A 72,089-nucleotide genomic window follows, 5' to 3' on the forward strand; every position below is an offset into this window, starting at 1 on the left:
CAATGGGTCCTGGCCTGCTCCATGCCTTCAGGTGGGTTTCCAAGTGCAGAGGTGGGAAGGACTGATGGGCTCTCATACTATTTGAGATCTCTATTGCCAGAAGTTGACTAATTGTGCTGCAAACACAGTCAACACAAAACAATGGAAGGCCTCTGACTTGAAACAAAGTAACCACATTCCCTCTGATCAACCCTCCCCAGGACTCTGGCCTATCAGCCCTTCCAGCCCAGTGCTCAGGACCTGGAAGGGCACGCCAAGAGGCGGGGCTAGCGGGCCTAGGGGCGGAGCGATCCGGGATGGGCGTGTCCTCGAGGGGGCGGGGACAAGATGGCCACCCCGAGCGCTTGGAGGACCTAAGAGGCGGCGGCCGGGGCCACGCCCCGGGCGGGAGGGCCGCTCTGTGCGCGCCCGCTCTATGATGCTTGCGCGCGTCCCCCGCGCGCCGCGCTGCGGGCGGGGCGGGTCTCCGGGATTCCAAGGGCTCGGTTACGGAAGAAGCGCAGCGCCGGCTGGGGAGGGGGCTGGATGCGCGCGCACCCGGGGGGAGGCCGCTGCTGCCCGGAGCAGGAGGAGGGGGAGAGTGCGGCGGGCGGCAGCGGCGCCGGCGGCGACTCCGCCATAGAGCAGGGGGGCCAGGGCAGCGCGCTCGCCCCGTCCCCGGTGAGCGGCGTGCGCAGGGAAGTCGCTCGGGGCGGCGGCCGTGGCCGGGGGCGGTGGAAGCAGGCGGGCCGGGGCGGCGGCGTCTGTGGCCGTGGCCGGGGCCGGGGCCGTGGCCGGGGACGGGGCCGGGGCCGGGGCCGGGGCCGCGGCCGTCCCCCGAGTGGCGGCGGCGGCCTTGGCGGCGACGGCGGCGGCGGCGGCGGCGGCGGCGGTGGCGGCGGCGGCCCCCGGCGGGAGCCGGTCCCTTTCCCGTCGGGGAGCGCGGGGCCGGGGCCCAGGGGACCCCGGGCCGCGGAGAGCGGGAAGAGGATGGACTGCCCGGCCCTTCCCCCCGGATGGAAGAAGGAGGAAGTGATCCGAAAATCTGGACTCAGCGCCGGCAAGAGCGATGTCTACTACTTCAGGTATCGCCCCAGGTGGGGTGGGGGGGAGGGGGCGTTGGAGGGGGCGGCGGGGTCAGGCCGGGGTCAGGGGTCACGGGCTGGCCTGGGGAGCAGGGGGGGGGGGGCGGTGCGGTGAGCGGCGGGGTCCCGGGCCTGGTGACGCCCCTTGGGTGAGATTTCCCCGGAGGGCGCTGGCAGGCCCGCGGACGTCTGGCTGGAGGGCCCCGCCGGGGTGGGGGCGCAGGCCTGGCCGGGGTCGGGTGCCCGGGAGCGGCGCTTGGCCGGCCCACCGAAGGGTTAAAACAAGGTGTAATTCATCGAAACCATAAAAGCCAGTCATCCTTGGCTGCGGTCCCAGCCCGTCCCCGACCCGTCCCCGACCCGTCGTCCCAGGAGTGTGTAGATCGTGCGCACGTGCGGGAGCCAGCCGTCGACGCGGGCGAAGTTTCCCTTCCGTGGTGGGGGTCCGGGAGACGTTTCCCAGGAGGCAGGCGTCGAGGGTCGGTCTGTCCGTGCCACTCCTCTGTGTGCTGGCGCCGTCCGTCTCTTGGGACGGCGGAAACACCCTAGGAAGTGGTTGGATCACCCCTGGGAAGTGGGGGTGCCGCTGGCATCCGAAGGCTGAATGGCAGAGCTGCAGCTCTGCCACCCCGAACTGGACAAGCCTCCGCAGTGACGAGTTTTCTGGCCTCAAGGGCTCTGAGCAGGCTCCCCTAAATGTTACTCTGCAATCCTGTGGTCAGTCCTGTCCAGTCCCTTCATTTGTATATGTCATGCCCAGGAAATGATCTGTGGACATGAATATTAGAGGAATTGTAAACCAGTTTACTCGGTTTTCCTATTTATAGAAGAGAGTGTAAACATAGTCCCTGGCCTGGAGGGGTTATGGGCAGAACCATGTTTCAGGGCCTCTATTTCGTTAGCCATTGAAGTGTCATGAAGGCTTTCCCGTTCATCCTCCTGCGGAAATACGAACTTATACATGTACACGAGGTTATTTGTGACTTGCAAATACCCGTAAGTGTAAAACATTAAAAAATAAATAAATAAAATGGTCCATACGCAACGATGTCTAAACATATATCCATATAAATTTGGGCATGGCTTTTCCTTTATGTCTCTGGTGCTGAGAATCCAGCCTAAGGCCTTGCACACCTGTGGGTAAGCTATCTACCACTGAACTGTCTTCTCTAGCTCCTGAGCGCAGCCTTCTTCGCCCACTTCCTCCCTTTGTGGGGCTTGAATTCAGAGTCTTGGGCATTGCAGACATCTGAGCTCTTCTGCTCAAGGCTAGGGCTCTACCCCTGGGAGCCACAGCTCCACTTCCGGTTTTCTGGTGGTTAGTTGGAGATAAAAGTCTCACAGACTTTCCATCGTTTCATCTCTCACGAGAGAAAAAAAAAAAAAGAAAAGAAATGAAAATAGTGTTGCATGGGGGAGGGGGAGAAAAAAAGAATGAAGTGTGTTTTATTAAGTGTTTCACTTGACCAAAGACTGCCTTTATTTATTTATTTATTTATTTTGACAGTACTGGGGTTTGAACTCAGGGCCCGAGCACTGTCCTTGGACACTTTTTGCCCAAGGCTAGTGGTCTGCCACTTGAGTCACAGCACCACTTCCGGCTTTTTCTGTGTATATGGTACCAAGGGCTTCGTGCATGCTTGGCCAGCACTCTACCAGTAGGTCACGCTCCCCATGACTGCCCATTTTGAAAGCTCACATAGTAAATGAGAGACTTTCCTTAAAGATATAAAGATGAATGATTGTCTTGCATTGTATTTCCTGGTCATTGAATGTTTGCTTTACTGTTAGGAAATGATTTAATGAATGAAAGTTCCTGTGATTTAAAAAAAAAAAGGATATTTCTTCCAAGTTCATTTGTTTCACAATTGTTCATTTTTGGTATTTCATTTACAACACATTCTATATTTTTAAGTAGGCAATCTCCATAACCTTCTGGGAACTATGTATGTGCTGCTATCTCATACAAAGTTAGATTTGACAAAAAAAAAATTCTTTTGAGGAATGGATCTAATCCCAGTGAACATCTTTTTTTTTTTTTTTTTTTTTTTTTTTTTCTTGTCGATTGTGAGTCTTAAACTCGGAGTCTGGATGTTGCCCCTGAGCTCTTGCTCTTGTTCAGGGCTAGTGCACTACCACTTCCAGCCACAGCTCCACTTCTGGTTTTCAGGTGGTTAATTGGACATAAGGGACTCATGGATTTTCCTATCCTGGCTGGCTTTGAACCTTGATCCTCATATCTCAGCTTCCTGAGTAGCAGCATTGCACGCATTAGCCACCAATACCCAGTGCATTCTCTGTGATGGTTCTCTTGGGGTGGTTTGGTTTGGTTTGGTTTGAGGGTGATATTTTTGTTTGAGCTAGCTTTTGATTGTTTCAAGTCTGTTTTTTTCTTTTCTTCTTGTATCTGAAAAAAAGAAGCTGGAAAAGTCATTTTAAAAAGTGAAGTTTGTCAGGGGCTGGTGGCTCAAACTTATAATCCTAGCTACTCAGGAGGCTGAGATCTGGGGATCACTGTTTGTACCCAGCTAGGGCAGGAAAGTCTGGAGATTTATCTCCAATTAACCAGAAGAAAAGTGAATCAAAGTAAAGGTAGATTGTTAGCCTTGAGCAAAAAAGCTCAGTGATAGTGCCACTGTGTTCTAGCCCCACATCCAACACACACACACACACACACACACACACACACACACACACGAAATTTAATTAGTTTTGGTGGTGTCTGAGGCAGAAGAATGATGCTTGTGAATGAGGCAGACCTGGGCCTGTCACAAAAACAAAACAACAACAGTTAAAAACTCACCTCCCGCAAAACATAACAATGAGACTGAATAATAGTAAATACAGCACTAAAAATACATCAGTTCTAAAGTCTGATCCTAGCTCCTTAAGGGACTGAGGTGGAAAATCACTTTAGTCCTGGGATTTGAGGCCACCCTGGGCCACCTAGAGAAATTCTGTCTGTGGAAAAAAAAAAAAACTTGAACTTTAGGCTACTTCAACAGCAAAGCTCTTGCCTGGCATGCATGTGGCATGGGGTTCATTCCCCAGCACCACAGGAGGAGAAAGATTCCTGTGGTGCTCATTTAGATTTGTGGCCAAATTTCTTTCCTTAAATGTGTTGTAAATTTTTTTTTGTTGTTAAATTTTTGTATGAACTCAATAAATGTATTATTGTAGAAAAATCTGACATGATCAATTTAGAGCAAAATTTCTAACATCGTCTTGCAGAAAATAACAAATCGCTGTATTCATAGTCTTTTTAAACTGAGAATCTTTTTGTGTGTTTCTGGAGCATGATCGTTTGAGCGAAGTGAAAGTACTACCTTGAACAGTTGAGAGCTAGGAGGAACGTTGTCTGCAGCTTACTGACTGTCCATACTTAGTTTTTGTAGTGGATGGGTACTCTGCAGTAGGAATTCCTGTAGCACTGTGACACTTGCAGTAAGTTGTTACTTGACTTGTGACTGTAGCTTGCAGTGAGGAATAGTGGTTGTAAAGGAGGAGAAGTTATTTTCAGCCCACAGTGTCACTGCTTTACATGTTTCCCCTTATACACCTTGCTCTTACAAAAATTGGGTAGAAAGCCTCTGTGCCATGTCTGTTAACAGATGGGTTGAGAGTGAACTCCCCTGTTGATAATGTGAACACCTGCAGCCAGTGGCTCATATAGACTCTAATAACGTTAACCCCTGAATTAGTGTGCCCCTGGGGAGATTAATTTAAACTAACCTGAGCCATTAATGACACGCCTGGCTGACATGTATTAATTGAAAGGAAATTAAAGAGAAAGCCTCAAATTTTGGTAGGATATTTTTTAGGCCTTTTCCAGATGTTGCCAAGTTCTAATAGGAAGATGCGTCTCTGGTTGCCAAACAATATAATTATGCCTTCTGTCAGGATTACTGATAGTGCTGTGGCAGTTCATATTATCATCTGAAGTGTGTTTTTTCAGAAGGGTGTGGTTTGTTAAATTATTGGGTCCATTGGTGTAGTTTCTGAAAAAGTTTGTTGCTATTGTTTGAACCCAGTATTTGAATAGTACTTTTCTACTGTTCTTCTCAGTCCTGTCATTCCCAGTTCTTGGTTTCCTGCGCTTGCTGATTGATGTTTTTGAAATATTTTTCTCCTCTTTGTAGGAGTCTTTAGTAAATCATCTTCTCCTCTTCCTTCTCCTCCTCCTCTTCTTCCTCCCCCTCCTCCTCCTCCTCCACCTCCTCCTCCTCCTTTTCTTCCTCTTCCTCTTCTTTAAATCATTTAAATTTGTAGATTTGGTTCTAACTGAGGTGAAAGACCTGGGGATTATGGCAAACTTACTGCTGCTGCTCTAGAATATTATCTGGTTGAGTACTGAAAATGTAATAGGAAACATTTTTAAAATTTTTAACAAAACTATGATGCATTTGTATAATATTGTTTCTCTGTATAAAGGTATAATGGAACCAGAGAATGAAAATAATTTCATGGAACAAACATATGAAGAGGCACTAAAAAGATTTCTTGATCTTGAAAGAAGAGGACTCAAATATGATTGAGGCTTATAAAATCACCAGTGATATTAATATAAATAGGAAGTTGTTAAGGAAGACAGCAGAGCTCAGAGGCTAAGAGGCGTGGACTTGGTAGAGGCTTAAACAGGTTATTTAAATTCCCTATACTAATTATCTATTAGATGAGTGTGATTATCCCCTGTCTATTACTGTGTGTATTACAAGGGTTCAGTTCCACAGAACTAAAATCAATATGTAGATTTCTTGGAGTTTTAAGCATACTTAAGATCTAAGGGAAAAAAAAAGGATCCAATAGCTAATTCTTGTTTTATGGGTTGATCATATAAACAAGTATATATATATGTATATGTGTGTATTATATATATGTATACATATAATTTGTTACTACGATGCTTTGGAATTTTGAGCCAGTATTTTTGAATTCTGAATAAAGGCTTTTGAATTTTGAATAACTGTTAAATTCCAAACCTTCTTTCTCTACCACTTTGCCTCAAAAGCCCAAACAAAATATCTTTTAGGTAGTATTTGGAGAAAACTGGCCTGAGTCAGGATTATGTGACCATTGTCTCAGCTCTGACATATACAAGTTAAAGTCACTGTCCTGTGTAGTTAAACCTAGAGTCACTGCATTACTCTTGCATTCATTTCTTCTTTTTCTTTGGTGGGTGCTTGGGCTTGAAATGGACCTGGGCACTGTCCTCGAACTTTTTTTGTGCTCAAGGCTAGATTTCTACTATTCGAGCTGCACCTCCACTTCTAGTTTTCGTCTTTTCGTCAGTTAATTGGAAACTAGAGTCTCACCGACTATTTTCTTACCCTGCTGGCTTAGAACCATGCTCTTCAGATTCTAGCTTACTGAGTAGCTAGGATTACAGGTCTGAGGCACTGGTGAGCCACAGCACCACTTCTAGTTTTCTGGTGCTTAATTGGAGATAAGAGTCTCACAGACTTTCCGCCTCACGCTGGCTTTGAACTGTGATCCTCAGATCTCATCCTCCTGAGTAGCTAGCATTATAGGCACAAACCACCAGTGTGCAGCTTATTCTGTCCCAAGGACTTTCCTTCCCTGGTCTGGCTTTGAACTGCGATTCTCAGATCTCAGCCACAAGATTACAGGTATGAGCCTCCAGAGCCTGGCGAAATAAACTGACTCTTACTTCATGAATTTCCTGCTTATTTTGAGATTAAAAACAGCTCTTTTATTGCTTTTAGATATTTCCACTAAAAGATGAAAAGTTGTATAATGAAATTTTATTCAATTTCACTGCAACTTTTGAAAATTAAAACTCCCCCAAGTAAATGGGAAAAAGGCATGAAATAGAATAAAATTAAAAGGATAACTATAGAACTTATGATTTTGCTGTCTTCATTGTCAAGATAATATAAATTCAACCCCATTAGTTTGAAAATTTGATAATATGTAAATTGTGTGTAAATGCAAATAAGAATTAAAATTTCACCTAATATTGAGTACTTTGAATTTATTATACATTTTTTATAAATATGAATCAAGAATGCCACACACATTTTTACAGCATATTTTATTGGCTTTATTTATATAGAGGAGAATTTCACTATTACATTTTCACATGATTATAATATACTCCAAAAAATCTCCCTCCTGTCATTCCCCTTTCTTCCCATTGTTATTCTTTTTAAAAGTTATTTTATTTTTTAATGTATGTGGTAGTGAGAAATTGAACCCGAGTCTTCGTGCATGCTAGGCAAGCACTCTACCTCTAGGCCAAATTCACAGCCCCTTTAACCATTTTGAAGTCTATTTGTTGGTATTCTTTTTCGTGTTCTGTTCTACAATAGAAGAGTCCATAAACTGAACTTTTTTTTTTTGCCAGTCCTGGAGCTTGAGCTCAGGGCCTGCGCACTGTCCATGGGCTTTCTCAAGGCTAGAGCTCTACCACTTGCACCACAGCACCACTTTGGGCATTTTCTATGTATGTTACACCGAGGAATCAAACCTGGATCTTCATGCATGCTTGGCAAGCCCTCTACCACTAGGCCAAACTCCCAGCCCACTCCCTCTCTCTCTTTTTTTTTTTTTTTTTTTTGTCAGTCATGGGTCTTCAACTCAGGGCCTGAGTGTTTGTTCAAGGCTAGCTCTCTATCACTTTGGCCACAGCTTCAAATCCAATTTTCTGGTAGTGAATTGGAGATACGAGTCTGTGGGACTTTCCTGGCCTGGCTGGCTTTGAACTGATACCCTTGGATCTTAATAGCCTCTCAGTAGCTAGGATTACAGGTGTGAGACACCACACTCGGCATCTTAAAATCTTTTTTTTTTTTTTTTAACAAGTATACATATCTTTAAGAAAAGAAAAAAAACTTTTTCCCTGAGGCCTGTAGGAGAAATAGCTATTACTAAGTAACTATTTTCATAAATACTTTAATAATGAGTTGACAGGTCTTTGTTGTTTAGCAGATTCTGAACTTTTCAAGGTAAGGGACTGAGTCAGCTTTATTTTTTGGTGTTGCTGGTAGGGATCACAGCATCCAGCATGTTAGGCAAATGCTAGGTCACATTTCTAGCCCCATTGGATTCTTTGTTGTTGTTGGTTGTGGGGCTTGAACTCAGAGTCAGCTGTCCTCGAGCCTGCTTTTGCTTAAGACTAGCACTCTACCACTTGAGCCACAGTACCACTTCCGGTTTTTGAGTGGTTAATTGGAGATAAGTGTCTCATGGGGACTTTTATACCCAAGCCGGCTTCGAATTGTGATCCTCAACCTCCTGAGTAGTTCAGAATACAGGTTTGAGCCACAGGCACCCAGCAGGAATATTTAATATTACTTTTTTTTTTTGCCAGGAGATTTAGGAAATAGTTGGTGTTCCTTCATTGTTGGAGTTTTCTAGTGCTGTAGCTTACATAATTTTAAAGGTGAAGACTTTATTACTTCCCCTAAATGCTTCCTGATACTGATAAGTGAATGAATGAAGTACCTTGCTTATTGGCCGAGTAGGTGGCCATAGCTATTTGTGACCTTTCTTGTCACAGACAACTTCATTTTATTCCCCTTTATCTTAGTAGCTGGCTTGAAGATACACCGTTTACTTCTTCATAACAATTTATGCATCTTGATGGCCTAGGTTATAAAAAATAACATGAAGATATGTTGTGTTGTATTTGAGGGGTAGTTCCAGGCGGCTGTAGTTTCACAGGCCCACAGCAGGCCTTTTAAAGACTGGGAGTGTGATGGACATGGCTGGTTCAGGCAGTAATAACTACAGGTGAGTTCATAGTGTGACAGAAATGTGAACACCACTAAATTAAATGGACTAGTTTAAGGATTCTGGTATTTCAGTTAGTTTTTACTTATTTGTATATGTTTATTTAAACGGAGTTGTCATTTAACCAAGCAATTTATGAGTACAAATGCATTTGAGTAGTGACTTTTAGATAGATCTCTCAGATGGGAATCAGGTTTAAGAATTACTTTACATAGTTTAATCAGGAGGAAAGGAGGCAAAGTTCAGGTGATCCGTGATCTTTTTTTTATGACCTGGAAAAACACACGAGGTCTTTCCTCGGTGTTTAAACAGTGGGTAGGAGAGTAAAGGTGTGGTCACAAATTCATTCAGGAGTGGCCTGCTGGGGCAGTTGATTGGGGATTTTTTTTGTGTGGTTGAAAATGAAACAGGTATTTCATTGCTGGTGTTAAAAGTCATCACTTCAGTCAGAGAAAACTGAAAATGACTACTATTCCTCAATCTAATAGGGTTAAAAAACACCCCCCCCAATTAATTTCCCTAAGTTATTAGAGTAAAAGCTTAATCACTGTTTAAATCCTGACAGGAGGATTTATAGCAGCCATTGCAGTAGGAGCTTCGTGTTTTAGGGGAGGACGGAGCTTACATCCTCAGCTCTCTACTTCTGGAGTTAGTTTGCCACTGTGTGGATGATAGGGATGTCTTCTAGATGCCCCTCCTTCTTAGGTCTTGTGCTTCCATAGTTTACCTCGTCTCCTGAAGAGCAAGCAGCTCACTGTGTTTTGTTTTGGTTCTGGAACTCAGTGCTTCCACATGCTAGGCAAGCACTGCAGTTGCGTTTGCCCTGGCTCCAAGGGTCTCTGATCTCAAAATCACCTGGACGGCAAGATTGACTTTTCCTTCATCCAGATGCTTAAGTTATAGTATAGTAAAGACAATGGCTTGTCCCGCTGCTTTTGAAGACAGCACTATGTATAAGAAGTATCTGTCAGATGCTTCATCTCATTTCAGCTTTATGGCAGGAGCTGGAGACTCAAAATGAATTAGAGCTTCCTTCTGGATGTACTAATCATTACAATTTACAATTTAACATCTGTCTTTTCCCCTAAATCTCAATGTAGTTTATTGGTGGGATATCTAAGGTGTCATTTTCTTGTCTCTCTCTCTCTCTTTCTCTCTCTCTCTCTGGTGGTCACAGAGCTTGAACTCAGGGCTGGGTGCTGTCCCCAAAGCTTTTTTTGCTCAAGGCCAGTGCTCTACTATCTTTAGACACAACTCTACTTCTGGGTTTCTAGTGGTCAATTGGAGATGGACTTTCCTTTCTGGCTGGCTTTGAACTGCGATCCTCAGATCTCAGCCTCCTGAGGAGCTAGGATTACTGGCAGGGACCACTGGTGCCCAGCTAGCATTTTCTTTTCTTTTTAAAAAACAGACTGCATAATAGCAGCAGGTTATTCTGGTTGTCCTGATAAAGCAGGATATTGCCTGTGTTTGTTCTTCCATCTGGAAACACATCTGAAAGAATCAAAGGTGAATGGATGTACTTGGTTTGGAAACTGTTTTGTCAGCATTGAGGAGTTGGGTACTTGATGTATGGCTGTGGGGTGAGGTGAGCTGGCTTGGAGTTTACATATTTGAGGGGCTATGATGCCAGTAACAAATATGGGGGGAGAACAAATGGTCAGGTAGGGGTGGATGGATGTGATGGAAAGTGAGGATTCAGGTTGTAGATAGCTCATATCATCTGTAATCCTGGCTCTCCAGAGGGAGACAGGGAAGATCATAGTTCTAAGCCAGCTTACACAAAAAAGTAAGACCTCATTTTATCCATTAAGTTGGGGGCTCCCACTTACATTGGAGGCAAAAGTAGTAGCCAGAGGTCTAGACAGGTTTGTCTTAGGTAAAACAATGCAAATGACTTTTGTAAAAAGTTAGAGGCTTTGTTCAAGTGGTAGAGCACCTGCCCAGCATATGCATGGCTTTGAGTTTAAACCTGAATGTAGTAAACAAAACACAAAAATCCCCAAACACCTGAAAAACTTACTACTGAGTGTATTTGTAAATCTATGTTAGAATGGGTGTTGAGGTTTGCTGAGTATAATTGCTCTGGTTGCTATTTGAGTTCTTTTTCAAGAATACTTGCATCATGTGATTTGAAAAGAAATTGTTGATAAAGGTCTTCAGTTGACTTAAAGCTTGTGATGATACCTGCCTATATTTGTTTTAACTTGACACAGAGTTGTTTTGTTGTTTCTGGGGAACATTTTATTGTTTGTTTCCCAGCAGTTTTCTTTGCCTTTGAGTTAACGCTCCTTTGTGATCAGCTGGTGTAAGGTTACATTTCAAATGACATACTGGATTTTTAGAAAGGTTTTCTGAAATTCTCAGAATTTACTTCCAATGACAGCACATTTGGCTCAAAATTTGTTAGATAAGACTTTGGGGACATTCTTCCTATGAAAAACTTAGTTTAATGCCTCGCAGGAAAACTATTTAGGAAAGAGTAATTTTTAATCTTCAGTATCATAGTGCTTTTATAATTTTCCAACATTGTAGTATTTTTACAATAAGTAAATAATTCTTTTTTAAATTGTTATGATAAAGGTGATATAAAAAGAATTCCATTTGCACAAGTCAGGTAAAGACATTTCTTTCTGGACAGTGTCATCCTTTCCACACTTTCTTCCAATTTTCCTACCCAGAAGTTTTATAGTTCAGTTTCAACACAGTGTCCTGTAAGTACTGTTGCTCTGTTTGCTCATCTTTTGTGAAAGGAATTGTTCTTTTTTTTTTTTTTTTGCCAGTCCTGGGCTTGAGCTCAGGGCCTGAGCACTGTCCTTGGACTTTCTCAAGGCTAGAGCTCTACCACTTGAGCCTCAGCACCACTTCCGGCTTTTTTCTATGTATGTGGTACCGAGGAATCGAACCCGGTCTTCGTGCATGCTAGGCAAGCACTTTAACCACTAGGCTAAACTCCCGGCCTGGAATTGTTCTTGATAGGTAAATTATTCTCTTAAGATAGCAGTTGGTCATCTAAGAATTGTAAAAGTAGGTTCAAGGATATTTGCCTTGGTGTTTTCATTTTAATCATTATGGAAGGAAGCGTTAAAATGTTGTTTGATTATTTTTCCATTATCGGTGTTCTGAGTTGGACTCTGTGTATGTGTGTTTTTAAAAGAATTATTGACTTTCTGTTGGAACTTCATGTATATAATATAGAAGAAGCAGCCAGCATTTTCAAAAGTGAATTTGTAAAGACAGTTTGTAAGAGAGAAGACATGAAACAGTTATCATGCAGTGCTCTGCTGTCATTTGCTGAGTAAATGATAAGTAGGGTAATCTGAGAAACATCTGTTCAGTGCAATTTGAAGCATTTCTACTTAGGTTTTTGGGTACAGTGTTGTGTTTTTGACAGGGCCAGCTTGGGCTGTGATCCTCCTGTTTGTATTTCTTTGTAGTTGGAATGCCAAGTGCATGCCACCATTGGTTGAGATAGAGTCTTAACTTTTTGTGTAAGCTGGCCTCCATCTTCAATCTCTGCATTCTGGAATAGCTAGGATTACAAGCATGAACTCCCACATAAAGCAAATTTAGAATGAACCTGTAGGGGCTGAGAATGTGCTTTAGTGGTAGAGTGCTTGCCTAGCATGCAGGAAGCCCTGGGATTGATTCCTTAGAACAACAAAAACAGAAAGGGCCAGAAATGGCGCTGTGGCTTAAGTGGTAGAGTGCTACCCTTGAGCAAAAGAAGTTCAGGATACTGCTCAGACCCTGAGCTCAAGCCCCAGGAGTGGCAACAGCAACAACAACAACAAATGAACTTGTACAATTGTAATGTGACAATTGAAGGGGACAGAGAAAGACACACATGAGGAAAAAATTTATGTAGGACCTAGAATGTTTATTACTGTCTTTCTTTTAGTCCTAGTGGAAAGAAGTTCAGAAGCAAACCTCAGTTGGCAAGGTACCTGGGAAATACTGTTGACCTCAGCAGTTTTGACTTCAGAACTGGAAAGATGATGCCTAGCAAACTACAGAAGAACAAACAAAGACTGCGGAATGATTCTCTCAATCAAAATAAGGTTGGTTAATTTACATATATGCCATTCCAAATGTCTTCTCCGAAAAGTATCCTACGCTCTAATTACACTATTGACATTTTGGCTATCTGAATTATCTTTTGCTTACTATCAAGCTTTTTGATTTACGAAGATGATATATTTTCTGTTATTTGGAAGTATACACACACGGAAAAGGCCTAAATAAATTCGGCATAGTAGAATATGACATTTCAGTATACATTTCTCCCTTGGCCAACATGCATCACACTTTCTGATCTATTAGAATGATTTCCCAAATTTTCTTTGTTGTTATTACTTGTCCAGGTTTCCTTTTTCTCCTTAAAGTAGTTTCTACTCCTTTAAAAGGAAAAAAAAATTAATGTGGTGTGTATTACCATTACAGGTGATAATTAGTTTAGAATTTTTCAGGTTCAGAATTGGAGAGAGGACAGTTGTTTTTTAGTTTTGCTAGTGTTGACAGTGTTGAATCTCAGGCACAATATTCATTTTAATACCTTTATTAGAGATTTTCCCATTAGCTCTTAGTTTTCCTGAGCAGCTTGGCTGATAGTTTATTGTACAGGTCTTCAACCTTGTCACATTTAAACTCTAATACTGATTGAATTGTAATAAAGCACCCATTATTGTTTTATGGTAAACTTCTTTTCTTCCAAGGCAGCCAAGCATGTATCACCACAGGTGACTCATTGACTTGTACATCTTTGTGAGGTTGTCAAGCAGATGGTTTCCCTCAGTATTGAGCCAGAAACGGAGCTTGAAGTCCTCATTGCTGAGGCACATGCCCAAGTCAACTATTTTATTAATTTGATTATCAGTTAATTTTCTATTCCTATAGCTTTTAGAGATCTTTGTATATGTCTTTTTGACACTGTCTCACACAAGAAGTATGAAAATAATAGGAAATGGGATTGGGCTGATCAGTCCTTTTGAGTCCATTTTGGGACCCCAGAGGCTGTGTATAGGACCCCAGGTCTTCGGACCAGGTAGGCATGGTTTGGTGAATTGATTGCTACCTACTGGCTCATGTGGTCCTAGGCAACTTTCTTTGCCTCTGCGGCTTTTAGTCTCAGGCTTTTCATTTGTAAAATTAATATGTTAAAACATTTCTCTTAGCATTATTACTTTTACATACTGGAATTTACATAACAAGATAAATATATATGGCAGAGTATTGAACTACATTGAATTCCTTTTCTTTTCCTATTTTCCCTTCCCTGAGCTATCATCTGCCTTAGCACTATGTTACCTTGGTTAGCTTGGTGTCCAGTATAGTCCAGTATAGGAGTTTTCTTTGTTTTTTACTTTGCCCGAAAGGTAAGGTATGTATAAGTATTCAGAATTTGTTTTACTGGTTTGTTTCAGAGCAGTTCATAAAAATTGGTGTAGAGGTTAGACTGCATTGTTTGCTTATGTCATATAATATCTGTCACTGGTTGCCATAGGAACATTGGCAGGTAATTTGCTTGGAGAAGCAGAATGGAAAGGGAAGTCTAAATTGCCTTTACATTGCTTAACTTTGGAGTTAATTTGGGCTAATAGTTGTGAAAGTATTTAGAAAAAAATAGGAGATAATAATGGGAGAAAAAGGAGCTCAAATTGGCAAAAATAGGACTATGTGAAAGGATAGGTAATTTCCTCTATAAGCTGTGATTTCAGTTTAAAGAAACCTTTTTTGGGGGGTAGTTATTATGTTCTTAAGTGTGATAATACATGCCTATAATCCAGGTACTAGGGAGGCAGAAGTAGGAGGAATGAAATCTGAGGCAAAGTTACCATGAAACACTGTCTGAAAAGCAAAGTAGAAGTAAAAAGACTGAGACCATGGCTCAAGTGGAGCTTCCCTGGCAAGCACCAGGCCCTCAGTTCTAACTCAGTATGACCAAAGAAAAAAAAGAAATAACCAAATATACGTATGTAGTTTAAAAACAGAAAGCCAACATTTGTATCTCTTAAGATTTATATCTATATAGCTACATTTTCTTTTTAAAACTAAGTACAGCTGAGCATTTATGGAAAGATTCCTTATACTCACGAAATGAGGAGAATTCAAATTACCTTGTTGTTACCAGAAATCAAAGTTTAGTTTCATGTAGTGCAATTTGAAGATTTACTTCCTAACAGTTCTGGTTCACCATTACAGATCCGCACCTAATTCATCTCTAGTTTGTGTGCACCTTTCTGCTGTAGCCTCACTGGACTACTCATCCTGCATCATGGCATGTGCTTTCAAGATTGTGCTTGCTTATGTGCTGTTTCCTCTGCTTGGAATGCGCTTCCCCTTCCCCTCCATCTGGCGATCTACTCATCCAAGGCCCAGCTCCACTGTCTCCATTTCTGGGACGCCTATCCTGCATTCTCCAGGCATCAGCAGTCCTTCCATAATCCTCCCTGTTGCTTTGCCATTGTGTCTGTGACTGTCTGCTTCAGCTAGACTGGGAGCTCCGTGAGGGCAGGGACCCTGTCTTTTTTTGTCTGTGGGCTACAGTTTTGTATCTGTGCTCCCAAACCAAGTTCACGGTAGGTACTTTAACAAATCTTGCTGGATGTTTAACTAGCTATCCACCCCTTCTAGAGTTTTATAGTGGTGATAAATGTTTATTGAATAAATGAATATACCGTAAAGTATTTTGAAATGCCTTTTTATTTTCTGACATTCTTGGTGAAGACTTGGGGACCTAGTCTGATTTTCATATCTGACTGTATTTCAGAGAGTACACAGAGTGTAGACCTTTGTGTTTTTTAAGTATTAGCTCACTTGTAAGATGTTGGTGACTCATGCCTAGAAGACTGAGGTCTGAGAATCAGTGTTAGAACTGTCAACACAGGCAAGAAAATTTCACTGCACTGATATCTGCAGTTAACCAGTGAAAAAAGTCAAGCAAAACTAATCAACTTGAGCTGTGGCTCAAGTGAAAGAGTGCTGGCCTTGAGCAGAAGAAGCTCAGGGACAATGCCCATGTCCTGAGTTCAATCCTTAGACTGATAGGAGAGAGAGCAGGAGAGGGAAAGGGAAGAGAGAGAGACCAAGAGAGCACAAGAAGAGAGAGAATAAAATAATGTTTGATACAGGCTAAATTATAATTTTTATACAATTTTTATTGACTAATTGGGTGCTATCTTAATGTAACTTCTATACCAAAGGTAAGTTTTTGGTAATAAATATTTCAGTTATGTTTTGGGAGATAGCTTTGGAGTTCTTTGAAAAAAATATTTTAAAATTATATTAGGTTGACAGTAGGGTGAAGAGGGTTTGCCTTTTGATTAATATACACTTTTTTTTTTTTTTTTTTTTTTTTGGCAGTCATGGGCTTGAGCTCAGGGCCTGAGCATTGTCCTTGGACTTTCTCAAGGTTAGAACTCGACCACTTGAGCCTCAGAACCATTTCTTTTTTTTTTTTTGCCAGTCCTGGGCTTGAGCTCAGGGCCTGAGCACTGTCCTTGGACTTTCTCAAGGCTAGAGCTCTACCACTTGAGCCTCAGCACCACTTCCGGCTTTTTTTTTTTTCTTCTATGTATGTGGTACCAAGGAATTGAACCCGGGTCTTCATGCATGCTAGGCAAGCACTTTAACTACTAGGCCAAACTCCTGGCCCCCTCAGAACCATTTCTGTTTTTTTTTCTATGTATGTGGTACCGAGGAATCGAACCCGGGTCTTCGTGCATGCTAGGCAAGCACTCTATCACTAGGCCAAACTCCCGGCCCCTAATATACACTTTTTGACTAATATATTTATTAGTACTTATTTCTACTTGTCTCAAACTCAGTCTTTCTCTTACCCTAAAAATCAGTTTCATCCTTGAGTATACTTCTTTATTGATTTCCTTGTTGCTGCCATAATTATTCCCCACTAACCATACAGCTTTCTGAAAGACAAAGCAGGGCTGAAAACACACAATTGAATGAAGATTTTACATTAGGATAATGGAAAAAAAACCACAGAAAGATTTGTAAGCCATCACTCAAAATTGAACTTGAAGTCAGCAGTGTTCTCGAAGTTACTCCAGGAATATGTTGTAGGACCGCACATCTTCTGATTCCAGCGATGATGCTGTTCTCTGAGCCCCAGACACATGTGGCTGTTAAATGCTTGATATGGCTAGTATGACTGGACACTTAAATAGCCTCTTATGCCTAGAGGCTCCATTTTTGACAAAACAGTTCAAATAATGAGAGCTAAATTTTAGACATTTACATAGGCTTCAACTTTTCAAAGAAGAGGTTTTCAAAGTTCTAGAAAAATGACTCAACATTTCAAGGAGAAAAGAGACCAGAGAACAAACGAGATGATGGTTTCTAAACAAATTTAATTGGAAACTGTAATTACAATACAGTGATTCTGAAACAACATATATCTTGCTTCTGGTACTTTTTTTTTTTGCTAGTCCTGGGTCTGGGAGCTGTCCGTGACTGAGCTTCTTTTGCTCAAAGCTAGCATTCAATTCCTTAAGCTAAGGTACCAAGCTTTTTCTGTGACTAATTGGAAATAAGAGTCTCTCAAGGCTGAGAGTTTGGCCTAGTGGTAGAGTGCTTGCCTAACATGCACAAAGGTTCGTTTCCTTGGTACTACATACATAGAAAAAAGCCGAGAGTGGTGCCGAGGCTCAAGTGGTAGAGCTCTAGCCTTGAGAAAGTCCACGGACAGTGCTCAGGCCCTGAGCTAGAGCCCAGGACTGGCAAGAAAAAAAAAAAAAAGAGTCTTTAAGACTTTCCTCCCTGAGCTTCCTTCAGACTGTGATCCTCAGATCTAAACCTCCTGAGTAGCAAGGATTATAGGTGTGAGCCACTGGCGCCTGGCTAGCTTTTCTTTTTTACTATAATTTTTTAATGCTTCATATGGAAAAATTAAAGTGAATTGTTTGTGCTTTTAGCTCTTAATATTAAAATTATATAAATTAAACTCATAAAGCTAATAAAATTTCCTAACACTCATATGACCTGTAATATATTTTTTCAATTGTTTATAATAAATACAATATAGAATATTTTTTTCAAATTTGACTTGACAGTTCTAATATCACAGAATGACATAGTTCTATGATCACATCTGTGCATATTTGATATATTTGGAAATAAAGAGCATCATATTTTTTTTGAATGGGATCTGCTATCAAGTCCAACAGTATTTCTCATAAATTATTCTGGGTTAAGATAGTGTATTTTTGTGCTTATAAACACAGACTTAGATTCTGTATAACTGTATCTTAGAAGACGCCTGGTTTAATTATCCTCACAAAATGTTTAAGTGATCAAGAGGGAGCTGGACTAGGATGTACAAGGTGGTGATCTCCACTGCAAATGAAAGCACACTGTCACAGCCTTGAGAATGACAGAACTTTAGGCAAGGGAATGTCTTCAAGGGACAGTCTCATTGCAGTAAGGCCAGCAATTGGAGGTAATATTTAAAGAAAACACTGAGGTTGTAGGAATGTCTGCTGAGCAGTTACGAAAGCATATATGATAAGATTGTAGGACTTTTAAACTTTATTACTATAATGGCTCCTAGCTAGAATTTGAAAAATATGGAAATGATTAGTGTGCATCATATTTAGTAAATGTGCTTTAGGAGACTTTTATGATATGTGCTTATGTATATTAAACACATAAAACTTTTAGATGAAGTAAAAATATTTAGGGGTGGATGAACAATATTACAGATGATATGTGATCTAAAGATGAGGCCATTTGGTTGATCCGAGTGGACAGGAATGGAAGGTAGAAGGTGCAATGGGGTTAGTTTTGGTAGAATTTTGGCTAGAATTGTGTGCATACATTTTTCTTACAGCAGCTAGGACCTATGTGATCCCCACAACTAGTGACTTTATTCTTGGCCTTTATTTTCAGACTCCTTCTACATGATGATCTAAAACAGGATTGCTCATTATAGTGTAGGCCTCTTTAGTGCTTCTCTAACCTCCAGAGGAGAATAGTTGAATATTTGGGTAAAGTTTGATTCTCTTAAGATTTATTAGTATCCAAGATTATTAGGTCTTTTTTTTCCCTAAGGTAAGTTTATTATTACTTACCAAGTACCCTTTCGGTACAATTTATCTAACAACTTACCTGCTGATATCCTGTTATTTGACCGTATACTTTGTACTATGCTTTGAGGTGTTAATCTCCATACTCACCTCCTTTGCCAAGAACCAGTGTGCTAGGATTTAGGTTATTTTCTTTTCCTCACCGTACAAGATAAAGCTACTGTGTTATTTAAAGTGAGATGATGTAAAATTTCTGATTCATAATCGAATACTTGAACACTTTGAACACTTCTGGATATTAGCTCTTTTCATTTTGGGGTGTTGGTTCTGAGGCATAAACTTAAGAGACTTGGCATTAATCCTTGATTGTGTGTGCTAACACTACCATTCAAGCCTTCATTCACCACTGCTTTGCTTCCACCTTTTTTTTTGGAGGTTTATTAGAAGTAAGAGTCTCATGGACTTTGTTGCCCAGATGGCTTAGAACCTCAGTCCTTAGATCTCAGTCTCCTGAGTAGCTAGATTTAAGGTGGGAGCCACTAGTTCCCAGCCTAACTCTTTAAGAGCAGTGTAGTATTACATCTGGCCAGTGTTCAGTTTCTTTGGATGTTAGTCTTATTTGCGGTGATTTGTTAGGTTTTTCCATTCATGATACAACAGTATACGGTTTATGACTTTTCTAAAATGATTTGTAGTTTGGATTATTTTCCTGCTGGATGTTCATGTAGGGCTGCGATTCAGAGGAAGATAAATATAACTCCGTTCTTGGCTTAAAAATTTCAACATGGATCATATGGGTTACATTTAATTATAACATGTTCCAGTTACTTAACACCTATAAGTTTAAGGTGACAAATATAGAGCCTGCATAACATAGGAGCTAACATATCATAGCATTTTTTAAAAGATATATAATTCCAGAAGTTGTAAAGCATATTCTGTGTGCTTAGGCATGATATTTTAAGTTTTTTGTCCTGGTCGTAAACTCAGGACCTGTTTGCTGTCTCTGAGCTTTTTTTTTTTTGGTTAAAGACTAGGCTTCTACCACTTAATCCAAAGCAGAACTCTTATTGTCAGGTTGGCTGGTGGTTGAGAATAATTTCTTTTGTATGATATTAGGTTCGTCATAATATTGGGGCTTTGTATGTGTCTACTGATAGAATCTTTTGAGAGAGCATTGACTTAGATGTCATATAGCAGTAAAGGTGGGTTATATTACTTGCTTATATTATGGCTTTGATGAGATTTAGTTTGAATCTCAGGTTTTGAGGTCTTTCTTTTACAAAATTTTGTAAGTCCTGAGAAATTTTCCTAATTTTGTAGGTTCTAGGTCTGTGAGAGGATTAAGTCCTTTTTTTTTTTTAATGTCTTTTTTTTTTTTTTTTTGGTTAGGTCCTGGGGCTTAACTCTGGGCCTTGGCACTGTCCCTGAGCTCTTCAGCTCAAAGCTAGTACTCTACCACTTGAGCCACAGAGCCATTTCTGGTTTTCTGGTGGGATAAGAGTTTCATGGACTTTTGTGCCCGGCTGGCTTTGTTTTGTGATCTTTAGATGTCAGCCTTGTGAGTAGCTAGGATTACAGATTGAGCCACCAATGCCTGGCTTCAGAAAAGCTTTCATGTGACTATTTGAAACATGATTAAGAAGAGGCATTTTTACAATTTAGGGGTAAAAGTCTAGTGTTTTGTGTGAGTGTGCTGTGAGAATGTGACATAGAGATTTCCAGCAAAAAGGTGATTTGAAATATTGAGAAATGATTGAGAAAATGAACACATCTTAATAATAGTTCTTTTCACAAAGTTTAGAAAAGTATTTTTTCCTGGTTTTCCATATGATAGTATAACATGACTGAAAGGAGTTTAGAGATTTGAGTGACTTAAAATGTCTTTTTCATGGGGCCAGGAGTGTGACCTAGTGGTAGAGTGCTCACCTAGCATGCACAAAGTCCTTAGTACCACATACACAGAAAAAGCTGGAAGTGGTGTTGTGGCTCAAGTGGTAGAGCTCCATTTTTGAGAAAGCCCAAGGACAATACTCAGGCCCTGAGTTCAGCCCTAGAACTGCCCCCTCCCCCCCCCAAAAAAGTTTTTCTGCTCATTTGTGTAAAAAAGGTTTTTCAGTGTTACATCTATAAAAAATGAATGCTAAGAAGGTAATTTGTGCTAAACTCTTGAAGTCTGGGGTCAGGTAGCTCCTTGCAGGCTTAAGATCATCCATACCACATAGGAAAAGAAAAATAACACAACTACGGAAGAGTTTTACCATGTGTAAGTCCAGATTCTTTTAGAGTTAAAGTAAGAAAAACTATTTGTCAGTATTTAAGATACTTCTGGTAAGTACATTCTCTGTAAATTCCTATAATGAAATAGATGGTCCTGATGTCAGCTTTAAAATGCGGATGTATTTTCAAAATTCTCTTCCAAGGTAGGAATACAAAAGATTCTTGACAAGCACTTGTCTGTAATACATGCTTTCATGTACCTGTCAGCCATTCTGTAACCAAGTTGGGCGAAGCTAGTAAGCATGCCCCAAAGTTCAGTCCTCAGCACCACTGGCCCTGAGTAGTTCTTACATTCTGAGCTTTTATAGAAGGTTAAGGAAGAATGAAGCATTTCAAATGTGCTATTTGTTATGCCATTGGCTTTTTACATTTTCTAGTAGACTTAATATTGGGACAATTGTTTCTTCATTTAATTGATGTGCATCCTTTTTTCTGACCATGATACTTATATAATATTAATTAATTTTTTTTTTGGTAATAGTCCTGGGGCTTGTAACTTGGGGGCCTGGATGCTGCCCCTTCTTGTTTTCTTTCTTTCCCTCCCTCCGTCCCTCCCTCCGTCCCTCCCTCCATCCCTCCCTCCGTCCCTTCCTCCGTCCCTTCCTTCCTCCCTCCCTCCCTAGCCACTGCTTCACTCCCCCCCACCTTTTTTTGTTGCTGTTTTTGGAAGTTTATTAGAGATAAGAGTTTCAAGGACTTCCTTGCCCGGGCTGGCTTCAAACTGCAGTCTTCAGATCTTAGCCTCCTGGGTAACTAGGATTATATAGGAGTGAGCCATTGGGTACTGAGCTTAAATTTAACTTTTAGTGCATATTTTCCTTTGTGAGTATATAAAGATCCACTGTACATATTTATTGAAAAGAAACACATTTAAAAATAGTTTTTTTAAAAAAATTCCTCTTAGCAAATGATAGATTATATACTCAAACATTTCAACACTTTGGGACAGGTATACATATTAACCTAAAATTCATTTAAGTTTTGATTAGAGGGCAGCCCTTTTAGTGGATTTGACAAACTTTTGAAAATTATTTCTCATGTTGCAATGTATTTGCCACTTGAATTCTGTATGTAAAAACTTAGGTTTTATTCTTTTAATATATAGACTTGGAAGAATCTGTCCCATATGTGAATATGGGAACACCTATAATCCTGTCCCATACAAGAGTGCTTGCTTTTAAATTCTGAAGTTTATGGCAGATTGGTAGTTTGGAAAAACTCAGGCAGGGGCCAGGCCTGCATTAACAGTGATTCATTGGCAGTCTTCAGTGGAGAGTAGTAATGCAATTTATTGGTTTTGTAACAGCTACTGGGAAAACCTGGTAGTCTAACTTTTAGATTATTCAGCTTTACATGATACAGTTTTGGTATATAAAATTAGTGAAAAGAACAAAATTGAGTTGTTTAGTTCATCTCCAGTTGACGAGAGAAAAGATAGTAAATCCCTGAATGGGACTGGCGACTGGAACAGCACACTCTTGATTGCCATTTCTAGGCCACTGAGGAACAAACTGTCTCATAGACCATGGAAGCAATGGAAGTTACTGTATATTTTGGATATTTTAGCCATCATCTCCGTGTTTGTTCTTTACTGCACCTAAATCATGTCTCTCTCTCTCTCTCTCTCTCTCTCTCTCTCTCTCTCTCTCATATATATATATATATATATATATATATATATATATATATATGTATGTATGTATGTATGTATCCTCTGGGCCTAGGTGCTATCTCTTTGCTCTCCAGCTCAAGGCTAGCTCTCCACCATTTTGTCTCACTGTGCCTCTTCCAGTTTTCTGGTGGTTACTTGGGGGTAAGATTCTTGAAGACTTTTGTGCCTGGGCTAGCTTTGAACCATGATCCTCAAATTTCAGCCTCCTGAGTGAGTAGCTAGGATTACAGGCATGAACTACCAGCACCTGGCCCAAATCATGTTTTAATGCAAGGCATTGACACAAGTCATTCCACACTTTCTTCCAAACAGTCCCTCAGTCTGGTTGTTCTTTGTAACACCGGTAAGTGAATGGCTGATGATGTTTGACCAGGCAAACAGCTATGTGTACTTGTGTGTCAGTAAGTGCTTCAATGCCAGTGAAACATATTCTTCCTCATTACCAAACAAGAAGGTTAATAAACCAAGCCAGGTATTGCTTAGAGATGCATAATCACATGATCAGACTTAGTGCCAGAAACAGTTTTCCATAGGCATTTATGTGTTAAGCCTCTACAGGCTTAAGTATTGATAACTTCTAGCCTCAGAATGCTAAGCGTCATAAATCAGACATTTCCAAACCTTTGCATCACAAAATTAGCAGGGGAGATTTAAAAAGTGCTTGGAGCTTATATTTTAGAGGTGAAATCCTTAGGTAGTTATTTTGCAGCCAGTTAAATCTCTGTATGAGTTGTTTTTTGTGAAGCCAGTGGGACAATTACTGAAATCAGTTGAGATGACTTTCAGAAGCACATTGGGGAAGGTGAAGATAATGGAAAGATACAAATGCCTCCCAAGGAGGGTGGTGGTAGGAAGAAAGAAGGGTGAGGATACCGGTAATAGTGGATCCAAATAATATTGTCATAACTTTCAGAATACTAACATTCTTTAGGCAGTGACCACAAACTGCCAGTTGGTCCTAGATAGGTAATGCAAATGTCAGTTATGAGGAATTTTGCAAAGAGACATGGACACCTCTAGTGGTCACCCATGACTAATCACTCATGGCCATTTGTTATACAAGTCCAGTCCATTTTATCCCATTCTTCTAGATTGTACCTTCTTGTTTTATCATATTTTTCTAAATTAAGTTTCGTTTGCCAGAATTAGTAATTTCATTTTTACATGAAAATGTTAGTTTATGGGGTTTTATGCAAGCCTACTATCCTAATTCCTAAAAGTCCTTAGTACTTTGTTAATCAAATCCATTATGAATTTTATAGAGAATTTGCTTACTTCGTCGTGCTTGTTGTCAGACAACTTTTTGTATTTATGCCTCGTATCATGAAGTGTCTAAAATGTACAGTGTATGTGTGTGTCTCCGTTGTGGGATTTGAACTGAGTACTGGGTGCTGTCCCTGAGCTCTCTTACTTAAGGCTAGTGCTTTACTATTTTGAGCCCCAGTGTTACTTCGGTTTTCTGATGGCTAATTGGAGATAAGAATCTACTGACTTTTCTGCCCAGGCTGGCTTTGAACCACGATCCTCAGCCTCAGTCTCCTGAGGAGCTAGGTGTGAGCCACTGGTGTCTGCCTAAAATGTACATGTAGAGTATTTGAAGAGTGAGACAGAATGAGAATTTGGGAGTAATATGGTTCAAAAGAATACATTTTAAAATAGAATAGGAATTCATCTGATTATGTTTACATGCAATATTTATTAATAAAACCACTTATATTCACAGGGTAAACCAGACTTGAATACAACATTGCCAATTAGACAAACAGCATCAATATTCAAACAACCTGTAACCAAAGTCACAAACCATCCTAGTAATAAAGTGAAATCAGACCCACAACGAATGAATGAACAGCCACGTCAGGTAAGGATCTAATTTATCCTTCAGTTTTATTTTCTGAAAATTCTAGTATTTTTAACAGATATATTCAAATCATTATTAATCAAAATGGAATACTTTTGAAAAAGTGTTTTATGTGCTGGGATATTATATGAATGTATGAGTATAAAATTTAGGTGAAATGTGTTGATAAATTTACAAAGAAAGATGATCTAATACTATGGACTATGATTATGCTTTTTGTATGGTATTATATATAAGATGATTCTCTTAGTTTTTTAAAGGCTATCTTGTTTAAGGATGATATTTCAATTTGAAGCAAGTGGTTTGTGTTGCTTAGTTTAAAAATATTTTCTGTTATTTGGAAACAACTTTTCTTTCCTTTTTCTTTTTGGTTCTGACTTCTTACTTCACGAAATGTGTCCCTCCCCTTTTGTAAGATATTTTAGATAAACTTTGTCAATATGGTTTCCTGCCCTGTGAGTTCCATTTTTTGTTTTTTCCTCCTTTACTGTTTCAAGCTATATTCCATCAGACTCTTTTCTTAGAAAATGGGCTATCAGAAAGCCTGCCTTGCTGTTAAATAATGCCATAGAGACAGGAGGGGGAGACTTGATTAGAGGTTATAACCTTCACAAAATGTTGCCTGTTGACTCTGGAAATGTGATGAGAAGTTGAGGTAGCTCATGAAGCTTGAATAACAGGGTGAGTGAATGAAGGGAGAAATGTCTGTGTATTTTTTCTTCTCCTTTCTCTGCCTTCTCTTACCTAGGGATTAGAAACACTACATAATGTGCAACAGTCATCTTTTGCTCATATATTCTCTTTTTAGGCATCTCATTGCCCCTTTTCATTTGAATTTTGATTTTCACTAGTCCTTCCTTCTCTAGATTTCCTAAGGAATTGGGCTGAAACTTTCAGACAGTTGCTCTAGAAGAAAGTACATAAAGAAATGCAGTTCCCACATCCTCTGTAGTGTTTTTTCCTCTTCAGGTGAGCCAGGAAAACAGAAGATATTGGGAGCCACATTGGATCAGCATCTTGCTATAGATGTCTCAAGATGTGAAGTTGTAAACTTGCCTTACTGTTGGTCCCCAAGAGATTCAACAGGGGCCATGTAAGTGTATCACATCCACTATAAAGATGCATACTTGCATGTGCCTTTAGGCTCTTGTCAACACTTAGGTTTTGTTTGGGCCATACAGCTTTCAGCATGATGTTTTTTACCTTCTATTTTAGTATTCTACCCAAAATTATCACCAAATTGCTGGTCATTTTAGCCTATTCATTTCAATAAGGGAGGAAATCCATCATCTTGACCTATACTGTCCTTGATAAAACCATATGCCGGTTGTATTCTTTCTCATTTACCTTCTAAAATCTTGAATATCTTGTCCTTAGGTTTTTTGGTGATTGAAAAATTGTTTCTTCATCAAGTTTTTTAATTACTAGAAATTTGGAGAGAGGTACTTGAATAAAATAGTTTTCTTTAGAAATCCCCAAAGTAAAGGTAGAATATAATCTTTAGTAAAACTGTTCTACATTGGAAATTTGAGTTGTCTTCTGAGAACTTGGTAATATTTAATAGATTTTAGCCTCCTCTTTACTAAGTCATCCTCAATGTATTCTCTAAACCTACAGATTTGCTTAAAGAACAGTCAATTATAAATACTTGTCATTTTAGCATTATTTATAAGTAGAAAAACACTGTTTTTATGTAACTAAATTCAACCATAGATTTTTTTTTCAATATATCATTACTAGAAGTATAAGTAACTGTAGAGATATTGGCAACCTAGAATTTTAAGGCTGAGATAACCAGATTGGCTCTTCTTTATTCTTCGGTATATTGAATAATTTTAAAGTTTTTTTTTAAATACCGTTGGTGAAATTATTCGAAAGTTAAAATTAAATGTCACAAAAGAATTTTTGACAGTTTAACCTTTTTTAAAAAAATTATTTAAGCTTGCATAGATAGGAAGAGTCCAAGTTATTTTTCATTTACTTTTCTAAAAGCTCGGGCCATTTTGTACTTTATCCTTAAATAACCTGATTTTCTAGATGCTCTTAAGTATGCTAAGGCATTAATTTTCTTTCCCCCTTCATTTTCTTCAGCATAAGGACTGAGGCAGAAGATGCTTAACCATATTATTGAGTAGATTGTTGGAAACCCATTACTTTAGATTATTAAAATTAGATTGACAGTTTAAATTGGTGAGTGTTCCCATTGGCAGTTATTTTTTCATGCATGAAAATTTCTCTTTCTGAGTTTCCTGTAACTAGCATTTTTCAAAACCTGATACAGACCAGCTAATTGTATTATAATTCTTTTAAAAATTTTGAGTTTGAGCTCCATATTAGGATTAATTTCCTTAACTTAAAAAATTCAGATTTCACCTTTGAATAGACTGGAAGTAATTTAGATAACAAGAAATTTTTAAAAATTACTAATTCTGTGCCTAGCTTATCATATGCCCAAGTCATTTAATTACAATCAAGTATAAATTCTGTAAAATTGATAGGTTATACATTTTTGATGTTTTGCTCCAGAAATATGCCTTAACTTAAAAACTGCATATTAGTATATGTAAAACTAATTGTGTTAAGTAGACTTGAGTAGAGAATTTAGTAGTGATTTAATGTTGTAAAGTAGAAAATGGATTTGTGAAGCCTGGTTTTGAGAGGGTAAGTAGTCACCGTATTTATGTGTAACATTCGCAGTGTCTTGGTAGTGCCTTCTTATTACCTTGAAATGAAACCTGGAGTGAGGGAGCTCCAGCTATCAGACTGTTACTTCAAATAGTAAGGTTATTGAAATGTCCTTTTTCAGCAGCATACATGAAATACATCCCAAGAATCTTTACAGTCTTAATTGAATTGTGATTTGTTGCTAAGAGCGTCTTTCCTACATTATGTCTTTCTTTCAGTCTTTCTTTTAATATATGGAAAACTCACCATTGTGGTACTTACATTCATTCTTTGGTATTGTCATCTTTGATTTTTTTCCCTTTTGTCTTCCACAAAGAAATTTCATCTTCATGATATTCTTTGTTTTAACTATTAAATTACAGGGTAATTATTAAATTATTAAATTAAAGCTTTTTAAAAGTTCACTTTATTTTATTTTATTTTTTTATTAAGTATTTGTACAAAAGGGTTTTAGTTTCCTAAGTCAAGTTATGAGAACAATACTTCTTGGTCAGTGTCACCCCTTCCATCATTCTCCCCACTTTTCTACCTCCTGTCCCTACCTTTGAGTAATGTAGTTCATTTTGTTGACATGATGTTCATTTACTGAATTTGCTACCCTTACTCCTTCCATTCACATGCCCATCCCTTTGCCCTTCCCCCTTAGATGTATTTCCACTTCTGATATCCATTTTGATAAACAGTACATTAGTTGTCAGAGAAGTTTATTCCTTTGGATTCTTCCCCTAAGTATACCATCCTTTAGTCAGTTTGTTTATGTGTATATACATAGAGCCTAGTATATATTATCATGTATATTTACATTTTAGACCTATATTTTAATGTGGTTAGTGGTCTGTGAATATTGCTTACATTTCTTACAAGATATAAAATAGTCACTTTATTTTGTACGATAATGGGAGCAGTGTTTTTTTCCATAAAGAAGGCAAATGCTATCATTTAAAAAACTTATAAAGATTAGCAGATATAGAAACCTTGATGCACATGGACCATTCTCAGCTTCCTACTTCCCATACACTTTGTTTCTAACCAGCTTGTCCCCTCCATCTTGGCTTGTTCTTTGTTTTGCTTTATTGAAAGCCAGTGAAGAATGCATTTATACCTTCCATTTATTAACATAAATTTTTCTTTTGGTTTTGTTTGCTAATCTTCCTTCTAAAAGATAAGAAAATTTCCACTACTCCCTCCTAGAAATCAGCCTTTTCTTTGAGAATAAATGTTTTATAATATATTAGAAGACATTTTCCAGATGAAAAATAAATTTTATAATGAAATAATATGTTAAAGATGTATGAAGTCTGTAATGTATTTCACTATTTAGTTCTTGTAAACCCCTCCCAGTACTGTTCATTTTGTCATTCTAGCAACATTTACTTCTTCCTAATCTCTTGAATTATTTTTGGCATGATCTTACTATTATGTGTTTATGATTGAGATACATAACTTAACCACCAAATACATGGAGGATATTTTACTCCTCTCTTTCCATAGAAAAATTGGTGTCCTGGCATTCTACTTAAAAGTATTACTTTGGGGTATGTTTGGAAGATGCCTTGTACAAAACACCAAGATGAGTGCTTTGAGTGTGTAAGAGGGTCACTGTTACTTTATTAGGAATTTGGAGGTAAGCTTTAGAGAAGATAAGAGACATTTGCTGGGCTTTGAAGATTGAGTAGGATTAAGAAAGGAAATGGAAGCTAGAGAACACTGCAGTTGAGTCGATTTCATAAAGCCGTTCTTGAGAACAGGCAAAGAAGGAGAACATAAGTTGTTTAGAAATAAAGGTTTTATGGGAAGTAGTGGGAGCTGAAAATTGTTGTCTTTAAAAATTGAATATACACGTTTCAGTCCTTAAATTACTTGAACTGCTTTGCCTTATATACTATGACTAACCCCTGTCTCTGAATCACTATGTGAATGAGCGTGTGTGTGTGTGTGTGTGTGTGTGTGTGAAATAATTGACAAAATTATTTCTGACTCATCAGTTGTGTCTGTGTATTTTGTATTTTTTCTTAAGACTACACTGATACAAACCTTCCTTCTCGGACCAGGAGCATGGCTTAGTGGTAGAGTGCTTGCCTAGCATGTATGAAGCCCTGGGTTCAATTCCTTGGTACCACATACACAGGAAAAGCCAGAAGTGGTGCTATGGCTCAGAAAGCCCAAGGATAGTGCCTAGGACCTGAGTTCAAGCCCCAAGACTGGAAAAAGAAAAAACAAACAGAAATTGAGGGAACAGTTGACACTGTTCAAAAAGAAATGTACTCAACACCCGCTTTATATAACTGTAACTCCTTTGTACATTACCCTCACAATAGAAATTAAAAAACAAAAACAGCCTTCCTTTTCCCCTCTCCACTTCTCCCCTCTCTTCTTTTCCCCTCCACATTCCTTTTTTCCCCTTCCCCTTTTTAGGATTTATAACCTAGTTTTAATTCTGGTGGTTACTTAATGACATGTTTTAAATAATCCATATGTATTTTCATTTTGTGCATTATTGGTATTAAATAGGAAATAATACCTACTATAAAATTTAGGAATTTAATTTACACTATTGAATTTGGTTTCAGAGGCTTTTCTAAAAGGCCTCTCTTCTAATGAGAAACTAATGAAAAGCCTGTCTATTAAAAATGGAAATTTCTTCAGTTGAGTGGCTTTTGAAATAACTGGTTCATTTATTCAACAGCATCTAATGGCAACTACATGACAGGAGTTACATAGACAAAGAAGTTAGACCTGCCCCACATCCTCAAGAAACTTTCAGTGTAATTAGGAAATGAAAACACTGAACAAATTATTCCAAATGTGATGACAAATGACAGGTACATAGGAGAAGGACCATGCTTCAGTCAAGTAGCATATGAAAAAAAATTGTCAGATGGTTGTGTAGGTAGGTTAAAATTTGATATGCCTGTTTATATGTACAGTGCATCTTGTTCAGAGTTACCCTTTCCATTATTCTCACAGCTATTTCCATCTGTTTATTCCCCTATCAGTTACATCAATTTGCCACTTCTTTTTTCACATATATACATTGAGTATTATGACTGTGTTCACTGTTCCTTTTATCATTGACCCAGCTCACCCCCCTTGTACTAGGCCTCCACTCAAAACTTCTTTTAGGTCCCTAGTGTTCATTTTCTTAAACTGTCTTATCCATTGTTCAAAGAATTTACACTATGCTGCTTCACTCTTACATGTACTTTGCTATAGTCAGTTTGATGTCTATATATGTAAATATCCTTGTGGGTATTTTTATCTGAGTTTTGTATTTTAAGCTTAACTTCCACATATGAGAGAGAAAACTCGCTGAATAATTTAAGCATGATGAATGAGAGTCTTATTTTATGACTATAGCTCTCAAGCATTTGACAATCATTATGTGCCAATGTGTGATTTAAGAGGGTATTTATGTCCAGGTGCTGATGTTTTCTGGGGTTCAATTTTTCCTCTGGAGTTTTAGTTTAGAAGTAGTCAAGCTTAATGATAAGCACGTTATCATTATTTGTGGACTTTAACATGTTCTTCTCTGCTGTGTGTTCTATATTATTGTTATACCTGTGCTTGAACACTTCAAGTTACTCTTTTGGGCTGGAACCTTTCTTAGTATTCTGTGATAGACTGACAAATGTGCATCACCCCTGATCCTGTGGCAAATAAGAGAGTTTCTTCCAATATCTTACATAATATGCATTCTAAATTATGAGTTGTAATGCAGAAATTCATATTTTAAATATTGGGAACTCTGCATCTTCCAATGGAAACAATGTTATAATGGTTCTAATGTCTCAGAACAACCTATAAAATATATAATCTGATCCAGTGTCTACATTATTAAAATAATTACTGTTTATAGCCATGTTTCTATCAAGAATTTCAATGGTAAGATGCCTTTCTCTAGTTCTGCTTTATTTTACTTACCAGTACCTAGGTCTCCTCCTATTGCTTAGTTGTCTGGCAGGAGCAAAAGATACACCAAGGTCAGGCTACTTATGTGAGTTGCACAAAGGCCATAGAGGAGGAGCTGGATTAGTGGTTCTCTTTATGATTGAGAAAGCAGCTGGTAGTACAGTAGTGTTATGGGTCTCCTGGTATTTGGGTCCCTGTTGGGGGCTGAGTAACCACCATGTCTAATAGCTTTCTGCTGAGACGTGTAGTAGGGGTAAACACGTGAGCCTCTTTGTCCTGCCTACCTGTTGTGCTGATAGGCTGCGGCACTGAATATAAGGAGGAGGGATTTGGGGAAGAGAGAGAGAGAGATTTTCCTGCCTTGGTGAAGCTGTGTGGCGTCTCTGTTCGTGCTCTGGGAAGGAAGGCTGAGTGTGGGAGGTCAGTGGGCCCTTTCCTCTTGGTCGGGGTGTGTTTTTCCCCATCCTTCCTACTAGTCGAGAGGGACCGGGGACGAAGGACCCTGACAGGTCTCCACAAATTTAAATATCTTACCTTCTTCCCCTCACTCCCCCCTCAACTTTTGTTTCTTTCTCCCTCCTACCCCCCCAAGACCCAAAGTAGTTTAACAGTGACCAGAGACAACTTTTCGTTGTTATAACTGGGATTATGCTGTTGACATCTAATGAATATAGATCAAGGAAGCTGCTAAATATTTACCACAAGTGAATACTGTCAAACTTGAGAAACACTGCTTTAAAATACTGGTACTGCTTAGGGTTCCCCCCGCCCCTTCTTGAGTCATACCATAAAAACATCTTTGTTTCCCATTTCTCTATTTTCTATTTACGAAGTAAACTCAAAGCACTTTTGAGGTTTTTCTAAAGTCTCTACTGTCATCACAATATAGGAATGGGTAGGCTAAAAATAGGAGGAAAATTATACTTTGGGGAAATCTTAATTAAAAGCTGTCTGTGTTATCCATTGGAGTATAGAAATAGACCAAAATTTTGATCTTGTCTTGGCTTCTCTCCATTTTTCTCCATAATGCTTTGCCTACCCCTAGGCTTTCCTAGTTCTTTATCCATCCTGCAGCCATCCTTTCTATCCTTTCCAGTGAGAAGCTTCAAGGAGAAAAACTGGGCTATTTTAATAAGGAGTTAGAGCAGGGCTCCTCTGTACTACACAGATTCAGTCAGAACTGTGTTCTGTTGTCTTCTTCCTTTTGAGAAATTGACAGGACGCGATTGCATTACAGCATTTCCCACAGTGCTCTGCGCCCTGTGGAGCCTCTTTTTTCTCTCCCCTTCTCTCCTCTCCACCATTGCCTTCTACCGTCACTATTACTTTGATGAGCATACAGTCTGGGCAGTTGGCACACAAGAGAGCCTGATGCTTGGAAGCGTTTACCACTGGAAGAAAAGAGCTTGTGCCTGGTTTGTTGCTCTGCTCTTGACCTTTCAAATTCTTTTTTTTTCATATTTTATTGTAATGAATAGAAGGGTTACATTATATTCGCCAGCTAGAAGGTGCATTACTACACAAACATTGATACCCTTTCCCATGTTTTTGACCTTTCAGATTCTTAATACTTTTTCAATGAGGGAACTCACTTTTTAACTGGCTTTGGAAATTAGAAAATTAAGTGCTGTTAGCCACAGGTGAAAATACAAAAGTAAACTGATAATTGTTAACTAGTCTTGAACATAGGTTGGTTGCTCTGATTCTTTTATATGTGTATGTGTGACAGGAAGAGTGAGAGAGAGTGAGAGAGAAACGAGAACGCAACAGGGACTTGAACTTGGTGTTTGACACTGTTAAGGTCATTGGCTCATTAGCAGGCACTTGTCCAACTGAGCCAGGCCTCTTAACTCCAGTAGATCTGATTCTAATGTCCAGTTCCTGCTACACTATAGCTCAAAAGCTAGACATTTCTGTTTTGGACTTGACTGTTAAGTTGAGGTCAGGAATAAACATAGTCAGTCTTTTTGTGTAACATGGATTTTAAAACATGTAGATGCATCCATGCTTTTCAAATTGAATACATTGGTACATGAAAATTATGTTGGAATATTTGTCATAGGTACTTTTCAATATCAACATGAAGAGTAGCTATTATTGCTGGGCATGGTGGCTCATGGCTGTGATCCTAGCTACTCAGGAGGGCTGAGATCTGAAAGCCAGCCCGGCACTAAAGTCCATGAGACTTACCTCCAGTTAACCACTAGAAAACAGGAAGTGACAGGGTGGCTCCAGGGGTAGGGAGGTAGCTTTGAGCTGAAGAGCTCAGGGACAGCGCCCAAAGCCCAGAGTTCAAGACTCACTACTGACCAAAAAAAAAAAAACAACTCAATAGCTATTAGTATAATTAATCTACAACAGTATTAGGGGAGGGGAGAGTGCTGTCCTTGAGCTTTTTTCACTCAAGACTAGCATTCTGCCATTTTGAACTGCAGAGCCACTTTTATTTTTATGGTGGTTATGGAGATTAGAATCTCAGGGCCCTTTCTGCCTGGGCTGGCTTTGAACTGCAATTCTTAGATCTTAGCCTTCTTAGGATTACAGGTGTGAGCCACCAGCACCTAGCCCATTGAGACTCTTAACCTATAACAGTATTCTTACAGAACAGAAATCAAAAGCCTTCAATTACATAGATTTACAACACTCTCCTTTATGAAGTGCTCATATTGTGAGTATAACTTTCTAAGAAGTGTTCTCAGTTGAAAAAATCTTGAATTTCTGTACACTGAAATAAAAATGTGATGTTTTATGTGGTTGAAATTGATTTCTGAAGACTAAAAAGTCATGTGAACTACCAAATCACGGATTTATATGCCAGTTTTAGCTAAATACATTACAATCTGAGGCTTCTTAATCCCACATAAAAGAACAGACCTCAGACACAGGTTGACTTTGGAAGTATTTATTACCTAATGACAAAGCAAGGATTTTTAATGTAGGTTACAAAAGGGACCCTCATCTTTAAATAGAGAATATTTGATAACTTCTTTTTAACATTTGTTGATCCATTAACAACCTTTCATGTTATGAGTGGAAAATCTGAAGCCTCTACTGTATGATCTGACACAAAGATAAACACGTACTTTTTTCCTTTAAGATAGACTGTTCTGACACCTTGATCTTGATTTTTTTTTTTTTTTGCCAGTCCTGGAGACTGAACTCAGTGCCTAAGCACTGTCCTTGGGCTTTCCTCAAGGTTAGTGCTCTACCACTTGAGCCACAGCACCAGTTCTGGCTTTTATGTGGTACTGAAGAATTGAACCCTGGTCTTCGTGCATGCTAGGCAAACACTCTACCACTAGGCCAAACTCCCGGCCCACCTTGATCTGTTTTTAATTCTAGTGGCACTACTAACTAGTTGGGTAACCTCTAAGAAATTATTTGTAAACGAATGATAATTTCCAAAATAGTATATGAAAGAGTAATTGACTTCTTACACAGTAGCACTTAGCTAATGGACTTGTGGAAACAGCTTGATAGCCAAGAAGAATCAAGCTGCTTGTCTGCTCTGTGTCCTTCTGTTCCCTTGAGAGGGTGTAGCTTTGCCTAGTCTGCTGGATAAACTAAACTTTATTATTTTTTTTATGGCATTCTTGTGGCTTAAACTCCAGCTATGTGTTATCACTGAGCTTTTGTGCTCAAGGTTAGTGCCCTATCACTTGGGCTCCAGCTCCACTGTCTTTTTGGTGGTTAACTGGAGACAAGAGTCCCAAGGACTTTCCTGTGTGGGCTGGCTTTCGATCATAATCCTCAGAGCTCAGCCTCCTGTGTAGGATTACAGATGTCAGCTACTGGTACCCAGCCTAGCTAGACTGGAAGTAATAGTGAAGATTAGTATCATCCTACAGCTTTCTAAAACCAACATGCTAGAATAATTTCTATTTCTTCTGGTATAATTAGAATTGAAACTCAGTAATTACAGTATAGTTCCTCTATGTACACACTACCATTCTCTCACCCCAGACTAAACCAGTTTTTCTCAATCCAAGATAATTTGTTCCTGTATCAGAATCACCTAAAGTGTTTGTAGATAGATAGAATAATTAAAGTAAACCTGTAGGACAGATGTATAGGACCTGTAGGACAGAATTTCTGAGGGTGAACAAAATATTTAAAGCAAATTGTCTTGGTTGTTGTTCAGTATAAAATTACTTAGAAACACTGACTTTTACTTAGGCTGTTTCCTTGACTAGAGACACCTTTTTCTCTCCCCTATGCCTATAAAATATTTTTTACACATTTTTCTAGAGCTACTTCTTTCTAAAAGCTTTCCTAGATTCTTCTGAATAACAAAAACTTTATGTCCTCACTACTGCTGTTACAGCCCCCCTTACAGAGTTTTGCTTATTTTCTACCATGTAAAGGTCCTGAAGATTGGCAGGGGATGCCAATTAATGTCAGTTACTCTCACCTGCTGCATTGCTAGCACATTTCACATTTATGTTTTGCCAAGATTTGGATGCTGAAGTAAGCTATCCTGACTTCCCAGAGAATACAAATTTGTTTGTATACATATTAATAAGCTCAGGGTGGTAGCGGGTCATAATAATAAGCCTGATCAAACTTGATCTATTTGTAGAGTATGTGTTTGTGAGGATGTTTTGTTTTTGCGATCCTTATTTTTTTTCCTCTCATCTTCTTCTTGTATATTATTCATGAAAGTTGACAAATCTTCCAAAGAACAAGTTCAATTCTTAGCAACTGAAATATGAAAATGCACCAGTTGTGTTCTGAGGTGGTTTTACTTTGAGTAAATGGATTTGCTGGCTCATTTCACTGAAGCAGCAACTTTTGTGATATATCATCCGGGAGGCTAAGACACTGGCAAGGGGGCTTCCACCAGGAGAAACATTAGTGACTAGCTTTACTGATTACTAAGAAGCGTTCTCCAGAAATGCATTGGCCCCATCAATGTGTTAGACATTTTTTGTGGAGTTAGATGACTTTTATTCCTATCCTATGTTGATCTCTCTTAACAGTATAGGCTGTTGCCTAGACCAATAGCAATAGAAGGTGATGTACATGCGAGAACTACTAGTTTTCTAATACTGGATTAGAGAGGACTGTAATAACCAAGAGTGGGAGCACATGTTTTTGGATTTTATGCAGTTGGTAAATCACTATTCCTTCTGTGTAATATATACATTGAACTAATGACAAAATTTAAGTTGAGAAACATCCTTTGATTAGGCAGGTGAAATCCAGCTTCCGGGTTAGATTGAGAACGGATGACAACAGTAGCGTTTTAGAGTGTGCTGGAGGAGAGTAGGCACCTGTGATGAGGAGGAATGACCTCCATGTTGGGATGGAGAGGTGCTCTCTGGGACATTGTCTTTGACCTTAGGATGGTTAGGGGGAGGGTTTTTTTTTTTTTTAAACTTGGGTGGAGGGAAATACTTCCCCTGCTGTGCTCTTCCTAAAGCCTTGTGGGCTGTGAAGTGGCTGAAGGTAATGGAAAAGATAAAAAGAAAGGTCATGGAATTTGAGGAGAGGAGCTTTTTTTTTTCTTCTTGGTCAGGTAATATTTTGAAAATTGTATAAAAATGGTGACAGTGTACTAAAGTAGAGTAGGCCTGGAGGAAGGGAGATAGTGTATATTTGAACCACTCTATAGGGAATGAGCTGTACCTTGTCTCATTGTCTCCTCTGTATTAAATATGGGATTATTAAAAACTGGAAGCTGAGTGCAGTGGCTCACACTTGTAATCCTAGCCACGCAGGAGGCTGAAATCTGAGGATCACGGTCAGCCAGGGCACTAGAGTCCCTGAGACACTTACCTCCAATTAACCACTAGAGAACCGGACGTGGTGCTGTGGCCTAATGTGTAGGGCAGTAGCCTTGAGCTAGAGCTTAGGGACAGCACTCAGGCCCAGAGTTCACGCCCCATGACTGACAAAAAAACCAAAACAACAACAAAAACCAAACAAAAAACCCCAAACTGTAGACTATAGCCCTAAATCCCAAAGAAGTACGTCGCTCTGACCCTCTCCACCCAATCTCCAACAACTGTTTGTAAAGCCTTGTCTTTTCAAGATCAACTAACACAGTGTTGAAAAGACTAGCTGCCCTTTGTACATTTAAAATACATTTTCAATGCAGAAAGCCCCATTCCAACAGCTTGAAAGCAATAGAATGGAGAAGAGACTCAGAAGATGGATATGGAGCAAAAATGAATTAGTGACATAGAGAGATGTAAACCAGGAAGTGGCCTTGACTTAGTGTTTTCTTTTCTCATCCTACCCTTCTTCCCTCTCTAACTTTTTCCCATTTCCCTTTACTTCCCTGGGAATAGACAGACAGGAACACACACACACACACCACACACACACACCACACACATCTATTTTCTTGGCATAAGCATTCCATATTTTCTGCTGCTGAACTTGCAAATGATGCTTTTAATATCAAAAGAACTTGAGCAGATCTGCCTATGCTTATCTGACTTAGCTGTAGTTGAGTTCTGTCAGATGACAGTGTTACTGAGACTGGATGAAATCTGTAGCTATTTTACTCATGTTTCAATCTTAAGATTCACTTTGCCAAAATGTCCTTTTTGTATTACCTTCTTGTTGACAAACATAAAAGAAATGAAAATGACAGGATTAGGCTGGCAGTATGCATGGCTTAAGTAGTAGAGTGCCTGCCTAGCAGGCATGAGTCCCTAGTTTAATTTCCAGAATGACCCCCTTCCAAAGGATAGGATCAAGAATTTTCTTTTAACATCTGAAATTAGAATTTTTAGATATATAGCAATTATGTGTGTGCATAATTCACATGACTATAGTTTTTAGTAGTGTTGATTTATTTTCAAAAATTATATTGTAAGTCACCTTTCAACATTGTCGGGGAACTGATTCTAGGACCCCCTGCTGATACTAAAATCCACAGATGCCCCATCTGTCTTATACCTAGGTGTTTTGTAATACTTTACCCAATGTAAATGTTGTATGAGTAGTTGTCACACTGAATTGTATATGGGGTAATGACATGGATAAACATTTGTAGGTGTTCAGTAGACACAATTCTGAATATTTTTGGACTATAGTTGGTTGAAATATATGCCGAACCCAATTCAACTCCTGATAGTCATGGAGATTATTGCTCTCCTGTCTTCTCACTGGTGATATAATTTGTAGGGAGAAAAACGGAGATATAACTATAACCATACACCAGAATTATTTAGAGGAGAGAAACCTTTTTGTTGCTGGTTACTCCTGATGGTAACATTGAGGTTTTTATTCTGCTATTTTGTAATAAATGCTACCATATCTTTAAACTTGTGTAGATGCTGTTATTCCTAAGAATGACCAAAGTTTGCTAGAAGTAAAAATAATAAACCTTATGCCTATATGACAGGTGCTATGTTTCTTTAATTCTTAGTCATCTTTTAAAAAATTTTTTTTCATATATTTTTTGTAATTAATAGAAGGGTTACACTATTATATTCATCAGATAGAAGGTACATTCCTTCACAAATATTGATACCCTTTCTCATGTCCTTTTTCCCATTTCCCTCCCCCCGCCCCCCTCACAACTTAATTCCTAGTCATCTTATATGAAAGCGATTGCTTTCACGCTGTAGAACATGTCCAAAGTCTTCTGAAGTGTTTATAGAGCATGTCTAAAGCCATACATCTTGTGGCCTCGAGGCTAGGACTTCATCATGGATTTGTGTGTCTTTTACATCCTTAGGCTGAGTGTAGTTGCTCCTGTTTTCAGTTTTTAAGACAGTGGTTTTTCAGTATTACATATCTTTAATCCATAATTTAGGATACTGGCAAGAGAGTCCTCTAGAATCGTTCTTCCACTCCCCTTTGACTTCAGTAAATATGAGGGAGACTCGAAATAGGTCTTGAGAATGAAAACAAGCTTTATCTTATTGGCTATTACATCCATAGGCTATGCATAGCCCATAGTAGAACTCAGTAAATACATGCTGAATGAATGGTGTAGTTTTTAATTAGACTAAACTATAACAAGGACAAAGATGTGCTCACACTTTTCCAAATGATGGCCTAGGCCACTGAGCAATTAAGATGTGACCTAACCCCTTTGTAAAAGGGAGAAAGGCTCTTGTAAATATAATAGCCAGTGTAAAAGCCAAGATCATTATAAACTATTTTAGAAGGCTTCTATTTAATAAAAACATTTGGTCTCTTTTTTCCCTGTAAAGTGTGCTGAAGAGGTAGATGGTATTGCCTTAGAAGCATCATCTATGTAGGATAGCTCTTTCCCTCATGATATTGAATACAGAGATTGATATTTGTCTTAATTCTTTCTTTTTTCCTGATAAAGTTAACATTATATTTCATGCCAAGTGAGCATTAAAATAATTCAAATTATATTCTTTGGAAGATACCTTATAAAAACTGACTATGGTAAATAGCATAAACAGTCAGTAATATTATACAAATGAATAGATTTCATAAAATAACAGAACATATTTTGAATAATGTCACCTGAAAGAGTTTATGCCGGGTGCTAGTGGCTCACGTCTGGATCGTGGCTTGAAGCCAGCCTGGGCAGGAAAGTGAGTAAAACTCCAATAAACAATCAAAGAAGCCAAAAGTTGGAGCTGCGCCTCAAATGGTAGAGCATTAGCTTTGTGCAAAAGAAGCTCAGGGATAATACCCATATCTTGGTTTAACCTCGAAGACTAGCGTGCACATGTGTATATGTGCGCCCACGCCCCCCCCCCACATACACATTATGGTGTGTTGAAATAGCTCATGGCTTGAGCATCATTTAGCCTGTTGTAGGGAAAAGTTGAGAACATTACAGGAAAGTATCAGAATGGTTTTAATTTCATTATTCAACAGCATCGATGCGCTACTTTCTTGTGTCAAGAATGTATCTATTAACAGTGATATTTTGCCTTACAGCTTTTCTGGGAGAAGAGGCTACAAGGACTTAGTGCATCAGATGTAACAGAACAAATTATAAAAACCATGGAACTACCTAAAGGTCTTCAAGGTATTATCTAAGTTTAGTTAAGCACATATTCATTAAGTACCTACTGTGTGCCAAGCTAGATTCTGTGGATTCAGAATTGACTTACAGCCATGTTCTTGCTGTTTGGTGCACCTATTATAGTGAACCAGGGAAAATGAACATGAAAATCCTATATTTTGTAGGGTTATTTCCATCAACATATTACTGCAGATTTTTTATTTTTTTAATATTTTATATATATATATTTTTTTTTTTTTTTGCTAGTCCTGGGATTAGCTCAGGGCCTGAGCACTGTCCTTGGGCTTTCTCAAGGTTAGAGCTCTACCACTTGAGGCTCAGTACCACTTCTGGCTTTTTTTTCTATGTATGTGGTACCAAGGAACCAAACCTGGGTCTTCGTGCATGCTAGGCAAGCCCTCTACCACTAGGCCAAACTCCCGGCCCTGCTGCATATTTTTTTAATGATCAAAAGCTTTGGCTCATGGTTAGGTTCATCATCTACTTGTGCTGCCTGGGCACTAGATGCAGATGGAGTTGCTCAAGCTTCTTGATTATATAGCCTCCTGCCCCAACATTTATTCTTTCCTTCATCCTCTTTCCAAAAGAATAGCTAACAGCTTTCTTTCTGTTGTTCTTGCTATAAGCTGCTGCTGTATATAGCAGAGGGAACTTGCACTTTGGTCCCTAACAATAGCTAATCACACAGTAACTCCAAGTTCTAGGGAAGCACATTGCTTATCTGTTACTACAACTTTGCCTTCTAAATCTTGATGTGTCCTACCTGAATCAAAGCTCTTAATAATTTACAGATGAGCGATTGTCTCCTTGCTTCATGTTCTTGACTGTGATTGCTATAGCTAAGTTTAGAACTTTAAAAGAGGTTCATTTAAATTTTGCCACAATGCCAGTCTTCTACAAGTAGTCAAGATGTGCCAGTATTCACTCTATAAACCCGGAAAAGACCGATGAAGCTGCAGTAGTATGCTTGTACTAGCTTTTTCTTTCAAGTCCTGAAACAAAGAGAATAACCATTGACACATTGTTGGAAATTAATGTCCAAAATGTCCAAGAGGAAACGATTCCAGGATTTGTTACTTGAGATATTTAATATAATATAGCACCTTTATAGACTCCGATTATTTAAATAGTTCTATTTGAGGAAATGTGGCTTACTTTTCCAATGTTTAGTCACTTTGGAAAATGTATTTTAAAGTTTAAAACACTTAATTCTTTTGTTATCGCTATTTTAATATTATTTCTTTGTTGGTGTGTATACTACTCATTAAGTGGATATGTATTATTCTTTGTTTTGGTTATGTTGATTTTATACACAATTGTTGGTTGTATCATGTGGGGGTTGCTTCTTTCTTGTTGCAGGAGTTGGTCCAGGTAGTAATGATGAGACCCTTTTATCTGCTGTTGCTAGTGCTTTGCACACAAGCTCTGCACCAATCACGGGACAAGTCTCCCCAGCTGTGGAAAAGAACCCCGCTGTCTGGCTAAACACATCTCAGCCTCTCTGCAAAGCTTTCATTGTCACAGATGAAGACATTAGGTAAGTTACTTCACCTTGACTTGGGAAACTTTGGTATTGCTTGTGGGTGAATATTCTGTTGTGCATGATACACAGTTCCACAAGTTGAATATCCTTGCTTTGAAAACGCTACAAAATAGTGACTAAGTGAAAAATTTAGTATTTATAGCACTTTGGTTCATGTATTAAATTATTTAACAATGGTGTATTAAATTATCTCCAGTCTATGATGTACATGACACAAGTGAATTTTGTACTTGGGCTTAGTTCTCATTTCTGTGATACTTTATAGTGCATATACAAATCCTCCAAAATTCAAACTAGTTGCACATGATGATAGACTTTTGTAACACACATATGCTCAAAAAAGGTGGATAGTGCTGCATATCAGAGGAATCATTACAAGAGTGTCAACTCCAGGTACTCATCATTTGCAGCGTTTTTTCTAATTTGACCTTCTGAATTTCCACCCTAATGAGCCTCATCCACTCATCAGGCCTTTATGTTCTTTTTGTTTTTGCTTTTGTTATTCTTGAGATGGAACTCAAATCTCCCATGTGTACGGCAAGCACTATAATGCTGATGTATATCTTCAGCCCCTTCTTCCTATCTTTTATAATTGCTTCATGTATATTGATTTGTCTACAAATCCTAACTCTCTTTAAAGGAGGTGGTCACCATAACCATACAGCTTTAAGCTTAGTTGTATTTTCCGAGGTCACTTCAGTTCTCCTGATTATGTTTACCTCTCTGAAGCTCAATTTAGAGATCCATCTCTCTTTCACTTTGTTCTAAGGGAAAAGTATAAGATAGTTACAGAGTCAAACTTGGTAGGTGCACCCAAGTGTGCGAAACTGCTCATAAGCAATGCTCCTCTCCTCTCCTTTTATTTTCCATGTGGGGAGTCTGTGCAGCACGTGGGTTTCTAGTGATGGGCACACCAGAGCCAGTTACTGCCCCTCTCTGAGGTCATTTCCTGGGCCACCCACGCCTCCTTAGGACCATGCCAGGTTCCCAGGCTCTGAAGTCACATCCACGGGCATGGTCTCACCCTCTCCCCACCTGGCCACACCTTCTCCCTGCCCCTTCCTCACTTAAACCCCAGCTGGCCAGATATCCCCTTTTCCATTTTGGAACAAACATTTAAGACAATTCTTACTTTCTAAATCCTTTTGTATCTAAAGGAAACCATATTTATTTCCTCAACTCCCTTTCCCAAGGCTTTCTTTACTAATTTTTCTCTTCCTTTACATTTTCTTATTGCCTTACTGATTTTTTAAATTACATTTTGAATTAACTCTTAGAAAACTTTTGAACTCAAATGACAGTAATAATCCTTGCAAAAAATTTGTCTCATTTGGTTTTAAAATATGAGGAAACAAAAATGGTGTGCCTAACCACACATACACACCCATCTATGCACAAATACACAATTATAACAAGATGAGAATGAAGTAAAAAAGAGCAAAGCTGTAAAACAGAGTCAGGGGTAAGAAAGGATATAAGCAGCATGTATTAACATCTTTTAATTTATTCTGATGCTGGACCACAATTTAGGTTTTCAGCAGCAAATAAATAGTAAAAGGAAAACATCTGATTCAGATTGGTAGAATTTTGAAAGTAGGAGAAGTAAAATTATTCTTGATAGTAAGATCACAAGGAAATTCTCGTTAGGATTTATGAACTTCAGTAATGGAGTACTATTCTAGTAAAAACCAGTAGATGGCACTTTGGGATCATAATTAAAAAATAAAATTTGTATTCTACTCTAAACCTATACATGGTTGGTATAAAATGTTTCTAAGTGCGCAAATCTATCTAGTTTTATAATTAGAAAGCTTCTCTGGGGTTTTCAAGTAGTTCCTTTTGCAAAGCCATAAATGAGTTCAAAGTTGTATTCATATGCTTTGATTTTATGGGGTGTGTGATCTTCAGTTCTGAAAAAGAATAATAAAATGTCAAGAAGTAAAAGCAGGAAATCAACTTTTTTCTTTTTGATTATTCTTATTTTATTTTATTTTTTTTGCCAGTCCTGGGCTTGGGCTCAGGGCCTGAGTGCTGTCCTTGGACTTTCTCAAGGCTTAGCACTCAACCACTTGAGCCTCAGCACCACTTCCAGCTTTTTTCAATGTATGTGGTACCGAGGAATCGAAACCGGGTCTTTGTGCATGCTAGGCAAGCACTCTACCACTAGGCCAAACTCCCGGCCCCTGATTATTATTTTTGAGGAAGGAAATTACATGGGAATCATGTGAGTCAGCAGGGACTCCACAGGTGGTTATTGGGTGATATCTTAGGCATGCTAAGATCTTTTGATAATGTAGGGAATTATCAAAGCCAGATCTAGACTGTTTTCCTGTTTTGGTAAAGGTCCCTAACAAATTACTCATTGAATTTAATCATTTTAGCAGAAATTATTAGGCAAGCATTCCTTGTTGAATTAATGTGGGTTCCAAAGAAGTGATGGTAGATGAAATTATTATGCTCTCTCTCATTATGTAGCCAATATGTTAATTATAGTAAACCTCCAAACAACGATACCATTTTGCACAGGGGCCATGCTATATTTCTGTGTTGCATTTTGTCATGTATACCACCAGAATGAACACTCAACTGAAGAGTGCATATACTTTCGGCAAAGTTAATATTTTCATTCATGGGTATATTTGTTTTCTAATAGTTTGTTACAAATTCACACAAGTTTTAAAGCCCGAAGACCCATCTATGAGCTTGCAATCCAGGTTTTCTGCTCATTGCTCATAGCATTGAAATAGAAGCTGGAGACTGTGTTGCCTTCAGGAGCTTGAGATTCTCTTTCAAGCCCATGTGGTTGTTTCTTCTTCAAGCTCATGTAGTTGTTCATGTGGTTGTTTGGCTATAAACTCTGTCCTTTCATTGACTATGGGAAAAGGGCTGCTTTTGTCTCTAAAGGCAACCTATATTCATTGTCCTTTGGCCCATTAAGAGCTCTTCATTTTTACTAGAGAAAATTCATTGTACAAGGGGGTATTTTTCATTTTGATTTTTCATACATATGATGTACTTTGGTCTAATTCACCCTTTCTGATATTATTTCTTAATCCCTTTCTGTTCACCTTTACAAAAACGTTTTAATTGGCTTCATTATGCTATCAGATCCACTATATTGAGCTTTCCTTTTAGTTAGCTCAAGATCTTTAGATTAATAACCTAATCATGGAGTGATAGCCCCTAACATCCACCTAATCATGGAGTGATAGCCCCTAACATCCACCAATTTCATTCACCCTTAAGAGTAAAATTCTATAAGGAGTGTATATGAGGTGTATATGTGTGTTTGGAGTGGGGGTGGGGTTCTTGGATAAATATCTTAGAGTTCTAACTACTACAGTGGGCAACACTTTAATTTTAATATCCATAAAAGTGAGAAAAAGTGCTGAAAAATTAGTAATTATGTTCAAGAAATAATTAAAATTAATTTTAATTAAAACTAATAATGCTCACAAAAATTCAATAGTGGGTTTAAGATACAGTGCCATTTGGACCGGGAGTTTGGCCCAGGGGTAGTGTGCTCTCCTAGCATGCATGAAGACCCAAGTTCGATTCCTTGGTACCACATATATAGAAAAAGCCAGAAGTGGTGCTGTGGCTCAAGTGGCAAAGCTCTAGCCTTGAGAACGCCCAAGGACAATGCTCAGGCCCTGAATTCAAGCACCAGGACTGGCATGGGGGAAAAAAAAGGAAAGTAAAAAAAGATACCATGCCATTTGCTCCATTTCTTCCACTTTCTCCGTCTTTCCTGTGGGGATTACTCCTGGCTGCTGACAATTCTCTTGTTTTCTGAGACTGGGGGCATAAACTTTGGATTTCTGGGCAGAAGGAAGACTGTATAAAAACAAGAAAATGTGTTCCTTTTGACCCTACTCCATTACATAACGGTCTGTTGAGTTTGTTTTAATGTACCAGAAGCTATAGAGCTTGGATTGACTCAGTAAATATTCCCTGTCCCTCAGCTTCCTGGCTTTGTTTTTAAAATTCGTTTAAGATATATAACAACTACTAGCTGTCCAGTTTGAAGATCCTTCAGGGACTGACTATGGGGGTGTGGGGGTGGAGGGTGTGATTGATTCTTCCAATCATGGTTCTGCTGCTTTCTGTTGTCCCAGGCTTGGGCTGGGCTGGAGTCTGACTTCCTCAGTTACTGGTAGAAAACTTCACCTTGTTTCCGCCCCCAGTCTACACTTTCCCTCTGTCTCTTTGTCACTGTGCTTTCACCATTCTCATCCTAGTCATCTTTCTTCTCTCCAGGGAGTGCCTGACCTGTTCTCTATTTGAAGCTGGCCTTCCCACCTCTACCTTTGCATCGCTCCATTTCTTTATTTTTTTGGGGGGTGGGTATTGGGCTTTGAACTCAGGGGCCAACACTTGCTAAGTAAATGTTCTTCCACTTGAGTCACTTACTCTTTTTTGTTATTGTTGGTCATGTGACTTGAACTTTGCTCAAGGCTAAAGCTGTACTTCTGATTTTTTCTGGTGGCTAATTGGAAGTAAGAGTCTCATGGACTTTTCTGCCTAGGCTAGCTTTGAACTGCAGTCCTCAGATCTCAGCCTCCTGAGTAGTTAGGATTATGAGTGTAAGCCGCCAGTGCCTGGCTCACTTTTTAGATTTTGGAGACAGGGTCTCACACTTTTGTGACAGCCTTAGACTGTGATCCTGGCTTCGAGTCTCCCGAGTAGCCAGGATGACAGATATGAGCCACCACATGTCACTGCTTTTCCTACTTGTGTTTCTTTAGTTGGTTGTGGGTGTAAATTTTCTCTTGCCTTTCCCGGGATCTAGTCTCAATTTTTTTTCTTTGCTTTTAGAAGATGAAGTACACACTGGTAGCTCCTCCTCCTGGGTTTTATTTTCTGTCTAATGATTCAGAGCCTTTATTAGTACTTTCACAACTTCCAGCTCCCCTGGTATTCACCAAGATTTGACCAGGTGTCTTGAACTACTTAGCTCATCTCAGTTGAAATGGCGCTTTTTTATGTTCAGTTCACAAGCTCGTGGCTCTTCTGGGCTGACCTGTTGTCTGCAGGCATGGGAGCTCAGGAATGCTGTCTCCTAACAAAGCCATGAGAGCCAGGCCACATCCCAGTCCACTCTACCTCTGCTTCCTGTCTTTCTCGGTGGTTTTCCCTCATTTTCCATATTACCTTCCACTTGTGTTCCTGTTTTCAAGTTATTTCTACTCATCCTTGATAGCATTAAAGGCAAGTCTTCACATGCTTGGAGCTTTTCAAGTTCAGGAAAGTTACTGAAAAAGGGTTACTGCTTGTCTTTGCGAGTCAAGGGATAATTGTCTGTGAACACCCTTCTATTTTTGTTATATTTTTAGGAGAAAATCTGTTTTAAGGATTTTTTTTTAAATAAATGAGGGTGAACTTAGGTGCTTGAGGCATGACTTACATTGTAGAGCACATGCCTAGCAAGCACAAGGCCTGAGTTCACATGCAAGTATGGAAAAAGAAAAATAAAGACAAAGGGAAACCCTACTCTAAGACGTAGCAGTTTATTATTTTCATAACTTGTCAGATTGTCAAGGTCTTTTTCTTCTGCTTTTGGAAAGGAAACAGGAAGAGCGAGTCCAGCAAGTCCGCAAGAAATTGGAAGAGGCGCTGATGGCAGACATCCTGTCAAGGGCTGCTGACTCAGAAGAGATGGAGATTGGAATGGACAGTGGAGATGAAGCCTAAGGTGTGACCAGGTAAATTAGCATCTGTCACAGAGGCAGGCGGCGCTGCCGTTGTTTATTTTCTTGTTGTTTTCCCTTTGCAGCCTTCCTTAGCAAAGAATGAAAAGCTGGACCTCTGTGTAGTTACACATGTGCTATGTTTCCCACTTGACTTATGAACCATATAAGTTATTCTATCCATTTGTCCTCGTTCTGTGAGGCCGTTTGAGCCCTGAGGGAGCATGTGGCAGGCGTGAGTGTGAAGCAGGAGGAGAGTGGACCCAGGCAGGCCAGAGGGGAGTTGCAGGAGAGGCCATGGCTGCCAGCTGCATCCTACCAACCTTTACAATTAGGCTCTCAATAGAGGCAAAATCCCTCCCTTATTTTAAGTTCTTTGTACCATAGACTTGATATAAAACAACAACAACAAAAAACCCAGGAAGGACATTGACACGTACAATACATAATTTTCCCTGACACTACAACACTGCTGAGGTACAAGGACAAGTTTTGTTGTTCTGTGACTTGATTTCTCTAGATGGTTACACCAGGTTTCCACAGCATCAGTGTGGCATTTTGTTTCTCAACTTCAATCCTGCATCTTGTCAGGCTTTAGTTCCCTTTGAAGCCACAACTGAGGAGACAAGGGGTAGCAGCTCACATGATGTGAAAGTTCAACAAAGCCCTCCCAGGAGGTGACAGTCACCGTGGGCCGACGCAGGTGTGGAAATGAGCCAGGGGTTGCGTGTTCAGGTAAAACATGGTCTCCTTAGAAGGCATAGCCAGGAGAAACTTGGTTTACTTCAGAACCAAGAAAAAGTGAGTGTGGCAGGTTACTGTGTGTATGAGGCAGGGCGGGGCCTGTGTGGGTGGGCTGCACATTTAATCTGTGGAGCCTGAGGCCATGACGAAGGAAATGCGGACAGGCCAGTGCTGTGGTTAGACTTGCTTATGTATTTACAATCCTCTCTGTAGGCAAGGTGCCAGGGGCTTGTGCCTGTAATCCTCGCCGCTCAGGAGGCTAGCTACTGTACTGTGATGGTTCACAACCAGCCTGGCCATAAAAGTCTTCTAGATTGTATTTTCAAACTAATCAGCTAGGAGCAGGACCAGAAGCATGGCTCAAGAAGTATCAGAGCAACCAAGCAAGCAAGCTGAAGGGCCCAAGTACCACCCTAAAAACAAAAAACAAAAACTTGCCAGCTACTGTAGAAAAATGCATCAGAATAGAGAAAGCTGTGAATCAGGGAGACAGTCGGGGTGTGGATGTGTTCAGTGGCATTGTTCATGAGGCTGGTGTTAGTGGGTAGCGCAATGAAGAGGCACAGGTTGCCTGGAGGGAATGCCAGGATCATGAGTTTAACTGTTGATAGCACCTTTATTGATGTATTGTTAAGTAGAAATTTTCTCCAAATATGTTTGGTTATCTTACTTTTTGGTGTGTTTTTGAAATATTTATCTAAACCAACAAAGGGTGATATGATTTCTTTGAAAATTAAATGTGGATTAAGGGTACCAAAATACTTGAAGAGTGAAGGAAAATGTTGAGCCCCTTTTGAAGTATGAGTTTATTGAAATTTTACAAAGTGTTATAACAATGCTTAATCCCATAGTTCTAAGGGAAATGGGGCTTCTAATTTTTCATATGTTGCCCAGCTCTTGCCTAAGAAGTCCTGCAATTACTTTACATTCTTTTGTTTTTTTCTTACAGGTTGCTTTTGACTGACTTTCCCCAAGAGAAAATTCCTAGAAATTGAATAAAAAGTTTCCACTGCGTTTGCCTGTAAGAAAAAAAAAATGTACCCGAGCACATAGAGCTTTTTAATAGCACTAACCAATGCCTTTTTAGATGTATTTTTGATGTATATATCTATTATTCAAAAATGATGTTTATTTTGAGTCCTAGGACTTAAAATTAGTCTTTTGTAATATCAAGCAAGACCCTTAAAAGGAAGCAGAGCTTTTGATGCAGGTGCAATCTACTGGAAATGTAGCACTTACATGAAATTTTTTTCCACCCCCCACCCCCCCTAGTTTTAATATAAACAGATCAGGAGTCCCAAATAAATTCCCCAATTAAAGATTACTATGACTTCACTGTATATAAACAGATTTTTATACTTTATTGAAAGAGGACGCCTGTACATTCTTCCATCATCACTGTAAAGACAAATAAATGATTATATTCACAGACTGATTCGATTCTTTCTGTTAAAAAGCACACACAGCAAGTAGCCCTGACACACACTGAACATTTTGATTCCGGGCCTTCCATCTGAATTGGAGGTGGTGGAGAAGCACTCTTGCCTCTGCAGCCTGCCTGCCTCTGGACGGCGTGGGAACTGTGCTTTCACCAGGAGTGTTACATTGTCATTTTGCATGTGCAATTTTGTTTTTCTTTCCTCTGATTACTACTTGGATAATTTTGTACAAGCAAGACCCTTTCTCCCCTGCGGCACGAATTATGTGCACAGATACTGTTTAGGTGTCACTTGAAGTCCATGTTTGTCATTTTACTAGAACATTTTGTACTTCTTCATAATCACTAGCCTGTTACTAAGTTAGCAGGCACGGGACACACACTTCACTGTGGTGACAGTTGCCTACCGAATCAGATTGTAGTACTTTACTAATCCACATCCAGTCTCCAACCTAACTTTATTACCATTTTGTGAGACCTAAATACCGAAGGTGGCATTACATTATTCAATGAGCATTAAAATGAAAATAATCTGTCTGCAAGACAGGAGGGGTGGTTATTGGCAAGTCCAAGCAATTGTGAAGAATGGAAAAAATTGTCACTCTAGGGGAAAAGTTAATGTATTTCAGATCTTGATTTCATTTAAAATTAGACCCAGTAGAACATTTGGCTCACATGTGTGAGGCCTGGGTTCGATTTCTGGTACTGCAGAAGAACAAAAGAAAAAAAATAGACTCAAAAGATATGATCAAGAATATGACCAATTATGTGTCCATGTCATCTGTGCATTCAGTTACCAGTACTTCCAGCTCTCTTTAATCCCAAAGAAGGGAAAGAAGAGGGGGATGGTCAAAGTAATATGACTAAGTTGGGACTGCTGGGTTTCTAGACCCTTGTTATCAAACTGTATTAACATACCTTGGAATTTTTGGTTTTATATTCAAGTTATAGGCCATGTTATTTCTGTGGGGGTTGTCTTGTTGATGGGTGAGTAGGCAGTTCTACTGTCTTTGGAAGGATTGTTGAATGGGGGGGGGTACCCTTCTTTGGGCTGGGGTTATAGAGTTACTGTTGACCTCTTATAAAGAGCTAGTATGACTTGTTAGGATGGAGATCCAAAGGACTTTTTTTTCCTCTTCTCCAAGCCCTTGGCTCTTTATTTATGATTGCCTCTGGATGTTTTTACCTTGATTATAGATTTTAGAGCTTAATTTCAAGTAGGGTAGATATATTTTTATAAACACATTTAAAAAATCACAATGTATTACACACTAGAAAACGATTTTCCTTTTCTTGTATGCTTTGCACAGGGAGAGGACAGAGTATGAAAGCCATTGAGTGGTGTCCTTCTGGGGACCTTGCCATGGGCCCAGGATCCTCCCAATAAACCCAAAATTAAAGGAGCAAATTGTCTTGCCAAGCCTGTATTTCTCAGCCTGGGTAACGGCAAATCATTTGCTCAGTTGCTCAAGGCAGAAATCCAGGAGTGATTCTAAAGTCGGTTTTCCTTGTCTATTGTTAGAGCTCCATACTAACCCTACTGCCACCTGTGCATCCTCCATCTCATAGCCACTGACTTCAGTCTAGCTTTCCTCCCTCTGGACTTGAAGTAGGTTCCCCTGTCCACTCCCCTTCTCTGTTCCTCTCCTCTTGTCACCAGAGTGATCCTCAAAACGGGCACACGTAGTTGTATCTCTTCCCCGATCAAAATCCCTACTGTATCTTTGTGTGAAGTTTGACATTTCAAGGTTAAGCACTTTGAAATGAGAAGAACCTGTGTCTGAATCCTGGCTCCTGCCATTTGTGTGTGACTTGTCAGGTTACTTAAGTTCCTTGAGCTTGTTCCTCAGGGAAACGTGAATGAAAACCTACCTCATAGAGTTGTGAGGATTCCATGAGACACTGTTTGCCATGTGTTTATGCAGTGCCCAGCACAGCATGTGTGTGTGTGTGTATGTACACTGCCATGATTGTCATCCCTGCAAGTGTCCTTTTTCAGTTGCTTCCAAGAGATGTTTATTGTCACCCACACCTCCAGACCCTGTTTGTTTCCTTTCTAGCAGTTTCCAGTGTCTGTATTTTACTTTATTTGTTTCTGCCTATTTCTCTACTAGAATGTGCGCTCCACAAGAGCAAGGAGGTATCTATTTTGTTCTGCTATAAGCCCCAGCCTGGCACATAGCATTTAGTGTTTGCAGCATAAATGGAAGAATGGTGGAAAGGCTTTTCCTGCCTGTCTCCTGAGCCTCATCCTGCTACTATTTTATCTGCATTGCAATCTGGCCTCCAGAAAACTTGCTTGCTCCTTTCAAGTTCCCCTCGGGCCTCTGTGTCTTTGCACTTGTCGATCCCTCTACTTGCTTGTCTCAAAGGCGAGTTTGAATCACAGATCCAGTCTCCGTCAGTGGATACCTCTTCTGTGATGTCCCTGACTTCTCCAAACAGCTGTTCTTTTCCTCTCATCCAAGTTCCCACTGCACTTTGTAAATCCCTCTGTGGAAGCACTTTATTGTATCTGTATTGTAAACTTTGGCATGTCTGTGTCTCCTTTGATACTGTAAGCACCATGAAAGTGAAGACTGTGTGTTCTCATCCTAACATCTCCAGGGCCTCGCACAGTGCCTGGCATATAATAGACGTATTTTGTCAAATGACTTTGTAATTGAACAGTCATGCAATTAGAAAACTGTTTGAATATGTATTATCAAGAAAGAAAATGGCCCTGTGGCGTCCTTCCCCCTCCCTCTACCACTAAAGAGGATATCTAGGGTGTGTCATGTAATCCTTTTGAATACAAGAATGCTTGCTTAAAATTTAAAAAGTAATATACATTGGGTAATATAGATCATCGATGACTGCAAAAGATATCAAAAGCTTTGTGATCTCTCAAATGCTATACAACCCAAAATAAATATTTGCACTATTAATACTTCCATAGTAAATGCTATGAGAAAATGTACAGCAATAAATTTTGGAGCTTTAAAAATGCGTGTGTAAGTCATCTTCAGTGACTTAATCCACAAGAGACCTGTGTTCCCTGCACACAAAGGGCTTTGGCCAGGGTACAGGGTCCCAAGGCTTCCAGAGGGGATCCTTGGGCTACTTTCATTGAGACTATTGTTCAGTCATTCTGCCAGCCTACAGACAGGAAAGACAGCTAAGTCTTTTGAGGATGGGGGGGTTGTGCTCTGCCTGTGGTGCCCACCTCTAACCTGTAGACAGCTGCTGTAGTTCTTCACTTTCTGCTTGCTTCCATTTTGGGCACTCATATGACCCCTATGTAAGATTTACTTCTAGGAGTCAGGAGTCTGTTTCCTGTGAGAGCCATTTGTTATGTGACATGGGCTGGTACTGATGTTTAGATTGCTGAGAAAAAATTTGGAGCTCTGGGTGCGGTTGCCTTGGCAAGGCCAGCACACTATTTTGGGAGCCGTGTACAACCTGTAGACCACTGGTCCCCCACCCTTGCTCCACAGGCAGTGCAGGAATTTACCAGGAATATCTGTGGGACTGGCAGTTGGGATGTGGACAACCAGTCTTCATGTCTCTGAGGGCCCAAGGCAGAGTTTTAGCATCTTGAGTTGCACAATGACTTTCCCTCCACTGGTACACACATTTTTGTACTAATTGCTTTTTCAGTGACTTAGCTTTGTATGACAAGAGTATAAATTTTTAATTTCATCTCCTATTTCTATAGCATTTTGGAGTTCACAGGTCACTTTCACCACCACAAATATCATCTTTGGATTTTTAACCCTATAATACATAGTCAAGAGTTAAGGAATTGAAAACCCAGATACATGAGCTGACTGCCTCAAGCTGCTGTAAGTTGTTGGAGGTCTTGTGTTTACAGAAAACCAAGCAACCTCTTAACTCCAGCCATTCACAACTGGGCCCCAAACTACCACAAGGCACCTCTCTGTGACAGCACTCTTCGCTTGACCATATACATGAGGGTGGGTGGGAAAGCTTACAGAGGGCAGTGTGGTTCTTTACCGAAAGCATGTCTTTTTGTTGTTGTTTTGTTTATTATTATTTTTTTTAGTTCTTGGGGGAAGGGGGAGTGAATCATCAAAGCTCTCCCAGTGAGTTTGGCTGAGAAACTTTGTACAAGTGGCCAGATAAGCAAAATTGTGCAAGCAGCTACAGTGAAGAATCCAGAAAGGACCTGATGTTTATTTCACCAAGTAGAAATTAGAATGAGTTACCAGCAACAAGCAATAATCAGAAACAGTGGTGTTAAATCTTCAAAGTTGACAGAAAAATGCCAACGTGGAATGAGAATTTTGAATAGTTGTCATTACTTTTTTTTTAAGCACTAAACATGTATGAAGTAATTTTGCAGTTAAAAGAAAAGGTGGCATTCTTTGTGAGATTTTTTTTTTAATCTCCAGTTTAACCATCAAGAAGGCAGAAATGAAGCTATGACTTGAAAAAAAGCCTGAACATCATCACAGATGATGTTCCTGTTTCAGAGTTGTTTTTATTTCATCACTTAGAGATTAAGGAAGTTGTGTCTTTGTGTCTGGGAGGGAGGAGAAGGAGGATGCCAGTCCTAGGACTTGAACTCAGGGCCTGGGCACTTTCCCTAAGTTTTTATGTTCAGGATGGTTTTCGAGCCACAGCTTCATTTCTGACTTTTTGATGTTTGAGAACCAAGGTTGTGAGTTATGTATGCATATTGAGGTGCTGATAGGAATCTTGTTTAAATGCCGTGTTGTCACTTCACACTTCATTGAGAGAAAATACCGTATGAGCAGGAGATGCTTATTTGGCATTACTGAGGGTTTCCATCCATGATGGGTTAGCATCCCTTCTGGACTATAGGTGGGGTTGGGTGGTCTTTCTTTGTTTCCAGGTTGCTATGAGGCAACCTGGAGGAGAGACTCCTCCACCACACAAAGTGTCCTCCCAGAGTTCCCAGTTTGTATGTTACTAATGGCTGTTTCTCACATCCCTTCAGGTGATTTGATGCTTGGGATCAAGTTCAAAGTGGATTTTGAATGATTCTGTACCAGGTCTTGCGGTTCCTCAAGCGACATTGTGTTCCTTAATCTATACATTTTGCTTGCTCTGCAACATTCTCCTATTTCTCATTGGCCCAAGCTGGGTGATATGCCTGTCCTAAGCCATTCACAGAGAAAAGTGATTGGAGTCACCTAATGGCTTAAATTAATCATGGGGGGTGGTGTGTTAGGTGAGGTGTAACCACAAGATTCAATCTCCACCTCCTCCCTCTTCTTCCCTTTCCTCTTTCTCTTCCTCTCGTTCCTTCTTCATTTTTTTCTTCTGATGATGGTCATAGGGCTTTAAAGCAAGGTCTAAGCACTGTCCTTCAGCTTTTTTTGCTCAAGACTAGAGCTCTAGCACTTGAGCCACGTTTTAGACACAAACTGAAATACTATAAACCAAGGGCAAAGGCCAGTCTTCTTCTAAAAGGTCTTTTCTTTTTGGTGCTGGGGATTAAACTCATAGCCATGTGCTTGCTTAAGCAAGTGTCCTGCCACTTAGCTACACCTCCAGCCCAAAGGCCAAATTTTTAAATAATACACTTTGTGATAAATACCTTGGTAGTAAAATGGTAAATGCTCACATTATTCTTATTAAAGTCTTTGGGAAAAATCTATTAATAATCAAATTAATAGTTAGATATTCTAGACTAATTTTAATTATAGGGAAGTTAACATTTAATGTGATTCTACTATGGCATTCTTTTTCAATTCCTCTTGTACCATATGGGAATACTTCCTTCCCATCATCACATAAGATAAGCAAGAGAACCTCTCTCTTGCTCTTTCTTCACAATTTACATGAGATAATTAAGACATAATTGTTTTCTTTTTTCTTAATCTGGAACAAACAAATGGTTTAAAAATAAATAACAAGGACATAGACTGAGTGATCTTGCAAACACTTTACCTCCTGGTAGGAGAAAACAATGATCTCTATTAAACTTCAGTAACAATATTCAATTATCGTGGCAGTTACAAAGCCATAAGTCTTTCCTCTCTCTGAATACTTCTTTCTCATTTTTAACCCATCCATTCCTTATGCTATGTTCAAATTTTTGTGGTTTTAATCTTTTGATTAATAAACAAAATGGCACAACGAGGTAATTGGGATGGAGAATAGTGCTGTCATGCATTCTGTCTACAGTGGAGTCCTCATACCTGGGGAGTCTAGACACCCAAAGTCAGTAGAAAAGTGAACAATTTCTATTCATCCCCATTATCCCAGGAAAGTCTTCAGGCGTCTTGTAAAACATATATAACGTTTCATATAGAACCCCATAAGGTAATTCTAAATATTAGTCTATAGTAGCAATTATTAATCCAGGGTAGATTCTTCCCTCCCTAAGGGCAGGGTGAGTATGGCAATTTGGTAACATTTTGGTTAACATAGTTGAGGAAAGAGTATGGAGTTGCTGCTCACACCAGGTGGGTAGATGTTGCTAAAAGCCTGGCAATTCTCGGGAAAACCATGTACCAATGTCCATATTGACAAAACCCTGTTGTTCTAGAGAAAGAATGATTTGGGGGGGCAGAGAAGATGATTGATTTTGACTAGAATATAATAGATGGTATATCTGAAATACCATGATGAAATCTCTTGGATCAATTTACTGCACACCAAAAGAAATGAATGCGAGAAAGTACAAAAGGCTGTATTGGGTGTGCAAGAGAGGGGGGAGGAAGAAGGGGGAGGAGAATTGATGGGAGGGAATACGAGGGAAGCGGGTTAGGAGAGAGTTTGGAAAAGGAAGGTGAATTTGATTGGGATCCATTGGAAGCCTTTATGGGAATGCCACAAGGAAACTCCCCTTTGTACAACAAATAAGTCATTAAAAATATTAAAACACAGGGCCAAGAGAATGGTAGTGGTAAGAGTGCTTGCCTAGCATGCATGACACCTTCCTCAGTACCACATACATGGAAAAAGCTGGAAGTGGTGCTGTGGCTCAACTGATAGAGCACTAGCCTTGAGAAAGTCTAAGGAGAGTGCTCAGGCTCTGAGTTCAAGCCCCAGGACTGGCAAAAAAAAATTTTTTAACAAAATATTTTAAAGGACATATGTAGATAGATGTCTGATCACGTTATTTTGACTTTGGAAAGATCAACCTCTTCGGAGAATGTATGTGGCTGGATAGAGTTCTAACGTGTTTTTGCATGCTCAAAGGCAACATAACATTGCAGTTTAAAAAAATTGCATTTTTATTGTTTTAATTATATAGTCAAATTCAGTCTCTTTGATGTGTGGTTCTAAGTGTTGGCAAATGAATAGTCATATCCATCACACTGTAACCCCACAGACCTGTTCTGTCTCCCACCAAATGTCCTTGAATTATAACTCCTTTGCAGTCAACCCGTTCTCTCTCCTGATCTGTTGTCAGCCATCGACTTGTTCTCTGTCCCTATGATTTTGCTTTCTCCCAGAACATCATGTAACTGAAATCATGCAATGTGTGAATTCTTATATGATTAGCTTATTTTACTTAGCATAACAAACTTGAGAACAACTAATGTATCAGAAGTTCATTAGGTATTTCTATGGATATTTATCCACTGTTCTCCATTCATTTATTAAAGGCCTTTCCTATATTCTGATTGGCTACCAAGACTCAATAACCTCTGCACATGTGGAAAGGTTTCTTTATTAAATGGATCAAACAAAGGAATCGCCTCATACTCTGTGTGTAGTGAAGTTCCAAACTCAAGTGCACACAGAAGCAATTGTAACCACTGTATTTTGCTTTAGAGTGTTGCAGTCATCCACCTTAACATATAATGAGGGTTGTGAGAAATACAATCATGAAAAAAAAAGTAGCCTTTTGACTACAGTGCACACATCCCAGCCTTTCAGCCTGGGACTGGCAGGAGCTGATATCTTCTCAATAGGTTTTACTGAAAATTTCCCAGTGAACAGATCCCATTAAGGTGATATTGACAGAGGACTCAACACTGTTCAAACCAACCCTGGTTGAACATCCACACCAGGAAGCTAGAGGGCAATGTGGCACCCACAGGAATGGCTTCCTGGAGCACAAGACAGGGCAGAGGATGGGATGGGGCCAGGTCACGCTGAATACCCACTTTCCCCCCTCCCCTGTAAAGCTCCTTGCTTTAGTCTTTGCCCTTGCACTCCTAATTCTCTTACCTGTCTCCACTTACTCCAGTACACTCAACACTTCCACTATTCACGGCAATGCTGGGCTCAAAGTTAGATTCTAGGCATTGAGTGTAATTATTTGATGTTGATTTTCTATGCAGTCTTACTCCTATCCGATTTCTAGCTGGTTGTCTCATTTCTATCATTAGATCATGACCCAACAACATATTTTTATCCTCCAACGTTTTTGTCTCTTTTACATTGCTACATTTTTACACATATTTACAATACATTCCAATTAATCTCATCCCTTCTATCATTTGCCCGTCCCAAAACAATTCAACAGGTTTCATCTCCTTATGGAACCTAAGCTAGTCTTAAACACATTATGTAACTCAGATTGGCCTGGAAATCCTGCTTCATCTTTCTAAGTGCTGGAATTATATGCATACACCACAATGCCTAGGTTATCAGTGTTTTTGGCCTAGAGGGAATTAGAATGAAAAGTAAAGATTTGAATCGTTGAGTGAATGAGATGCAGATATTACCCATCCCCACCCAAGAACACTTATTTCTAACCTTGGGTAAAATTATTGATTTTCAAAATTATCTTTAAAACGGATTTCAATTCAACATGTCAGTTTATGGCTATCATGCATCTTGATCATTCTTGGATTTTTTTTTGGTATATTTACTTCCTCTCCCTACTATATCTATTTTATCCTGAAGCCTAGAAACTCTGTCTTCCATAGCATCTATTCTGTTGGTGATACTTTTCTACTTTATTTTTAATCCCTTGGCCTTTGGTTTGATCTTTTTTTTTCCTTCTTCTTCAAGATTCCTATCTCTTTATCGAAGTCCTTTTTCATGTCTCGGCATTGAATCCCTTGCTTCATTAATTTATTTATCTGTGCCTTCTTTGATCTTTTTTAGCCATGTAGCTGTATTTTCTTTGACCTTACTTAGTCTTTTACTTATATTCACTTGGAATGATTGTTTTCTGAGGGTGTTATTATTTTCCTGCTTTGTCATGCTTCTTGTATTTCTGTGTTAGGATTTACTCTTTGAAAACAGTTTTTTTAGTATGGGTTTTTAAAATGCCTAAAATCTTCCTGATGGCTGTTTTTTCTATTCTTAGTGGACTAGTTAGTTTGATTGAGTCATCCTACCTATCATTACTGTATGGAGGTATCTCAGCTCCAATACCATCTCAAAATCAAAATACAAAGAAATCTTTATATACAGTGGGATGCCACTGATAGCTTAATCTACAGTCCTATCTTCTGTATGTTTGGTGTCTGGGTTTTTTTTTTTTTGCTAGTCCTAGGGACTGAACTCAGGGCTGAGCACTGTCCTTGGACTTTTCTCAAGGCTCAAGCTCTACCACTTGAGCCAAAGCACCACTTCTGGCTTTTTTTATGTATGTAGTTTTGAGGAATCAAGCCCAGACTTCATGCATGCTAGGCAAATACTCCACCACTAGGCCAAACTCCCGGCCAGTGTCTGTTTTTTTTTTTCTTTTTTTAAAAAATAGTACTATAGGGATTATTACTAGGAAATTTGAAGCTGAAGGATGAGGGAAGAAATGTGGAGTAAGAAGATAATAAGGCAGAGAGTGGGATATACTCTAGTTAAGTGTATAGTTAGATTCTGAGCTGGAGTGGTGATGTCAGAAGTTAGATATAAGGAGAAAAGAGGATAACTCCGAGGTATGGGAATGGTGAGATGCAGTAGGTGAGCATAAAGAGCAAGGGTGGGGGAAAGAAAAGAAAAAGAAAAAAAAAGGTCAGAAAAGTGGAGGAAATAAAGCAAAAATCAAACAAATTCAAAAAATAAAAATAAAATCAAGGCAGGTGCTGGGGGCTTACGCCTGTAATCCTGTAGTCCTACTTAGGAGCCAAGATCTGAGGATTGCAGTTCAAAGCCAAATTGTGTGGTCTGGCTTGAACGCATTACAATCCCTCTCAGAGAGAGGGAGCATCCTATCTTTTGAGACTCCCCTCAGCACTTGCTGTATGTCCTGCCCCTGCCTTGGGATAAACAGAAGTCTGCAGAGTCTCTGAAGCTGCTGCTTGTGCAAGGGAGAAATCATTGCTGTTGTTCTATTGCCAACCAGCCCCAGGCTGTAGGGCTGTGGCCGCCTACTGCTCAATTCCCAGCCAAGCAGTCCCTCAGGGATGTGCATGTGGCCCTCTGCCACTGGTTAGAATTCCCTTCTGGACTTGCTCCCTCTACCTGCTTGGGCAGGTACCTGGGGCAGGTGGGTTATAACTGAACTTGGCAGTCATTGCCATTCATATCCACCCAGACAATGCATCCTCCGTCTTTGAGCTGGGGTGCAGTAGAGGAATACATTCAGCAATGCTTTGCTGGAAATGTCCCATAGTGAGATATCCCTTCAGAATAAAGACATCAATTCCTAAGGAACTCTGTTTATTTCTGCCAAAGAGCGTGTTATGAACAAGAAAAGAGGCGTTCCCGGGAAGTCTGTTTAGGTTTAATCTCTAATGAAGTACTTGTTCCTATAGGTGAGAACTTAGTTTCACACTTTCTTGTGATTGGTTAGTTTGACAAGATGTTGCTCCATTAAAATACAACAGGAACAGGATGTAACTGGTAATGGGATGTCTTCATTAAAGTACTATGAAGTGGGGCTAAAATACTGTATCAAATCAGGAACCTGTCAAATAAAAACAATTGGCTGAACAACAACCTGGAATTTTGTTGTTGTTGTTGTTCCAAACAGGATTTCTCAAGGTTGATGAAAATGAAGCGAGCACATTGAAAGAAAAGATTTTAATTCCTGTATCTTGTGGCATGGAGCTTGGGAAGGATCACTTAACCCAGGTGATGAAGATGAGGCCTCTTTCCTGGGTCTCTGGGTGAAGCACCTGTGTCTTAGTGGGGAGAGGCTTTTCTTAGTTTTCTGCTTCTCTTAAACCCTCATAAAATGGCTGCTACTGCTCTGTGCTGCTGAGTCAGTACTAGCTTTTTCCAAACCCCTCCTAGTGGGGTGCATGGGTGTTCTTGCCAGAGGATTAACAGAAAGAGAAAGAAAAAGCCCCACAAAACTCCATGTAACTAGGCCAGAGTTGCTGCAACACAACCCTAACCTTGGAGGTGGGTCTGGCAGAGCCCAGAATCCATTTAAGTAAGGTTACTTTTTGTTTGTTTTTCTTCCATTTTAGAATTAAGATTCACTGCTGTCTGATATCTACTACCCTTTGTCTCCTCATTCTCTGCCTGACGTTCTCACTTTGGCTGGTTTTTCCTGCCAAAGTTCCTTTGGTTGGTGGGGGACTCTTCCTTCTGTCAGCCACTCAGCATCTTGTAACTACCAAGCAGCACTTTAGCACGTTGGTTAGATGAGTAAGTTAGTCACAAAAGTCGAAATACTACATGGTTTCACTGTTTTTTTTTTTTTTGCGGGGAGAGGGGTGGCTATTTTAATCGATTTGTAGAACTTGAAAACAGCATGCTGATGGGGGTGGGTGGGTGGGAGGCAAGGAAAGAGTAATAGAAAGTTAATGTTTTCTGAATATAAAGTTTCTGGAAAGTTCTGGAGGTGGTGGTGGGGTCTAGATGACTTCCCAGGCTCTGGACTTAAAGGTGTTCCTGAGCTGTGTGTGTGTGTGTGTGTGTGTGTGTGTGTGTGTGTGTGTGTGTGTGTGTGTGTGAGCTCAATAAGAGATAAGAGTCCTATGGACTTTTCTGCCCAGACTGTCTTGGACCTGCAATCCTCACTCAGCCTCCTGAGTAGCTAAGATTATTGGCGTGTGCCACCATCATCTGGCATAATGTTCTCATTTTAAAAATTTATATATATGTCATTAATCACAGACTTAGTGTAGCTAAAAGGAAAGGTGAGATATATAATCAAATCCTAACTATTACTTCTTCCTGGGGCTTATTCTTGAACGTCTTATCAAGCAGTTTTTTCATGTCTCAGTGGCTGTTCACTTGATCAGAATTTCTTTGGCTAGTCTGATGTTAAGCGAATGTGGGCAGGGGCTTTCTGGCTGCAATGTCTGCCTTGTGACTGGCATGTGGGATAGTTGTGGTGGACTTTCTGAGTGACTGGAAAGGGAATATCGCTTTTCTCAGTTTTTTGGTAGCTATATCTTGTTCTGGTAGTGAACTGCGGAACTTATAAGTCATAAGAGCATCCTCCTTCCTATGTAAGTTTCCATTTTAAATTCTTTCCTTCTGTGATGGCAGACTGATTTCTTTGTCTGCGTTGGTGATTTAGGACACAGCTTATAGTTAATACGTAATAAAAATACTGGCCTGGATTTCTTCTTCAAAGACAATGCAAAGTAGTGGAAAGTGGAGAGGCTGAGGCAGTAAGACAATGCATAACTATCATTTTGACACAGTGATGGGTTCTCAGATGAGATGTAGTTGAAAATTTTATTGGTAGGTCCAAACTCAGAGTTACCTTTGTGGTCACATTTTATAACTACACCAAAGTCCACATTTCTGGGACTTTGCTACCTGGGAAATGACACAGATCAAACACATGAAGGGTAGACATTCTCTTTCTTGTTCCAATCCTCGATTGATTGATTGATCTTACCATGTTGAAAGTTCCCCATTCTGCTTATCTTGAGATCTTCCAGGAAGGCTAGCTTAATCATATGACATAAACAATGGCAGATGTAGGGAAGATCTCTAGTTCAATTCACACGAACCCTTCAGGAGAGAGTCTACCATTCCCATTTTGCAGACATAACCACCGAGTTCTATACCCTCTTCAGCCCAGCAGCTTATCTAGGAAGCTGAGTAAGGGCTTGAACAAAGGACTATACTTCACCTCTCCATTCTTTCCGTAGGGGTCAGCTTAGTGTATGTACAGAGACAATAGCATAGAAGAAACACCATGGTCCTAGAGAAGAATGAACTGTGTTCAAGTGAGAGAATATTCTCTCTGATAATCTTGTAATAACCCCTAATGGAGAGAAAGAATATCACGTCTTACAATTGGGAAAAATGAAGAGTCTGAGAGAACAACTAGAACGAGAGAGGAAAGAAAATGATTCCTGGGGTATAGACATACACTTTTTTAAAAACAGATATAGGAAATGATAAAATGTAACCAAAAAGCATGTGTCCCCGTCTGCAAGAAACCAACAACAAACAATTGTCTCATGGTGACATAACTTCTTGGTAGGAAATTTAGAAACATAGGACTTCTGCATTTTGCGTTTTCATTTAAAAGGGGTCTACTTCATGTCTCCAATGCTTCACTGTTTCTACCTTCTGGTCAGAGAGGCAGCATCATTATCTGTATTTTTTAAAAAAAATTGACTAGCTGTTGGATAGTACTGGTTCCAGTGGGCGATATGGAGGTAATGACAGGTAGGGTGAATGGAAACCTTCCCTACATTTGAGAACAAGTCATCATTTTAATACCTTCTGTGAATGTTGCATTCTTTCTAAAAGTAATGTAAAAAAGTATGCAAGCTAGTTTGCCATTGTTTTTATTTGAGAAAATGCAAAATAGCAAGCTCATTCATCTATGTCCATAAAATACATTAAAATGAAATGTGCTTTGTGAAGAAGCATCAAAGAAGTCACTGCTGAGTTTCCAAAATAACAGTTGTGGGGTTCTATTGAAATGTACTGTTTCAGGAACTTTGTCCACATTTGTTCCTACAACTGGGCTGTAGCCCAGATTGGACCAAAGGGTATTACTTACGTGATCTAGACTACCTCCCTCCCTCCCTCCTACCCTCCCTCCCTCCCTTTCTCTCTTCTCCCTCCCTCGTACCCTCCCACCCTCCCACCCTTCTTCCTTCTTCCATTACTTCCCCTCCCTCCTTTCTCTCTCTCTTTCTTCTTCCTCCTTCTCTTTCTCTCTTTCTCTTTCTTCCTTTTTTGGCTTTCCCTTCTATCCATAATTTGCTTAATTTCAGGATCTTTTTTTAAGTAAAGAAAGGCAATCAGGGCTGGCTCACACAATTGAGCTATTATTTTCCTTGAAACAACAAACAGTGTTAACATTCCTGTCCCATCTTGTCTGGTTCAAGGTACAGTCCTTTTACCTTAATAGTGTATACTGATAGCATAAATATTGCATAGAAAAATACAATTTCTGCTTTCTGGTCCAACGCAAGTAGGAGTTTTAACACAAGGACAAGCACAGTTTTGTATCTCATCTCTACATATGAATACCTACACCTATTTCCCTCATGCTCTGGGAACTTGCCCTGTGCATTCTCTATCTCTTACTGTACATTTGAGTTTATCTGACTATTAAAGGTTTTGTATTTACTGCTGGCTCCTTGAGATATTGCTATCCTATTACTTTGTAATATTTTAAGAATTTCAAAGGATGTTAATATTTTTAAAAAAGGCCCAGGATTGAATTTGTAATAGTAATTTTTGTCTGTTTTTTGAATATCTATGCATCAAAATGTGATGTGTGGTGAGCCTCCTCCTCCTCCTCCTCCTCCTCCTCCTCCTCCTCCTCCTCCTCCTCCTTCTTCTTCTTCTTCTTCTCTATCCTTTTGATCCTTTGGTGCACATGGATTCTGCTATTTCCCCTAGCCCAACTGTTAATCTGCCAGGGCATTATTCTGCAGAAATACCAGTAAGTGGCTTAAGGAATGGAAGTTTATGGCCTCTTATGGCCTCACTTCGCATCCTGCTTTTTGCTAGTTAACTGGAGATGGAGTCTCATGGACTTCTTTGCTGACTTTGAACTGTAATCGTTCAGATCTCAGCCTTCTGAGTAGCATGAGCCATCACCACCCTGTTTCCTTTTGTTTTAATTTCATTTTTGAGATTGGGTCTCACACACTCGCCTTGGGATGGACTCAAAATCATAATCCTCCCACTTCTGTCACCTGAGTAGCCAGGATTACAGCCTTGCATCTAGAATCCATGAACTATTTAGGATTCATAGACCACTAAGTCCATTCATTATGAATACTATCCATTAAGCTCCTACCGGTTCTTACTGCAAATAAAATGATTAGGAATGAATAGATGATTGCTTTGGATCGACCCTTGAGAAACTCACTTGGAATTAATCCTCGTTGTGAGGTGTATAAAGGTCGGAGTTGAATCTGACTCTAATGTTTGGAAGGAGAGCTTTTGGGAAGTGATTTATGTTAGGTAAGATCACCGGAGTAAAGGCCCCTGATGACTGAACACTGGTGATGTCATAAGAAGAGAGAGAAATCATCAAAGATGCATGCACACTTCCCATCCCACCTGTGCGAATGAATGATATCTTGGATGGTCCTGGCCAGAGCCTGTGCCACACAGTTTAGACTTTCAGCTTCTGCAACTACGATCTAGGTAACCTCTAGGCTGAATTATTTTGATACAAAAGTAGAAAATGGACTAATATACCAATCCAAATGATTTTCTTCTTATTCATTTCATTATGCCTTTAGTATTTAAAAAACCCCAACAACCCAGCACTCAATTGTTTGTCTCTTTATATATACAATGTCAGTAAGCCCTTCCAATGTACCAGATACTATTTTAATCTTCAGACATGTGAACACATTTAATCCTCACCATGACACTGTGTAGGAGGGGCAGAACAAACAGACACCCAAGGTTTCCGTATCTTTGGTAATAAAGTTAGCAAATAGTAGAGCTGAGATTTATATCCAGCTAGCTTGGTTTAGAGCAACCGCCACTGTCCTTTCTCATCTTACTCACAAGAATTCTAAATCATTTTATTTATAACCATACAGTGAATTATAGTCAGTTACTGATATAAAATTTTAACATTATTTTTACAACAAACTTGCACTGAAAAGCAAGTCAAAGGCCCTTTGTGGTCACCTTTGCTATGACTTCAGCATTCTCAGTCTTTGTTTAGTCAGTAATTTTGTGTTTCTACCCTCATATCTCTCTTAAGTGAAATATAGATGATAGTAATTGCTTTTCAAAATCAAATAATAATCTTTAATTACTTGAACAATGCAAACAACACTTTAAACACCTTAATGATGCAAACAGCACTTCATCAGACTTTCCATAATGTCAGAATCATTTTATGTTGATGGAATATGTTGAAGGGAATGAAAATGGTTCTTAACACAGTTTTATTTTCCCCTAGGCTTTGGAAAAATAATTGCCTGAGGTTTTGTCTGTGTCGATTCAATTAGTCCTGAACTAAAAAAAGATGCAGAAAAAAGATTGTGTATATGTTAAATATATACAGAATTTTCCCTAAGTGATACAATACAAAAATATTTACACAGCATTTATATTGTATTAGGTAATATAGGAATGATTAAAAATACTGACGAATGTGCATAGATTATGTGCAAATATGATTCCTCCCTTTCTTAGAAGGAATTTGAATAATGTTAGATTTGGGAATCTACTGGGGTCTTGAAGCCAATCTCTCTAGGATTCTAAAAGATGACTGAAATATTGACATTAGCCTTCTTTAAATAGGATATTCTGTTATTTCTAGGTCGGAAGATGAAAGGAGCAGTCCCACAAGCTGTGGCTGGTGTGGGCGTAGGGGCTAGGCAGTCCTCATTTGCTTTCTTGGGTGCCTTCTCTTTATTTTTATCTACCACCACCAAGGACAATAAGAAGTGCCTTGTTCTCTGGGGCAAAAGGTGCTTAAGGAATATGGAATACAACACAACAAAAAAGGAGGCATCAGTAGTGTAGTTCTGTAATTGAGTAGGATTTGTATTCTCCTGATTTTTCAGATACAGTTATGAAGCCTGACTATTTTTGTGATGTGCTTGTTCTGTTTGTTTCTTTCTTTTTTAACAGCTCTCTCTCTCTCCATATATATATATATATATATATATATATATATATATATATATATATATATATGGGGAAAAAGATTTATTTTAAGGGATAAGTAGTCCTGTAGCCTAGGGATTATATTAGGATTCCTTAAATCAATGAAAAACGGAGCTCCTTAGAGTGAAGGTTGCCAACAGTGAGATGGATCATTTGATAAGGGCTTACATATTTATGAATTTCTTTTGCATAGCTTCCTGGCATACTTGCTGAGTGACAACTGCAGTTGGAAATTGGAATATTTTGTGAATAATTACGATGCTCTTTGAATCTATTGGAGTAATGTGTGACACCCTAATGGGCAAAAATGGTGTAGGAGTGAACTTCTCATCTATGAAAATTGTCATACCAATTATCTCAGCTACCCACCTATTAAGTCAGATCACTGGCCAATCAATGGCTAGATCATCAGTAGTAAACATGGCCTGAACTTCCCGATAAGCACCATTTGGACTAGTGCTAAAGTCTCAGTTGTTAATCTCATGAGACAGGTAACAAACTGGGTTAGCCACAGGATGCAAGATGCTTAATTATATCCTATGTGTTTACTTTTTAATGTCAAATTAAATGTCTAGATTATAAACAACTCCTTCTCTTTGTAGTTAATTCATCAAAAAAAGCAGAATATTCAGCCATGTATATACAGGTTTAAAAGTACTTCATTCAGAATTCACAAGGATAAAGAGCTTTACTTGAGATTATATTTCTCAGGCTCACCAATTTTCGATAAACTTAGTCCTTGGTGCGTGCTCTGCAGAGACTGGCTTTGTTTGAGATGCTAACGATTACTGCCGCTGAAGAAAGCGCTTTAGAGTAGCTGTCTTGCAGGTGAGGCCATTACTAACTACCCACAGGGAAATTGATTAAGGGTCTCATCAGAGCACTTGCAGGTTCAGAGACAATCTGGGAAGGATCGTGGAGCTCAGACAGCAGGAGGCTTCTCCCATTGATCCCCTGGCACTTGGCCTTCCTTCTCTGAGCATCCTCTATCTAGTTGCCGTCAGTACCACTGAGCTCAGGGTCAGATGCAGACTGTTACATATACACCAGAGATAATTGTCCTGGATAGGCAAGATACTTTAAGATCCTGTGGCTACATAAAGGATAAAAGAGTATATAGCTGATGTTTAGAAGATTCTGGCTTTATTTATATATCTATTTATTTATTGCTTATCCTGGACCTCAAACTCGGTGCCTGGGCCCTGTCCCCTAGCTTTTTTTTGTTAAAGGCTAGTATTCTTTTCTGCCCCTTGAGTCATAGATCCACTTCCAGCTTTTTGATGGTTAATTGGAAACAAGCACTTTATGGAATTTTCTGCCTGGATTGGCTTCACACTATGTTTCTCAGTTCTCAGCCTCCTGAATAGCTAGGATTATAGGCATAAGTCACCAATGTCCAGCTGAAGCTATAGTTTTAGAACAATTGTTTTCAAAAGCCCTTACATTTTTCTTTCATCTCCATTGTAGGTTATCTAATGAACATAGATCATTTTTGTGCCAGTACTGGGGCTTGAATGCAAGGTCTTGAGCTCTCACTTGGCTTTTTCAAATTTAAGGTTGGAGTATTACCACTTGAGCAACATATCTATTTTTTGAGGGGAGTAGTTATGAGATAAGAGTATCTGGGATTTGTCAGTTTGGAATGGCCTCAAACTGTGATCCTCAGATGTCTGCCTCCTGAGCAGCTAGGATTACAGGTATGAGCCACCAGTACCCAATTGGATTGTTAGAATTTAAAGCTTGGAGCACAGGACCTCATATCATTTGAACTTATCTTCCATACAGAGCTTAATTCCTTACTCAAAATTGCCTCGAGTCTCACTTGCAGATTGGCAATCCCAGCTTCCCCAGAGCTGCATGTACTTTTGTTCTTATCTTCTCTTTTCGGGTGGGGGTAAATCCCTGGGTCTACTGTCAGCTAAAGTCAAGCTTTTCCTTGGCAGGAATGTGCCATTAAGATTTTTGTATGAATTTGATTTGCCTCTCCTTTCCCTTTAGCATCTGTGGGAATGATCCTGCTTGCTTGTTCACACAGTGTCATGCTTTAACTTGATATGACACAGGATGATTTGGGATATCTATCTCCTCTGAATGAGAAATTAAACAATGTGAGAGATGATAAGGGATCTCAGGTCATCAGTGTTGCAGACTGGACTGAAGCTCCCCGAGGGGTTTAGGGTACATTGGCAGCTGGCCTAGGGTCTCAGGTGTCATCTGGGACAGGAAACCAAAGAAACACATTTAAAATACAAGCAGTTTCCAATCTGTTGCAAGTTTAACTGCTGGCATTTGGGGTCTGAGAAATTCAGAAAGTTTGTTTTCTATTAAGACAGTTTTAATTGATACAGTTGGCCAAAAAATGTTTTTCTCTCCTTTCGCCCCCTAGTCTTCATACCTGTTTTGACCCCTTTATTTTATTTATTTATCCACCGCCCACCTCCATTCCCCTGGCCAAGTGCATAGCACACTGTGACTGCAAGTGCCAACCGCTAGGGGTCAGTGCTGTGTAAAGAATGGGCTTGGAGCTGGATCATTAAGGTTTCAATCACAGCTTGGTCCCTATTTCATTCTAATGAGGGAAACGTCGTATTACTTCACGCTGAGCCTGGCTTCAGAAGCAATCCCCTTGATGGCCGTTTTCCTTTAATATAAGTTTAAACATTTGCGATCAAAGGCAGCTCTAATTTGAAATTTAGGACTGGTAGTGCTGTTTTCAAATAGGTTGCTTCTCACCTTTTTAGGTTGAATCTGGAAGATTGTCTCCTCCTACTGTCTTTTCAAAGCTTTACCCCCAAGGATGGGCAGAGACTGCTGCCATTTCACCTGTCTTTTCTATGTCCCTTATTACTTTTAAAGAACGAGCTCTTGGTGTGTGTGTGTGTGTGTGTGTGTGTGTGTGTCCCTTTTGGCTTTTTTCTTTAAATTTTTGAAAAATCCCTAATTTCTTTCTTTATGCATAGTGGAAAAGTTATGGGGTTAAAAAGATAAAGCATATGTAAAGCGTTGGGCACACTAAAGTACCCCAGTTCTGTTGCAATCCTTGAGTCATGCAGTGGGTGACACTGGGAATTTTGCTTTCTTTTTATTTTTCCTTCTTCAAAAAATTCTTTGTGAGATAAGGTGTCACTCAGCAGTCCAGGCTGACCTTGAACTCATGATCCTCTTGCCTTGGTTTTGTGAGTGTGACACTTGGATTTGTGGAGTCTCATCTGTCCCTATTGAAGTCATTGTAGACCTTCTTTTCTTCATTTATTTATTTACTTATTTATTGTCCCTCCTTAAGCCCCACCCCCCAACCATCACCAAACTGTCTTTCAATTAAATCAGAAACATCCCAATGCTAGCTTCCATGTCCCTGCCTTGAATCTTGCCTGTGGTAGGCTCCGGTGCAGGTTCTGGATGAGCTATTCCCATTCTTCCGGGCCCTGCACCAATTAGCCTGTCCTAAAATATTGGACTACTGAAGCTACTTTGTGTCTGAGTCCCTTGATGTGACAGTGCCATGCTGTGTTGGCGGGAGCTGCATGTCGTATGTCATCCCCTCTTGGTTCTAGGGCAGAGCTATTACTGTTTATTCCCTAAATAGACATTGGAAATAATTTTTTCTTTTTCCCTTCTTTTTTTTATGAGCAGCTCTCAGGTTTGTGAGATCATAAGGTCGAACTCCTTAGGTTGCTGAACAGTCTGAGTGAATGAAACCTGTGTCCTTCAAATGATTTCTTCCAGGAAATGCTAGAACACTTCTGAGACAAAGCAAACCATCCTAATGGCTTCCTACAGGCTGAGCTCTAATCCAAGGATTCTCTATTCCCTGTCTTTCATAGGGCTAATCACCACATAGACTGCTCAACAAGGCTGAAAGACATACCTAGCTGTGTCTTTGCCCCAACACTACAGTAACCGCTGGCCAGGAAGACTCATACTCTTCTGGTGCTTGGATAAAGGTGCCTTGGGTATATAGTTGCAGTAAGATTTATGTAGCAGGAAGAACAGTAAGCCTGGAATACTAATTTCATCCTTCCACCAGAGGGCAGACTCATCACCATATTTGACTACATCCATAAAGGTCATGTTTTACCTAAAGAGAACCAAGTTAGCAAATACAACTGAGAAACTATGCCCTGTCTTTCTCTGCATATCTTTAATATTTAAAAACATCTAGAGTGTAGAATATTGATGTCTATTCTAAGCACATGTCTGTATATATGCATATATATGTGCATTTATATGTATATTTATGTGTATATATATTACTTTTATGTATATTTTCCTGTAAAGTGGCTACATGAATTGGGAAAGGATAAATCTTTGGTGGTACTGGGATTTGAACTCACAGCTTTGTACTCCTTTGGTTGACACTCTACCACTTGACCCACACCTTTTTGGTGGTTATTTTGGAGACAGAGTCCCACAAACTTCTATGCCTGGGCTGGCTTTGAATAGTGAGCCTCTGGATCTTGGCCTGAGTGGTCAGGGTCACAGATAGGCCCCTAATATCTGGCTAGAAGATTATTTAACAAAAGAAAGTGTTTTGTATACTCCAGTTTTCCTATGAAACATAAAATGCTTCTCACACAAAAGCAAATTTTTAAGAAAACACAAATATAGCATTAGTGTTCAAATGTTTTGGCTCTTATGTCCTACTTTTGTTTGCTAGATCTTTGAAACAGAATTCTGATATTTTTTTCTTCTTTAGTTTTTTCTACATTATGGAGAAGAGCTTATCTACAATTTCTAAGTGGCAATACTTTTATTAAAAATGTTTTTTGTTCATTGTGGGGCTTGAATTCAAGGTCATGACACTGTCCCTGAGATCTTTTGCTAAGGCTAGTGCTCTGCTGCTTTAGGCCACAGTTCTACTTTTGTTTTTTGAGTGGTTAATTGGAGATTAGAGTCTCACAGACTTTCCTGCCCTGGCTGGCTTTGAATAATGTTACTCAGAACTTAGTGTCCTGTTAAAGCTTGAGCCATCAGTGCCTGGGTAATATTTTGATTTTTGACTGTCCATTTTGCTGATTGATTTCTATGGATTGGAATCTAAATTCTTGTAAATGTGGTAGCCGATTTGTGGTTTTAAGGAATTCTCCAAGTTTTTTAGAAATGGATGGCTTACCGGGATGTTGTGAGTTACAACTTACTGTGGATTGTTCTCTCACTATTGAGGAAACTAGAGTATAGGAATTTTCCTGAGGCCCTGACAAAGGGAAGTTATTTCTGTGCCTTTGTTTGGGCCATAGCTTTGAAAATTGGTTCAATGCCTATCTACAACTTTCCTATAAACATGTATTTCTAAAAATATAGCACTATATCTCACAGTTTCAAAGTTAATACAGTGCTTAGAGCTCAAAGCTATTCTGGGACTTATGTACTCATTTTGTGTCAGTTCAAAGGGATGTACTCACATGGTGTCAGTTCAAAGGGAAAGTTTACATATCCAGCACCTCACCATTGTTCCAGAAGGCATCTCAGGAGACACAGAGAGCCAGAGCTGTGCATTAATTTTGTTGGAGAGAGTGAGCCAGTGATGGCTTAGTGGAATGA

At 39.5% G+C, this 72,089-nt stretch overlaps 1 protein-coding gene across 1 annotated transcript; it reads left to right on the forward strand.

Moving 5' to 3' along the window:
- The first annotated feature begins 446 nt into the window (after window positions 1–446).
- Mbd2 (methyl-CpG binding domain protein 2) lies at window positions 447–49,640 on the forward strand. Its single transcript, XM_090353074.1, has 7 exons — window positions 447–1,064; window positions 12,718–12,877; window positions 24,532–24,669; window positions 40,147–40,237; window positions 41,594–41,771; window positions 47,345–47,482; window positions 49,161–49,640. Exons 1-6 carry the CDS (start codon window positions 526–528, stop codon window positions 47,469–47,471), a joined length of 1,233 nt encoding a protein of 410 aa, XP_090209200.1. The 5' UTR covers window positions 447–525; the 3' UTR covers window positions 47,472–47,482; window positions 49,161–49,640.
- The last annotated feature ends 22,449 nt before the right edge of the window (window positions 49,641–72,089 follow it).

Source organism: Megascapheus bottae, chromosome 19, assembly GCF_031878675.1.
Source record: "Megascapheus bottae isolate mThoBot1 chromosome 19, mThoBot2.hap1, whole genome shotgun sequence".
Classification (NCBI taxonomy): Eukaryota; Metazoa; Chordata; class Mammalia; order Rodentia; family Geomyidae; genus Megascapheus; species Megascapheus bottae.

Excerpts from the sequence above, each read along its gene's own strand:
- Mbd2 (XM_090353074.1), top strand. The coding sequence starts at position 526 with ATGCGCGCGCACCCGGGGGGAGGCCGCTGCTGCCCGGAGCAGGAGGAG. Across the intron at positions 1,065-12,717 it reads AGCGATGTCTACTACTTCAG|TCCTAGTGGAAAGAAGTTCA; the intron begins GTATCGCCCCAG and ends TCTTTCTTTTAG. Across the intron at positions 24,670-40,146 it reads TGAATGAACAGCCACGTCAG|CTTTTCTGGGAGAAGAGGCT; the intron begins GTAAGGATCTAA and ends TTTGCCTTACAG.